Consider the following 72,089-nt stretch of genomic DNA (forward strand, 5'->3'; position numbering starts at 1 on the left):
ACATATGCAATCATATCCATAAGGCTCAATTAATATATCAACACAGGAAAGCAGATATAAAATTTTCACAAAATGGCACAGGACTCCTGACAAAATTCATAAATTTCACTCTAACCTCCCTCCAATATGTTGGAGATGCAACGCAGCACGAGGCACACTACTCCACATTTGGTGGGAATGCCCACTCATCCAAACCTACTGGGTAGAAATCCATCACCTTATTACACAAATTACGACATATACCCCCGACTTTACCCCAGCTCAATTTTTTTTTTTTGCCAAAAAACTGTCTTTTATTTAAGGATAGCAATTACATGAAGCCATTTATTATTGTATAGTTTTTTTTAATCCTTTTTAAATCATAATAATAACAGAAATTACCCAAATGGCCCTGATAAAAAAAAGTTTACATATCCTGGAATATTTGGATTTGGTACAGACACAGAAGGTGGCATACACAAGTTAAAATGGCAATTAAAGGTTAATTTCCCACATTTGTGGCTTTTTTTTTTTAATTTAGATAATCTTTATTCATTTCTTCATATTATACAAAGTACAAAATACCAATTTTAAAATACATTGTATATCATATACATGTCAACCAAAAGAAATAAAACAATTTCTATCAAATTTTCCCCCTTAATCTTTTCCCCCCCACCACAATAGATTTTCTACTTTATCCCTCCCCCCTCCCATTTTCACGTTTAGTTATTAACTACACCCTCGCTTATTAACACAATTACTTTAGTACTGTAGAGCCACCTCCTTCTTCTCTTCCTTACACACCTTACATAGGGTATCCCAGTTTCTCTAGTCAAGGCTTCCACATTTTTTTGAACTCTCTAATATTTCTTCTTCTTGCATATACTACTTTTTCCTTCCACACTGTTTCAGTTACAGTTCTAATCCAATCTCCCTTCGAGGGGGGTTTCTCTGCCTGCCATCTCTGCGCTATTAATTTTCTTGCTTGAAAGAGACATCTCAACACTACTTTAGTTTTAACGTTTACTCCACCTATACCCTCCCCTAATCATAAAATGCATAGTTTCGGATCCATTTTAAGTCCTATGGTGAAGATCTTATTTATGGTATCTAGTATCTCAGACCAATATCGGAATAATTTTGGACATTTCCAGATCATGTGTATCAGGTCCCCAGTGTCCTGACATCTAGGGCACCTGGCATCCACCCTCCGCCCGAACTCAAACTACCTTTTGGGAGTATAGTATGTCCTATGTAGCAGCATCAGATATGAGACCTTCTGTGCGGGTGAAACTGATACCAGGTGTCCTCTCTCCAAAATCTTTTTCCATTGTTCATCCGACACTGTACCCAGATCCTCCTCCAATTTACTCCTACTCCTAAGCCTTTCCGGGCCCTCAATACTACCTCCACATATATATGGGTAAGTTTCAGCTATAAGTCCACCAGACCCACCTGATCTACCTATTTTTTGGTATATGGGAGAGTTACTCCAAATCGGTCCTTGCATCCCAAACTGTGTGTTTAGGGCATGTCTTATTTGTAAATATTTATAAAATGTATGATTCGGGATATCATTCATTATTCCTCCTTTAATGAGGTGAATGTTTTTAAAGTACTCTCTTCATAAAGTTGAGCCAACCTATCTATTCCCTTTATTTCCCATTCTTTTATTTTCCCTATTGATTCTAGCTCTCGCAAGTTCTTATTATTCCAAAGAGGGGTACACTTAGTCATACCTCCCAATCCCTTCATTGCCTTTACAGTTTTCCAAACTTTTAATGTTAATCTTACCGTGGGGGTTCTATCAGTGAAAGAATTCGCCTCTAATACCTCCATTATTGTCTTATGTGGCACCCCTTCAATCATTAATCCTCTGTTAATATCACCTTCTAGGTCAATGCCCAACCCTAAATGCTGTAATTGGGCTGCTAGAAAGTAGCTCCGTGGGTGTGGAACCGCAAGCCCCCCTCCCTTGTTGAAATTTGTAGAGTTTGTAAACTTATCCTAGGCTGACCACTTTTCCATATAAGATCTCTAAACATTGTATCAATTTTTTTAAACCATTTCCTATGTATCCATATTGGGGAATTATGCAACAAGTACAGTAGCTGTGGCATCCACAGCATTTTGATCAAATTGCATCTCCCTGCAATTGATAATTGACGCCTCCATATTTCAATTTTACTTTTAAATTTAGTTAACAGGGGAACTATGTTATTATTTATATATTTATTTGGATCTTTTGTTATGTATATGCCTAAATATTTTGTTATCTCTACTATTTCCATTTGGATGTTTTCTAATGGAATTTGCTTCCTAATGGGATCTACTGGAAAAAGTACTGATTTCTCCCAATTTATAGTCAGACCAGAGAGTCTTCCAAATTCTGAAAACATATTTATCACCTGTCTGAGGGATTGCTCCGTGTCTCCCAGGAATATGAGGACATTGTCCGCATATAATGCGATCCACTCCTCTCAAGACCTTCTCCGGAATCCTTCTATATTCCTGTTTTGCCTTACTGCAATGGCCAATGGCTCCATTGCCAGTGCGAAAATCAGGGGTGACAAAGGGTACCCCTGCCTTGTTCCTCTTTCTAATTGAAACCCATCAGAATAATCATTATTAACTCTGACTTTTGCACTGGGATCATTATACAGTATTTTGATCCAGCTAATGAATGAGGGGCCAAAACCAAATTCTCTCAACACCCGCCAGATATACTCCCACTCCAGGCTATCCAAAGCTTTAACCACGTCTAACAACATAACAGCCCTTGAACCCACATTCTCTGTTGGTGTTTGCAGATTCAAAAAAACCCTCCTAATATTCATGCTGGTTGATCTACAGGGGATGAATCCTATTTGGTCTGGATGAACCAGTCTGGAGATGATTTTCTTTAATCTGGCAGCTAAAATCTTCGCTAAAACCTTAGCGTCTGAACAAAGCAAGGAGATGGGTCTATAGAACTTAGTTTCCAGTGGGTCTTTCCCCTCTTTGTGCAAAACTATTATCGTGGCCTCTGTCATTGATACAGGTAATTTCCCCTCCTCCTTTGCCCAATTAAACACTTTAAGGAGCTCCGGGAGTAATACTTTCCCATAATATTTATAGGTCTCCACTGGGAGACCATCAGGTCCAGGGGATTTCTGGTTGGCCATTTCTGTTACTGCTAATTTTATTTCCTCCAACATTAACGGGGCCTCCATTTCCTCTTTATCAACCTCTGTAAGAGAAGTCATCTTGATATTTCCAAAAAAGCTATCCAATTCCTCTCCTCCCACGGCCCCCCGTGACTTATACAGTCCTTCATAATATTTTCTGAATGTGTCAGTGATCTCATCTACCTGAGACGAAATTTCGCCTCTCACTGTCCTAATTGCGGGGACCATGGAGGGGGAGGAGTTGGTGCTTACTAAAGGAGCCAGCATCTTCCCAACTTTTTCCCCCTCCCCATATACAATTTGCTTCTGAAACAATCTCTTATTTTCTGATTTCCTAATCACTACATCTTTGTATTCTTGTTGCTTATCCTGCCATATACTTTGTTTCTCGGGGGATGGCTCTTTCACATATTCTCTTTCTGCTTCTACTAACTCCTTCCTGACCTTATTCTCCCATTTCCTTGAGGACTTTTTAATTTTAGCCCTAAGGTATGCCTTCAGTGCATCCCACATCATCCCCCTTGTTGTGGTGTCTGCATTAAGATCTATAAACTCATTTAACTTAGCTAATACCTCATCCGGATCTCCTATTATTTCAAACCACATTGGGTTCATCTTCCATACCCTATAAGCAGAGGCGGCTCTAGGCTTTGTGAGGCCTTAGGCAAAATATAGACACGAGGCCCCACTCATGCCCGAAGAGAGAGAGAGGAGGAGGGGGAGAGAGAGGGAGGGAGGGGGAGAGAGAGAGAGTGAGGGAGGGAGAGAGGGGGAGGGGGAGGGGGAGAGAGAGAGGAAGAGAGAGTGAGGGAGAGGGAGGGAGAGAGAGGAGGGGGTGGGGGAGAGAGAGGGAGAGAGAGAGAGGGAGATAGGGGGGAGAGAGGGAGAGGGTAAGAGAGGGAGGGAGAGAGAGGGAGGGGGAGAGAGAGGGGGAGGGAAGAGAGAGGGGGAGAGAGGGGGAAGAGAGAGGGAGGGGGAGGGAGAGCGAGAGGGAGGGGGAGGGAGGGGGGAGAGAGTTCTCTAGCCCCGTTCCTGTCTGCAGCCCCTCCTGTGTACCATGTCCCAGTCTGCAGTGCCTGTCTGTGGGAAGCTGTGTGTGATGCTTGGTACGGTACCTTCCATGCCAGCAGGATGTTCATGACGGCCAGCAGCAGGCAGGGTCCGTTCTCATTCTGGGTGGGGACAGTGTCCTGCTCCTTCCAGAGGATCTGTTTGCTGTGAGATGGAGTGGTCCCTGGTCAACTTTACCTTCCACCCATCCTCGTTTTCCGGCCCCAGTCAGCCTGTCCTCCAGTCCTGGGGGTCTTTAGAGCTCTTCTCCCTCCAGGACTAGCGAACCTTGCAAGCTTCGCTGCTCAAATTGCCCACCAGGCCCGACAAAAAATAGACCAACCAGCCCATGATAGCGGTCCCTTCCCCACTCCCCAGCCTGAGAGACCCCTGCAGTAGCCGGAGTGAAAAGAGGGGGGGACCTAGCAGAGCTGCCCATGGGTGTGGGGACCAGAAAAGAGAACAGGGGTGGTGGAGAGCACAGGAGTGAGGCTGAGAGCAGCAGGGGGGAGGCAGAGAGTGTGGGGGACAAGAGCACTGGGGGAGTGTAGAGCAGGGGGGCGGAGAGCACTGGGAGAGCTGGAGAGCACTAGGGGGGTGCACTGGCGGGAGTGGAGAGCCTGGCAGGGGCAGAGAGCATGGGGGGTGATGGACATCATAGGGGCCAGAGAGTACTGGGGGAGGGGCAGAAGAACATAGGGAGGGTGGGGGGGTGGAGAGCACCTGGGGAGCTGAATAGCACAGTGGGGTGGAGAGCATGGGAGAGCCAGGGAGCACAGGGGGTGGGGGGAGTTTGAAAGCACTGGGGGGGGGCTGGATAGCATAGTGGGATGGAGAGCATGGGGGGGAGCCATGGAGAAAAGTGGGGGCTAGAAAGCACAAGGGGGACCTGGAGAGCACTGTGGGGGCTGGAGAGCACTGTGGGGGGAGCTGGAGAGCATGGGGAGAAGTTGAAAGCACAGCGGGAGCCAGGGAGCATGGGGGGCAGAGAGCACTGGGGGGAACTGGACAGCACAGGGGGCAGAGAGCACTGGGGGTGCAGGTAGAACTGGGAGGGGTTAGGGAGCACGGGGGAGCAGAGAGCTCTGGGGGGCTGGAGAGCACTGTTGGGGGGAGCCAGGGAGCATGGGGGGTCGGAGAGCACTGGGGGGGTATGGGGGGAGACAGGGAGGACCAGAGAGCATTGTGGGGGGGATATCAGTGTGGGGGGAGCCAGGGAGCACAGAGCACTGGGGGAATTGGAGAGCAGCGGGGGGGTGATTGAACAACAGAAGAGCATGGGGGGGAGCCAGGGAGCACAGAGGGGACCAGAGAGCACTGGGGGGAGCTGGGGAGCAGTTGGGGGGGAATTAGACAGCACTGTGGGGGGGAGGGCACTGTGGGGGAGCCAGGGAGCACACAAATGGGGGACTGGACAGCACAGTGGGGGGGAGAATGTGAGTGTCCAGCCGTGCCGCCCTCCTGTGTGCCTGGATAGGAGGAGCGTCGGGGACAGCTGCATTTGGAGGAATTGATCTTTCCATATTCTTTCTGCAGCCAATAAAGGCCCGCAGAAGAAGCGGTCAGTCTGCGGCTGCAGGAGGAATATGGAAAGATCAATTCCTCCATATGCAGCTGTCCCCGCCGCTCCTCCTATCCAGGCACACAGGAGAACAGCATGGCCGGACACTCACGTTCTCTCTGGGCGGTCGGCCAGGCTGCAGCAGGCGCTGGGATGGGAGCTCCTCCTTCCCCTTCACAGACAGTCATAGGGCAGGGATAGTTTCCGCCGCCTGGCCCGACTCCTGACCCGAATAGACAGCTGGCCAGACGCAGAGAGGCCAGGTGAGTGGCGCTTGCTGAAGGAGCAGCTCAGCTGCTTTAGGGCCCACATGGACTTGCGGCCCGCCGGGTGTGCCCTATGGCTGCCCGCACGGCTTTTACAGATGGCACACGGAGTCTGTTGGTCAGTCCAGTGATCGAGCAGAGGCAAATTAGGCGGCCGTGAGGCCCTTGTGAGTGCGAGGCCTTAGGCGGCCGCCTAATTTGCTTAATTAGAGAGCCGCCTCTGCCTATAAGATTTTTTCTCTCCAATTTACCGAGACTATCAACAATGAGTGGTCCGATACCCCCCTGGGTTGATATACTATGTCTTTTATTATTTGGCATGCTACCTCATTGCTCAAGACAAGGTCTATTCTTGAAAGTGTAGAATAGGAACTCGAGTAGCATGAATATTGCAGCACATATGGGTTCCGCATTCACCAAAGGTCAGACAACCCCGCTTCCTGAAGGAAATGGCCCATCCGACTTTCATGTATCCCTTGCACCTGTATTCCTGGGGGAAACCTATCCATTTTTTTTTTTTAATAACGACATTAAAGTCCCCTACTACTATAATTGGTAACCCGGTTTTATCCACTATAAATTCCATTAGGCTATACATAACATATAATTTAAAAGGTGGAGGAATATAAATATTTGCTAATACATAATTCCTATTCTCTATTACACAATGTAAAAAAATGTATCGGCCCTCTTCATCTATATTACACTGTCTGCAAGTGAACGCCACTTCTCTACCAATTAACACCGACACACCCCTAGAATAGGAGGTGTGTACTGAGTGGTATTGGCACTGAAATCTCTTATTACGTACTTGTGATTTGGTATCTTTGGTCAGGTGTGTCTCCTGCAGACAGATAAGTCCTACTTTAAACATTTCCAATATGTCAAATACAGCAGCTCTTTTGGCCGGAGTACCCATCCCTCGGACATTCCATGAGCCTATATTCAATACCATAGATTATTCAGGCATAGGCAATCAAAAAACAAAAGGAAAAGGTTTGATACCTAGTAGATCCAAAAAGAGAGATGAAAGAGGTAATAGGGATCCTTGTAATAATAAACCCATAAATCTAAATATCTCAGTCTCCCTTTGTGACCTGGTGTCCCATTGTTCTAAATTTCTCTTCCATATCAGAAGGATAAATTTCCCATTTTCAAGTGTTCTTAAGTGTTAATTTTTTAAGTAATTTAATCTTATACCCATGTTCTCTCACTACAAACGTGTGTGTTAAAACTATATTTTGATTTTCCTGTGTCCAGTGTATTTCCCTACAGTCCTGTGTACAGTGTATTTCCCTACAGTGTGTTCCCCTTATTCTATATCCCTTACCCCTCCCACTCCCCCTCCCCACCCATCTCAAAAACCTGATATTCTTATAACTCCCCCCTCCTACCCTATACCTTTCTAGGTTACTCCTGAAGTCTTTTTTAATGACCGTTACATACAGCCACCCACTTTCAAAACCCATTTCTCCCTCCCTCTTAACTCTTACCCTCCTCCCGCATCCCAACCCTCCCACCTTGTGTTCAAAGCAAATTTTATTTTTATCTTTTCCCCACCCATTCCTTAAATCCATTTATACTGTGTAATTCCCCACCCCACTCCACTCAAAATACATATTATTTTGCACTTGTGCATCACCTGTGTGCATCATCTTCTAACCAAATACCCTCTTATTTCATTGACAACCAATTCCTTTTATCCTCTAACCAAGCAATCACACTTGCAGGAGAGTCAAAAACCTGAGTTCCTCCCAGCGCTACTACCCAAAGCCTAGCTGGATAAAGCAGAGCATATGTAACATTACATTTTTGAAGTCTGCGTTTGATTTCTGTAAACTCAGCTCTATGCTTCTGCAGATCGGGAGAGAAATCGGGGTACATTGATATCCTAACTCCATTATAGGAAATATTCCCTATCTCTATGGCCCTACGAAGGAGTGTTACTTTATCTTTATAATTTAAAAGTTTCAGTAGCATAGATCTTGGGTGGCCTCCTTGTGGTGGGGGTCTAAACGGGACTCTATGTGCTCTTTCAATTGAAAACTGTTGTGAAAAAGTCTCTCTTCAAAAAATTTCAATAAACCATTTTTCTAAAAATGCTATCAGATCTGGCCCTTCACTCTTCTCAGGTAGACCCACCACCCTCACATTGTCTCTGCGAAGTCTGTTTTCCATTTCATCAAATTTTTCCGTAATCTTGCTCATTTGACCTTTCAAGGCCTTAACCTTTTGTTTCATGGGGTGCAGATCATCTTCTATCAGACTTATTCTCCCCTCTATTGCTGTCACTCTTTCTGCTGTTTTTTTGAGCTCATGCCGTACCAGGGATAACTCCTCTTTAATATCTTTCATTTGATCACATAATTCCCCCAGAGATTGTTTGCATGTGTTAATCACCAACAAAATGTCCTTTAGGGTCGGTTCTCCCTCTACTGGAGGTATCTGAGCGACAGTGGATTCAAGTTCTTTTCCAGCAACTCCTGCACCTTTGCTGATAGTGTTCTTTGTGCCAGGAGCATTTGTAGGTACACTCAAATGTCCCCGGCTCTTTCTATCAGCCGCTGATTTAGTTTGAGACTGCTGCCCCCCTTTAATTGGTGTATGGTCTGCAGCATGAACCAACTTCTATAGTTTAGCAGCTGCTACTACTGCTGCTGCTGTCACACCTGCCACTGTGGACTGCACCCCCTTTTCCTTATCCTTATCTTTGGCGGAACTCAATGATTGAATCCCAAATTCTCCTGGCTGGCGTGCTCGTCTCTTTCACCAAAATCAAAAAGCAAAAAAGAAACCCAAAGGGGGGTGATTCCAGCAGTTAAATCTCTTATATCCGCAACTTATTATCATCTATTGCTTCATAAAAGAGTCAGAACTAATACCGACTAACGCGAGGAGGGCAACCTCTTAAAGTCACTTTTCTTGAATATTTAAATATTAATTTTCCCATCAAACTTAGTCTCTGTTATTCATAAATCATATGTGAGAATACAGATTCACTCACGTTACATAGATAACAGTTCTCTGGCTCTGGCACTCTGAGCAACAGGAGAAAACACCCGACCACCTCCGCATATAGCATATAGTTTGAAAAGGAAAAGCAATACCTCCGTTCCGCGGTACTGATTACATTTGCTCTCTCCCACCTCACAAGCGTTCAGAGGTCGCTCGGGTGATCCGGTGTATTTCCTTATCTTCACCACATCATGTCTCCAGCTCCTCTGCTCGGCATTCTGGGTATTCTAGGTTCTCTCACACTTGACCTCCTCTGCTGACACCTTGCCGCTTGTTCCTGCAGCAGCCGTCCGTATTCTCACGGGATTTCGCCGCTCTTTCGGGATTTCCAGATCCGAGCACTATCGAGGATTGCCGAGGGCTTCCGATGGCTCCCTACACCAGCACCGGAGAACACAGAGACGCAGAGACAACTGCTGACGCACAGGTATTCACCAGTCGCTGCCAAAACACATTACACACAGAGGGGCATATATGTGGAGCGGGGTGAGAGCTCACACACGCTCTCACTCCTCACAAACTCTCTCCTCCATCCACATCCGGTCACGACCCCCGCTCAATTTCTACTGCACCACACCTCCATCCCACATTCGGTGTACAAAAAATCTCTTGTACTACACATCATTAATGCGGCAAATCAATGTATCCCAGTACACTGGAGAAGCATTTCTCACCCCACTATCGCAGAATGGATACAACGAGTAGACAGAGTGGCTGAAATGGAAAACTTCATACATCAATCTACAGATGCCCCATCCAAATACAGGGAAACATGGGCCTGCTGGTCACATTTTAGGGAATCACAACTTACGAACACTTCCGCCATCGTATTCTCCACCGTTATCTGAAACAACAAGAAACCAACAGTGACTAACATGCCCTGAACCTCCGCCCCCCTCCTTTTTCCCTCTTCTCTCTGTGCAATGCCCTATCTCCAAAGATGCCCAACCAACTCAAGCTCATGATACTACACAACCCCCCACATGCCATTCTGCAGGAAGACCCTAAAGACCCATACAAACGGGCTCACACCAATGGAGGACCATTGGTGACAAACTATTACCCACAATCTCGGACCTTCTGAAAGGTAAAACTTCCTACGTATAGTTTAGACTCCTGTATCAACAAACACGTATCGACCTGATATGCCCGGAGGCGAGGGTTGAACCTCATCGGTTAAGGCTCATCAGAGCTCATCAAATACCTCACTCACTACGTTCCAATATAGAACTTCACAGAAAACAATAAATCATCTCTTAAGATCCCCCAACATTGACCAGGTTAATCAAATGAAAAAACAGAAACACTTGATAATCAAACAAATATCTTATACTCCTCCAAAAATTTAAAAGTAATTGACCATCATGATCGACAATGTTTCTTATAATGCAATGGTCACCCTGGCTATGCTTGTTGATGACTCTGTATTGTATACCTCTGTTATGATTACTGTATACCTGTGAAAAAAAGGAACATAGTAAAATAACAAGTGCTTACTGACGTCTCCCTGACACTTGTGACCTTCTCTTTGGGTTTTCATCCTCCTACCCCAAAACTGCCCTGGAACTTGGTGCTTCTTTGCAGTAGCTCCTCAAGACTTAAATAAGACTATACCCCTACACTGGAGACCCTAGGGGTACAGCCATATTCAAGTTTATAGAGATTTACTGCACAGGCATGGAAAATATAAGATTTTGGGCCTAAGGACATAAAGACCAGGAAAAGGCTTCCAAATGCTAGGTAGAAGTGAATAAACACCTGCGTTGGTATCTGGGGGGAGTGTAGCTTAGTTTAGATTCAGTGACTAGGAAGGATCAGCTGGATTTTTTGTACATGGTCTGGCCATTTAAGCATTTTGTTAGGAGAACATTGCTTGTCCAAAGCTTGTCCAAAGCGCCACTAATAAGCACCCAATGTGTTTATTTTCTTGGACGAACTTTGCAAAGAAGCAGCAACATCCTTAACACTATCTCAAAGCCACAGGTGATAATGCAAAAAGCAAATAAATAGCTAGGAAACTCTGCAAAAAATCAAATCAATGTTGTCGTGGACAGTGCTATATTTACCATAAGTCACTTATGGGCCAAAATCTAGGGCAGCAGAGTGAGAGGAGACCGCACCTGGTTTAACTCCCAAATGTTACTTACTTTTACCTTGTTTTGTTTTCTCCTCTGCCTTGGACATTTGTGGTTAATTCCACAAGAAAACTGTAAGGGAAGGTGGTGCAAGAAATGTGAAACCATTATTTACAGTAGTCTTTCGGTGGCCTGTAAAATTAAACAGTGGTCCATATAAAGCAGACCTCATGCTTCTTCCAATAGGACATTCTATCATTCAAATAAACAAATGACACAAGGGTTGGCGCTTCTACAAAAGTGTCATCACTGATGGCTTGATATTATTAACATGTCAGAAGCAGATATATGTTAAATGTTCTTGTTCAAATAGTTTAATTGGAAAGGAGAAGGACAAGATACAATGAAAATGTCACTTTCAAACATTGTGTTGCAAGAAGATAGGTACCATCAACCTACTTTGAAATGAGAATGGAAACAACCATAACATTGGTACAACATAATCAAGCGATCAAATAAAGAACAGTTTGATCTGAATACATTAGGCAAGTGGTGCCCAAATAGTGGAGTGCTTCAAGGTAGTAAATATAAACATAACCAGTTAGAACAACAATATGCCAAAGTCTGGGAGTTGGGTAGAAAAAGGAATAAGCGGCAGGAAGGGCCAAAATTGTGTGGTAAATGTCATCATTAAGGATAATTGGATATGTGATTTGTAAAGGTTTCAGTAAACCATAAAAGAGAAGGAAGGGACATGTGAAAAATTATTGAGTACATAGGAAAAGAGCTTAGGTGGAGAATAATGAAAGAAAGGGTGGGGAAGGAGGTGATTATCCCTGGGGGGGGGGGGGGGGTACTGGATCATCTAGGGGGTGTTATATTTTCATATCTCCCAGTCATTTTTATTCTGTTGGAAATACCAATAAGGATTTAATACAGTTACAAGAACAATGTAGCTAATGAAATTTGTGATGTTGCACAACAGAAAATTATTTAATAAAAAGCTTTTCTCGCTGACTGCATGACATTGACCTCTTCAAAATTGGTGGCACAAATGAGAAATTGATTTTGAGTCAACTATTGCGTGCAAATAATATCTGGATTTCTAATTGCTGCGTAGAGGAATTAACAAATTACAGATGGGTCCACAGTTATCCTAGAAGTGAGGTATTCTCTGGAGAAGGCTATCCTAAGTCAATTTTACATCTCACAGAGCTATCACTGATCCTGTAGAGAGCCGTGCGACAGCTGCTATGGAAATCTGTACTTTGCAATTTAATGTTCACATTTATTGTTGCTAAATTTCAAAAAATCAGGCAGACAGCAATGAGTTAGGCAATTCACTGTTCATTTATTTAGGCATTTCTCTTCCAGTATATCTTATGCAAGAGGTATTGGTGGTGCAAAGTTGAGTTTGCCATAAATAATCCCACAATTTCTGTCTACCTTGCTATGAACTTAAACTCTGTTTGGGAAATTACAAGTTATTTTAAGTCAACTATAAGATTTAAATGTTTCAGTAGATTATGGATCTGCTCAGGTTCCCCTTTTATTTGAATGAATATAAATAATGTCTTCAATTTAAAGTAGCCCTAAATTCAGGATAGAGGCAGAATAAGCAACCTCAGGTGCTGCAGAGGGAGGATGTATCTGGGGTCATTGACTAGACTGGTTGCTTCATTAGATTAAACCAGGAGAGATGCTCTTTGGGGACAATGGAGGGCTTTGTTGTCAGACAGATGAAAAAAAAAATGTTATCCTTGAATCATTGGAACTTGTTTTCCGTCTGTATCTAGTCACATGACTAATGGTATGCAGTAGTCCTGTGGTATCTATCAATGGGGTTTGGGGGTAGTGATGTTCAGAGAGAGCTGGCCTTCTGCCTGACACTGTTCCTTCCCTTTGCAAAGGTAATGCGACCAATGCCTTGACAAAAATCCAGACTCAGCAAGTTAGTTGAAAAAAGACTTCCAAAGATTGTAAAAAAAGGTTAACATTTTTGATTTTTCTGCCACATTGTAAAGGATACCACATGCAGGTATCCAGCAAGGATGGCCAGAACAGTGGGCTGTACGTTAATAATTCAGGAATCAGGCTCAAGCAAGTTAAATTAAGTTTATTAATACAATCCCAAACACCAGTAAACCATAAATAATATCAGTGACAGATAAACATGAAAGTGCAGCCCCCCAAATAATAAACTGACTATGCACAAATGGAGGGAGCACACATGAGCAGGGCAAGGTCAGGACAAAGACAGAAAATAAGGGTAGCGTGGAGCAAGGTACTGGGAGCTGGGAGCAGGTCTCAGGATCAGGTACAGGAACAAGGATCAAGATCAGGCAGGGACACGTCACACTGGAAAAACCCCGAACTTCAGTCAAAGGGGGTATTTGTTCTGTCTCTGGGACAGCTAGCTAAACCTTCTCATCCCAATAACTGTAGATACCATATTTCTTTGATCTCAGTTTTATTAGAACAAGCCAGGTGAAATTACAAAATAACAAAAATAGACCTCAATAAGTACAATACCGCATACAATACAGCATACATTGCATAAACAACGATATACAGTACAAGATGAGATCATAAAAACGTACTTTTTAAGTTCTCTAAGGGGTGATGGCGATAGATAGAGAAATACATGACTTGCTTCTTGCAATGTGTTGAAAAGAATGGTGGATGGTTGACTTCCTGTCTACCCAGAATTCCCTGCTTGCTGACAACTTCCTCAACTACACATACAAATAAACAGATAAACAGAGCTGCAGCAATACCAAAGCCTGCACACCACATATGATTGTCTTAAGTAAATTACACATTTTGCATGTAAATTTAACAACACAGGTACAAATACCAGTATAAAACATCAGCAAGACATCTCTTGGACAGAACAGTATTATATACCTTTCAGAAGCCTATGTCAGGTGCAGTCTACAGCAGGTGACACAAGTCCTGACACACATTTGTTTACTATGAATTGCAAGCTTCAGGACCTGATATTTGAGTCAAACTGTTTTGATTTGCTACCATACACTTCATTGTATCTATGCCTCTATTGATGTCAGCAATGATGAAATGTGTTGGGAAAAGCTTAGCAATCTAGAATTCAGCTGATGGCCTTGGTCTGAAGGAATCTGATAGCTGCTTGGTGGCATACAGGATTCTCTGCACAGTACCACTTAACTGCAAGGTTTTTACTGTGCTAAGCATTCTCCCTTGTTACATTCACATAAGTGCAACTTTAACTGTTTACAAAAAATAATTATTGCAGTGAATCACTATGTTCCCTTTTTAATTCCTTTGAACCGGGTTATCTGGTGCATCCATGAGTGGCTGTGTCTATTGATCAGCTTGGTTTGTTGAAGCTGGTGATTCCGTGGGGGAGCTTTGATGATTCACATGGACAGCATTGCATCTGAGAGTTACTACTGCTGAGTCCATCCATGAGTACTTGTTTGATCCCTGGTGTAAGAGAATATGAGCATTTGGCATTTTGTAGTGAGGGTCAAAATTTTAAGGTGAAAGAACACCCTTAAGTGGTCTGTGGAGGTTTCTCATCAGCGAGTGCACGTCAATATTGTTTTACAATAGAATTTTGACTGTTTTTGTACTTATTACAGTTTTTCACATAGTTTGATGTTTTATATTTATTTTTTCCTCAGATCAATTGTTTTATCACTGGTCATTAAATATTGACACTGAGTTATTAGCTTAGCACTTATCTATGTTAAACTTGTACGGCGTTTTAAAAAACTTGGTGTTTGCAGCTGTATATAGGCTGTTGCATTAATTTTTTTATTTACTGTCTGATGGTAATGCTTGTGAATTTATGTGCATAAACCATACATCCTTTTAATTATGTTATCTTATCAAAATTGCTTTTTTATTTATTTAATTTAAGACATTTTTAAAAACATCATATTTTCTCAATAGAACATATCAGCAATATCCTTTGTACAACAATTTTACACTGTTTTCTCTGGATACAATACCTCTGTAAACAATAAATATGTTAGCTATATATTACATATGTCTTTCAAGGCTTGTAATACATTTCTTGTGGAGACAATAAAGGCTGACAGAATTAGGTCCAGGATATGACACATTTCACATTTCTAATGCACCACTTTTTCAGCGATTAAAGGGTAGCATTAAACAGCCTCTAGGGAAAAAAAAGATGCCTCTTCGCCTTCTCCTTGCACCATACCTCTTGCCACGTGGTGACACTGGTACCTTACAGAAGCCTATTAAGGCTTTCAAAATCAGGCCTCCATTTTTTCAATATGGCAGCTTCCCTATGTATAAATATATCATTAATGCACAGTGCCTTGAAAAAGTATTCATACCCCATTGCAATTCTCCACATTTTGTCATGTTACAACCAAAAACGTAAATGTATTTTATTGGGATTGTATGTGATAAACCAACACAGAGTGGAAGGAAAATGATAAATGGTTTTCAATTTTTTTTACAAATAAATATCTAAAAAGTGTGCCGTGCATTTGTATTCAGCATCCTTTACTCTGATACCCCTAACTAAAATCTAGTGGAACCAATTGCCTTCAGATGTTACCTAATTAGTAAATAGAGTCCACCTGTGTGTAATTTAATCTCAGTATAAATACAGCTGTTCTGTAAAGCCCTCAGAGATTTTCTAGAGAACCTTAGTGAACAAACAGCATCATGAAGGCCAAGCAACACACCAGACAGGTCAGGGATAAAGTTGTGGAGAAGTTCAAAGCAGGGTTAGGTTATAAAAAAATATCCCAAGCTTTGAACATCTCACAGAGCGCTGTTCAACCCATCATCTGAAAATGGAAAGAGTATGGCACAACTGCAAACCTACCAAGACATGGCCGTCCACCTAAACTAACACGCCAGACTAGGAGAGCATTAATCAGAGAAGGATGGTAACTCTGGAGGGGCTGCAGAGATCCACAGCTCAGGTCCGCAATGTCGCAGTCCTGCTAAAAATTGCTGATCCCCACCATTGCTAGTAAAAACAATTTAAAAAATAAAATGTCCCTAAATCTTTTCCCTATTTTGTAGATGCTATAACTTTTGCGCAAACCAATCAATATACGCTTATTGGGATTTGTTTTACCAAAAATATGTAGCAGAATGCATATTGGCCTAAACTGATGAAGAAATTCGTTTTTTTATATATATATTTTTTGGATATGTATTATAGTAGAAAGAGTTGATCAAATACCACAAAAAAAATCTCCATTTGTGGGGAAAAAAGGACATTAATTTTGTTTGGGTACAATGTACCATGACTGCGCAGTTGTCAGTTAAAGCGGCGTGGTGCCGTATCGCAAAAAATGACTTAGTCATTAAGGGGGTAAATCCTTCTGTGGGGGCTGAAGTGGTTAAAGCCTTGTGTTTTTTGTTTTTTTTTTTAATAAAAAAACATACTTACCTGCTCTGTGCAGTGGTTTTGCATAGAGTAGCCCGAATCCTCGTTATCTCCGGTCCCAAGCCGGCACTCTTGACTCAGCCATTAGATCAGCAGTCATCATCCCCCATAAGAGAGCCCCATTATATCAGAGTCAACTTATATCAGCAACCCCCCCCCCCCCCTTACAGACCGCCATTAGATTGGAGTTTGGTGAAAAGTGTCCAGTATTGAAGTGGTTTTTGTGCTTTAATTAATAGAGCTTTAATAGAAAGCTCTATTTGTATGAAAAAAATTATAAAACTTTACTTTGCGTACACTGTTGAACGACACCCAGCATCATTCAACCCCAACAAGCCTAGGCTGTTAAAAGGTACAACGCCAGAGGCCAGGTTCACATATGTGCATCCGTTTGTTTGTTTGTTTGTTCATGGGGTCTGGTGCGTGTCTGTTCACTGGTTGAGGTGCGAATCAGGTCCGAATTTTTGCCTGAATTTGCACCTGAGTCGGACCAAAAGATGCAAAGGACACTTCTGTATGCGGACCGTGGCCACCCCAGAGATGTGTGAACCGTCTCCGTTGAGAGCCGGTCACACTCACATGTCATGCGAATTGGATCCCCATTGGAAATCCACATCCAATTCACATATGTGTAAACCAGTAACGGCCCGTCCATTAGGGGTGCCCGGGCACTGCCCCCTCTCTCCACTCCACCCCCTATATGCAGTGGATAGATTCATGCACAGCACAGCATGAATCTATCCACGGCCGCCACTGCCACCCCCTATATGAATAATGGATAGATTCATACATAGCATGAATCTATCCACGGCCGCCACTGCCACCCCCTATTCATGTGTCCAGCTCCTTTCGAGGCTCCAGGCACATGAATTACAGCGGCCAGGGTTTTTTTTTAAGCACCTGTTTAGAGCCATAAGCTCTGATAGGCTTCAAAATAGCATGGGCTTGGATCGCAGAGGATGATATGTTGCAACAGGGAATTAATATTAGAATATTATATATGAATATTTGCTGTTGCAACACTGATCTTCCTCCTGGCCAATCAGGAAGCAGGTATGAAACCTGTTTCCCGATTGGCCAAAATGTCAGGCGATCCTATTGGACGACTAGCACCGGCAGGAGCAGAGAGGAGATGCAGCGTGCAAAGGACTCCATGAGAGGACACCGGAGCCGCCATGCTGGAAGATGGCCACAGCAGCTCCGACCGCTGCTCTCACCACCTGCATCCACAGTAAGGACAGCGGATGGTGGAGGGGCGGTGTTAGCACCGCAGAGGGGGGGTTAGCTGGCAGTTGTGCTAGTGCCACTCCACCAGTGGCCCGAGGGGTTGTTTGCTGCCCCCGCAAAAAAAAACACCAGCCACCACTGGTGTGAACCCAGCCCAAGGGTGCGTCATCATGGACTCATATTACACCTGCACAGAATGGTGCTTTTATGTCATTACATAAATTCTGCGTTGTGTGCAGGAGTAGGACCACACTTTTGTTGAGAAAAAAACATTCCCCTCTGGGTGATCTATGTACATTACAAGGATTATAACAAACTTTGTTGCAGATTCATACCTTTTGTTATTCTGAAGAAATCCATGAGTGTTTCTCTGTGCCTCTGTTCTGAGTGGGACTAATGGGAGTGCTTTCATTGAAAAGGAGAGATCATTTTTAATAACATTCAGTCACAAAATGATTAGTGTCGCAATCATATGCACTATATTATTTTTTTTTCATATGCTATTTTTTTTTACCCACAAAAGTGGAGTTACCCTTTAAGGGACGTGTAAAGTAAGAAAAAGTCCAAAAGGTTGCTGCACTTAAAAACTTTCGGTTGCTTTATTTCACATAGTCTTGAAGGAAAATTATAAAGCAAGCATAATCATTCCAGACAAAATAATGGCAACAAATGCCTATATAATTTAGATATGGATTATTTTGTCTGGAATGATTATGCTTGCTTTATAATTTTCCTTCAAGACTATGTGAAATAAAGCAACCGAAAGTTTTTAAGTGCAGCAACCTTTTGGACTTTTTCTTTATATATAAGGTCGGTAGGAGGACCAAGCTGGGTGCGGTTCTCCTCTGTGATTGAGAATATATATATATATATATATATATATATATATATATATATATATATAATATAATGAAAGAAGAAATTATTATTGCTCAATGGTGGAAATTTCCCAAAATGCTGCTCAGCTTGGCAATGTATAAACACACAGTGCTTGTACATACAATTATTTAGGTGCCCTGATACAATAAGTGTATAATGGATGATGTCTGTTGTGTTAAGTGGGGTCGGCCCAGCTAATGTGCACTCTGTATCCTGGGTTAATCTCTTTTGGCCTAACAGAGCACTTTGATTGCAGCCCCCTCCCATTCCATAGATAAGGGTCCCACTTTGGAGGCAGCCTAATCTGGCTTTTCTTTGGATTGTGACTTCAGATATATGAGCCCTGGCACCTGTTTATCATTGCTGGTGACAAAAGTTAAAATGTATTTAATTTAATGTATTTAATTTAATGCACAAATAGTGTTTATAAAGTTTATTTCATCACAAAATATATGCATAGCGTATACAAAAAATGCTGTGTGCCGCTAAAGTGTTCGGGTTGGCTTGAAGGAAACGTGGCAACTCTACCTAAAACTAGCAAATACAAAAGAGTAAGGTAGGTAATACCTCCCTACGCACACAATCACATCACGTACATAATGTATAATTGGCAGTGTTGGCTGAAATTATATTTAAGTTGGACTTTGTTCAATTAATAAATGATGAAACATAACAGTTGGGCCTCATGCCCACAGGTATTATAAAAAATGAGCTGTAAAGCCAGGAAAAAAAAGCGGTGTTAAAAACACAATTTTATCAGCGTTTTGCATTGGCGTCAATGCGCGTTTTGCCACGCTAGCTATTAGCAGTGTTTCTCTGCCTCTATTCAAAATCAATGGTTCCCTATGGGAGCCCATTGATTTGAATAGAAGTCACACCAGACGTCGGATCATGATGATCCGACTAGCGGTCCGACTTGTGTGCTGAGAATCTTGAGGGTGAAACCCCCCCAAATGAAAAAAAAATTTTGAATAGAGGCAGAGAAACACCTTACGAGGCTTAACGCTCTGTATACAGCAGCGTTAAACCGTGCTTATCAGCTTTTACCGATGTCTGGAGTTTTTACAGCTCTAGCCCTGGAGCCTCAGCACGCACTGGTCCTAGATTTTCCGGTCACGGCAGCACTGTGTTGCTAGGATACGGCACAACCCCTATCTCTGTAAAGAGCTGTGGCCGCGGCTCTTTAACCATGTGATTGGCTGTGTCCAATCACAGCGAGTCACATAAACACGGAGATGTGACAGAGTGTGAGGAGAAGGAGAGCTGATAAGCGGCATCTCCTCACAGAGGACATCTAGGTATGTAATCAGGGCACCAATCATCAGTACCCTGATTACAATAAAGCCCCCACAGTGCCAGCAATGAGTGCCCACCAGTGTAGGAGAAAAATTACTTATTTACAAAATTTACTGACAGAAACTAAGAAAAACTTTTTCTTTTTCAAAATGTTCAGTCTTTAATTTTCTAGGAAAAAATAAAAAACTCAGAAGTGATTAAATACCACTAAAAAAAAGCTTTATTTGTGTGGAGAAAATTATAAAAATTTCACATAGTTACAGTGTAGCATGACCGCGCAATTGTCATTCAAAGTGTGACAGCGCTAAAAGCTGAAAAATGGCCTGGGCAGGAAGGGAGTGAAAGTGCCCTGTATTGAGGTGGTTAAAGAATACCATTCATAAGACAAGCATTTCAGCTGCTATTGCTAATTTCTAATTCCACAAAAGCTAATTGCTTGGCTATCAAAGTGGGTCTCATTAATCTCCTCTGTAATCAGTGGAGCAGCGTGTGATTGCTCTGGTCTGCTCTGAGTTTCACTAGCTGTAAGTTTGATTGCTTCCTCCCTGCCTTCTGGAAAATTATGGAAAGTAGCTGAAACCAGAGGCAGGTGCACCATTTGTGCCATTTGGGACTTAGGGGCCCATTTTCCTAGAGAAGGGTGGGATTGGCGCTGGAATCCCACCTGTTATCACGTAGACATAAACACTGCTCACTTCTGCCCAGCTGTCAATTGATACAAAGTGGTAAGCATTTTTACCTATCTAAAAGTTGAATGGGGGCCCAGAAATTGTTTGCACAGGGGTCACTTGTTGACTTTGCTACCACTGCCTGGGACAAAAATCCAGATCAGGAAAGCCAGAGTAAAGTCAAAAATCCTTATATGCATATGTTCTTACTGTATATGTTCTGCGGTAGTGAGTCACTAAGCTTTAAGCTACCTTTTGCCTAAATAACTCAAACTGAATGTTCACGGAATATACATCATAAATTTCATTTAGGAAAGATTGTGAGAAAAGAATTCTGGTCTATTGTAACCCTGTGAAGTTGACCCCCCCCCTTGAAAAGTGTCTTTACTTACTAGATAATACAGACAGCTAAAATCCAGTAGCAAAAGCTGAAAATGATTTGCAAAACAGCAAAAATATGAAAGAAGTAATTACACCAGCCTACTTAAGGCAATGTTAAATGGTAAATAGGATTATAGAAACATTCCATTCCTTTTAAGCGCCAGAGACTATATATAGGTGACAGTGCTGTTCACATAGTCCTACATTTGCATTTTTATGAATCATCTGAGAGCATCAAAGAAAATCTAAAAGAGATGGGGAAATTTGCCCCTCGTGTCACTATGCCACATGATTAATTGGGTACGAAATACGGGATGAACCAATGCAATTATTAAAATATAAACTTTCAAATTCCGTCTCTCGCTGGCTCTGCTGACGTCCTGCATAAAACACGGGAAACGTGCTTCATTAGCCGGTTACAGTTGATGCAGCCGCAAGCAAAAAAAAAATTTTCTCTTGCCTTTTTAATTTTCAAGTGTCAGAGAATACTTTGATACACATACCCAGGAGAGTTCCATCTCTGCCTCCCCAATAATGAAATAATCAGCTCCCCTTTGTTAAGATACAGATTTGCTGTCTCTGCTACCTGCTCACTATCCTGTGCAGTGTTTGCATTTTTCCTGCAGGTTTGCATTACAAATGTAATAATTACCTGCTATTCAGCATCTTGCTCATTTCACCAGTTTTATTAAAGAAAGGAAAAAAAATGAAAATGTAGCTGGAAAGCAAGAAAGGATGACCTGGGACTGGCAGGGCTACTGAGAAGGAAAGAAATGCTCATAATGGGCATGGAAAATCTCTGCTTATGAAAATTTAGATCCATGTAACACTCAAGAAGAAACGCACATATATGTGTGTGTTTAAATATGTAGCACTAACCCCCGAAGGAGCTGCTGATTTTTATTGGGCATTTACTGTCACCTCCTTACCCGTAGTTTCACCATTACTAGAACTTAGAGTCCATGTTGAGCTTTGTATCTGACAATGTAGGCACCAGTCCCTTAGTACTTTTTCAATGCTTTAATAGGAAGTAACTTGAAGAAGTAGCAGGAAAGAGGTAGAAGAAGAGTTGCAGGGAAGTTCAAATACATTTTCTTTAGCACACCAAGGAATTTGGAATCTTGGGGATGAATATACCTTCAGTCCAAGATTAAATCTTTGCCCGCCCGGATAGGTCTCTCTCACTGACCTAGCAGCCAGAGCGCAGCACGAACAAAAAGTCTCTGCCACAGACTTGAAAAGAGCAATATAACTGTACGATCCTCTGCCACAGGATGTAGTAGTTTTAGATGAACAGCAACACAGTACCAGAACCTTTAAGCCTACCCGGCAGTACTTGTGTGATTGATTAAACTAAGATGCATCCTCCAATTGAGTCACCAGGCCCCTCTTGAGACACCAGCATTCCGCATGATCCTCTCCAAAGATGGGTCCTCCCCTGGGTCTTCTCAATTGTCCTGCTTCTTCCCGCAGGACAGACAGCACAAGACCATCTCCGCTGCAGTAGGCCCCAGACAGGCTTCTGGGCCTACCTGCACGGCTGCAGCATCGCAGCCCTCCGGCATGGAAGGCCACGAGGTAGAACTTCCTGTCACATACCTTTAGGCCAGGAGGGCCAGCAGGTGAAAGAGAGAGAAAAATGGCGTCTGCCCCTTAAGTACTCTCTCCCAGAATCCATAGCAGTGGACCACCTCTGCCGAGTTACCTCTGGGAAAGAAGAACACTCAATATACTTCAGCTTGTTGCTTTCCAACACCGACCTATGGTGACAACGACACCTACAGGCAACAATGTGGAACTGCACGCAACACAGCCAATGCTGGAACAGAGGCAAATTTAGCCCTAGATTAAATTTGAACTATGTACAGAACAAATGACCCACTAAATTTACACATAAGCGGTAGATTAGAAATCTACCAGCGCTACAAATATTATACACTATATTGTCAAAGTATTTGGATGCCTGCCTTTACACGCACATTGACTTTTCTGACATCTCTGTCTTAGTCTGTAGGGGTTCAATATTGAGTCCCCCCCCCCCTTGCAGCTATAACAACTTCAGCTCTTCTGGGAATGCTGTCCACGAGGCTTAGCAGTGTGTCTATAGGAATATTTGACCATTCTTCCAGATGCACATTTTTGAGTTTAGACAGTGATGTTGGACGAGAAGGCCTGGCTCGCGGTCTCCGTTCTGTTTCATCCCAAAGGTGTTCTATCGGGTTGAGGTCAGGACTCTGTGCAGGCCAGTCAAACTCGCTCGTCCATGTCTTTATGGACCTTGCTTTGTGCACTGGTGTGCAGTCATATTGGAACAGGAAGGGGCCAGCCCCAAAATGTTTCCACAAATTTGGGAGCATGAAATTGTCCAAAATGTCTTGGTATGCTGAAGCCTTAAGAGTTCCCTTCACTGGAACTAAGGGGCCAAGCCCAACCCCTGGGACACCTGCCTTTACACGCACATGAACTTTAATGGCATCCCAGCCTTAGTCCGTAGGTTTCAGTATTGAGTTGACTCACCCTTTACAGCTATGACAGAGTGTCCACAAGGTTTAGGAGTGTGGAAGAATGGTCAAACATTCCCATAGACACACTCCTAAACCTTGTGGACAGTCTTCCCAGAAGAGTTGAAGCTGTTGCAAAGGGTGGGCCAACTTAATATTGAACCATACGGGCTAAGAATGGGATGCCATTAAAGTTCATGTGCGTGTAAAGGCAGGCGTCCCAATACCTTTGACAATATAGTGTATATAGGCTTGAAGGTCTGTCAGTTAAGTTCCAGATTACTGATATGTAAGTCGGTGGTGCTCCAAAGGGGCAGAGAGAAGGATAAAAAGAGAGATAAAATGTGACGAGAGAGATCCTTCTAAGATTAATATTCAGTTGTACATACAGTATATGGAAAGTATAGTAAATAGTGTACTAAGCGTATACTAGGGTCAAGCAACCTATTTTAGCACATGTGGGAAATATGCCTGTCACATAGAGTGTGGGAGGTTGCACTCGATGCTCATCTGGGTTTTCCGGATATTGCTGCACTATGCTAGAATGTGGTCAGACCCGGTAAGCAATTGTAAGGGGAACAAGACTGCAAAATAGAACCAATGTGTGGTCAGCAGAGTTGCCCATTAAATAAGGTTAAATACATCATCAATGTGTTTCGTGGCTCTTTAGCGGCCACTTCATCAGGAAAATGTGTACAGTACACTTTAATGGGTGGGATCTGTCTGAATTCTTTCAGCCCAGAGTATACTGACTACTACTATGCCTGTCAATGCAATCCGGCTGGTTCCTCATTGCTGCTGCACTTTTTTGTGCACTTCTGTGGAATAGTGGCATTTGTGTCACTTTCCCGATCTGTACACCTACAGCCAAAAGTCTAGCAGAGTAGGGTGACAGCTTGCCATATTCTTCTAGTCGGTTCTAGGTATACCAATATAGCAGGCAGCCTGCCTTCTACTACCACATAACTAACAATTACAAATACTGTACATACTGTGAACTCCTCCAACTATTTCCCATCCACATGCACCAGCAGCATCACATCATTGTACAGAGAGGGCTTCCTAATGGTGGCAAAGGTAAATCATGTTGGCATAGTCCCCTATAGTCTTTGTTTGGAAATTAATGTAATAGGATGACAATGCAGGAGAGTAATTGGAAGACACTGACAGAAATTTGTGATCCAACAACAAGAAGCGGAAGGTTTACCAGGTTTAAATAAATGAAATATAAGATAAAAGTGATTTTGCGCAATCCAATCAATTCACACATGATGTAGTGACTTATACGTATATAAAGTGCATAACGCTATATGACATCTCAATGAATGAATAAAAAATGAATATATAAATTAGAGGTGCTCTCTATTTGTGCCATAAAAGTGAAACATCAAAGAATAGCCCTGATCCTCCCATAGTAGGGAAGGACTACTATTAGTGGTGCACTCCACAAATCTGGCCTTTATAGAAGAGTGGCAAGAAGAAAGCCATTGTTGAAAGAAAGCCATAAGAAGTCCCATTTGCAGTTTGCGAGAAGCCATGTGGGGGACACAGGAAACATGTGGAAGAAGGTGCTCTGGTCAGATGAGACCAAAATTGAACCGTTTGGCCTGAAAGCAAAACACTATGTGTGGCGGAAAACTAACCCTGCGCATCACCCTGAACACACCATTCCCACCGTGAAACATGGTGGTAGCAGCATCATGTTGTGGGAATGCTTTTCTTCAGCAGGGACAGGGAAGCTGGTCAGAGTTGATGGGAAGATGGATGGAGCCAAATACAGGGCAATCTTAGAAGAAAACCTGTTAGAATCTGCAAAAGACTTGAGAATGGGGCGGAGGTTCACCTTCCAGCAGGACAATGACCCAAAACATACAGCAAGAGCTACAATGAAATGGATTTGATCAAATCATATTCACGTGTTAAAATGACCCAGTCAAAATCCAGACCTATAACCAATTGAGAGTCTGTGGCAAGACTTGAAAATTGCTGTTCACAAATGGTCTCCATCCAATCTGACAGAGCTTGAGCTATTTTGCAAAGAAGAATGGGCAAAAATGTCACTCTCTAGATGTGCAAAGCTGATAGAGACATCCCCAAAAAGACTTGCAGCTGTAATTGCAGCGAAAGGTGGTTCTACAAAGTATTGACTCGGGGGGCTGAATACAAATGCATGCCACACTTTTCAATCATTTTGTTTGTAAAACATTTTGAAAACTATTTATCATTTTCCTTCCACTTCACAAATGGAAGCGTGGTTTAAGCTAACTATTGGGTGTGGCTTAAAGGGGCGTGACTCAAAGGGGATGTGGTTAGAGTCTGAGATGAACGAGGGATGGAGGGGAGAAACAAAGGGAGAAAGAGAGCAAAAGAAAGAAAGGGGGATGGAGGGACAGCAGGCCCAGATCCTACACCACAATAGAAATATGTGTATTTCAGAAAGTTTAACAATCAGCAGATAAAGATACTCCAAATACCTGTCGTTGGCACTTCAATCACCCTGGCACCATGGTTGTTATGGTGACAGGATGATTGAAGCGCAATATTTCTATTATTACATTGCAATATAAAAAGAAATAGTTAAACTCACCATAATGTAGAATCAGTGGAAGCCCCGAGTGTGTCACTTGCCACGTCACCTGTTATCAGGTTTCCCCAGAGGAGTTCCTCCATGCACCAGACATTCCCAGCAGAGTCACCTGTTATCAGGTTTCCCCAGCGGAGTTCCTCCATACACCAGGCATTCCCAGCAGAGTTCCTCCTTACATCATGCATTCCCAGCGGAGTCCCTCCATACATCAGGCAATCCTAGCGGAGTCCCTCTTAAACCAGGTATCCCCAGTAGAGTCCCTCTTTACATCAGGCATTCCCAGCGGAGTCCCCCTTACATCAGATGTCCCCAGTAGAGTCCCTCCTTACATCAGGAAATCCCAGTAGAGTCCCTCCTTACACCACGCAATCCCAGTAGAGTCCCTCTTTACATCAGGCAATCCCAGCGGAGTCCCTTCTTACATCAGGTGTCCCCAGCAGAGTCCCTCCTTACATCAGGCATTCCCAGCAGAATCCTTCCTTACATCAGGCATTCCCAGCGGAGTCTCTCTTTACACCAGGCAATCCCAGTGGAGTCCCTCTTTACACCAGGCAATCCCAGTAGAGTCCCTCTTTACATCAGGCATTCCCAGCAAAGTCTCTCCTTACACCAGGCATTTCCAGCAGAGTCTCTCCTTACACCAGGCATTCCCAGCGGAGTCCCTCCATGCACCAGGCAATCCCGGTGGAGTCCCTCTTACACCAGGTATTCCCAGTAGAGTCCCTCTTTACATAAGGCATTCCCAGTGGAGTCCCTCCATACACCAGGCAATCCCGGTGAAGTCCCTCCTTACACCAGGTATTCCCAGTAGAGTCCCTCTTTACATCAGGCATTTCCAGTGGAGTCCCCCTTACATCAGATGTTCCCAGCGGAGTCCCTCCTTACACCAGGCAATCCCAGCGGAGTCCCTCTTTACATCAGGCAATCCCAGCGGAGTCCCCCCTCTCATTAGGTATCCCCCAGTGAAGCCCCCCTCTCATTAGGTATCCCCCAGTGAAGCCCCCCTCTCATCAGGTATCCCCCAGTGAAGCCCCCCTCTCATCAGGTATCCCCCAGTGAAGCCCTCCTCTTATCAGGTATCCCCCAGCAGCGGAGACTTTCTCCACCACCATTACATAAAACCAGATCAGGCAGAGTCAGTGGAACAAAATAGGCGAAGCCGGCTGGGTGGCTGCCAATAGAAATTGAAAAAAGTATTGGGATGCCTATCTCATGCACATGAACTTTAATGTCATCCCAGACTTAGTCCGTAGGGTTCGATATTGAGTTGGCCCACCCTTTGCAGCTATAACAGCTTCAACTCTTCTGGGAAGGCTGTCCACAAGGTTTAGGAGCGTGTCTATGGGAATGTTTGATCATTCTTCCAGAAGCTCATTTGTGAGGTCAGGCACTGATGTGACTGAGAAGGCCTGGCTTGCAGTCTCCACACGCAGTCAAGTTCCTCCACCCAAAGTCTGCTCATCCATTTCTTTATGAAGCTTGCTTTGTGCACCGGTCCAAATCATTTGGTGGAGGGGGATTATGGTGCGGGGTTGTTTTTCAGGGGTTGGGCTTGGCCCTTTAGTTCCAATAAAGGCGTCAGCATACCAGGGACATTTTGGACAATTTCATGCTCCAAAATAAATGGCCAAAGGAAAGCTTTGGCCAATTATGGCTCAGGAGGTTTAGTACACACCCCACACTATATAAGGCTGCCTGCGTGGCGGCCTTGTGTAGTGTGTCGCGGCGGAGAGAGATAGATAGACAGAGAGACAGTGTCATTTGATTTAAGCTAGATAGAGTAGGCAGGTCGAGTCAGTTAGCTGCACTTACAGTGTATTGTGTGTGTATATATATATATATATATATATACACACTGTATTCAGTTTAGCTAGATCCGTTCCCGTTATTCTCTTCCTAATATACTGACAGGCAGGCAGGTGTTTTTACAGTATTTCCAGTTAATGTACTGTGTAACCCTGCACAGTTGCACCTACAGTATAGCTACCTGAAGCCAAGTGCTTGTGTGCTTCTTCTGATCCTATTAATAGCACAGGCAGGCTCTTGAAGTATTTACAGTTAGTGTACTGTGTACCCTGCACAGTTGCACCTACAGTATAGCTACCTGAAGCCAGGTGCTTGTGTGCTTCTTCTGATCCTATTAATAGCACAGGCAGGCTCTTGAAGTATTTACAGTTAGTGTACTGTGTACCCTGCACAGTTGCACCTACAGTATAGCTACCTGAAGCCAGGTGCTTGTGTGCTTCTTCTGATCCTATTAATAGCACAGGCAGGCTCTTGAAGTATTTACAGTTAGTGTACTGTGTAACCCTGCACAGTTGCACCTACAGTATAGCTACCTGAAGACAAGTGCGGGTGTTCTCATACGAATAATACTACAGGCAGGCAGTTGATTCTGCTAGCTGCAGTATAATCTGTGTATATATATATATATATATATATATATATATATATATATCTCAGTTTTGTGCAGCTACATCTCTCTGCAGGCCATTAGTATGTCTGGGAGGCCAACAAGGAGAGGCAGACAGTCACAAGCCAATAAAAGAGGGCAAGCAGGCTCTGTGTCTAGAGGCAACAGTCCTGGTCGTGGACACGGTGCATCCTCATCAAGCGTGGGACACGCTTGGTCTTTTTTTTGGCAGCTGACCGTGTTGAGCCGCAACATGCGGAAGACTTGGTCGAGTGGATGACCAAGCCGTCCTCATCCTCCTCATCCTCTCTCACCCAGGCTCAGGGTACTTTGTCTGGCAAAGCAGCTGTAAACGCGGCTTGTTCCCTCGGCTCAATGGCATCAGTCACTCCTTCCCTAGCCCCACCATGTCTTTCTGAGGAGTCCCCCGAACTGTTTGACCACAGTGTTGGGTACATTCTCCAGGAGGATGCCTAGCGTTTTGAAGGCTCCGATGATGGTACTCAGCTAGAGGAAGGCGGTAACGTGAGCCCAGACAGAGGGGGTGCCCAAGAAGGACAGCAATCTGGCAGTCATGTTCCCCCTGCTGCAGCATACTGCCAGGTTTGCTCAGTGATGAGGAGAAAGGGGATGATGAGGTCACTGACTCCACGTGGGTGCCTGATAGGAGAGAGGAGGAGGAGGCACATCACCAACGAGGCAGGATGCCCTCCAGTGGCCAGCTTAAGGGCAGCACACTGACTGCATAACACCGCAGAGCTCCGCATGTGCAGGGCGCTACTGTCTCTGCGCGTTATTCCAAAAGTTCTTTGGTGTGGGCCTTTTTTTGAGACAAGTGCATCAGATCGCACCGCTGCTATTTGCAACATATGTCTTAAGTATTTTGCGTGGCCAAAACATCTCCCGCTTGGGCACCACATGCTTGACCAGACATACTTTGACCTACCATGCAGTTCATTGGCAAGCATACCTAAAAGACCCACACCAAAGAACAAAAAAGGACCTCTCCTTGCTCCTCATCAGCTGGGATCTCCAACCCCACTATACCTTCAGCCCTCTCTGAGACCTGCACTGAGAGGAATGAAGGTGTAGAATTAGGTGTGTCACAGCCAAGTACTTGTGGGCAATCTGCTATTGGTACACCAACGTCAGATTGTACCAGGCAAATTTCCCTGCCCCAGCTGCTGCACCGCAGAAAGAAGTTCGCTCCCAGCCATCCACATGCCCGGCGGTTGAATGCTAGCTTGGCAAAATTGCTAGCACTTTAACTGCTATCTTTGCAGTTGGTAGACTCTGCCCCCTTCCGTGAGTTTGTGGAATGTGCGGTTCCTCAGTGGCAGATTCCCAAACACCACTTTTTCTCACTGAAGGCGACTCCAGCTCTCTACCGGCATGTGGAAGGCAATGTCTTGGCCTCGCTGGACAGGGCGGTCAGTGGTAAGGTGCATATTACTACTGACTCATGGTCCAGCAGGCATGGACAGGGACGTTACCTAAGTTTCACGGCACATTGGGTGATTCTGCTGGCAGCTGGGAAGGATGCAGGACAAGGTGCAGTAGTGTTGGAGGTTGTTCCGCCACCATGCCTCCAAAATGCTACTACTGGTGATTCTGAAACACCTCTCTCCTCCACCCCCTCCCCTTCTTCTTCCTCCGTGGCCTCTTCCTGTGCTTTGTCCTCGGAACCAGCGGTGCTCCTTAGGCATTCAAGGGGCTAGGCAAGTACGCAGGCCAAAAGATGCCATGCGGTGCTTGAGCTGGTGTGCTTGGGGGACAGGAGCCACACTGGGGCAAAGATTCTGTCAGCTCTACAGGGGCAGGTTCAGAGGACCTCTCCTTTCTCCTCATCAGCTGGGATCTCCAACCCCACTATACCTTCAGCCCTCTCTGAGACCTGCACTGAGAGGAATGAAGGGGTAGAATTAGGTGTGTCACAGCTAAGTACTTGTGGGCAATCTGCTATCGGTACACCAACATCAGATTGTACCAGGCAAATTTCCCTGCCCCAGCTGCTGCACCACAGAAAGAAGTTCGCTCCCAGCCATCCACATGCCCAGCGGTTGAATGCTAGCTTGGCAAAATTGCCAGCACTTTAACTGCTACCTTTGCAGTTGGTAGACTCTGCCCCCTTCCGTGAGTTTGTGGAATGTGCGGTTCCTCAGTGGCAGGTTCCCAAACACCACTTTTTCTCACGGAAGGCGATTCCAGCTCTCTACCTGCATGTGGAAGGCAATGTCTTGGCCTCGCTGGACAGGGCGGTCAGTGGTAAGGTTCTTATTACTGCTGACTCATGGTCCAGCAGGCATGGACAGGGACGTTACCTAAGTTTCACGGCGCATTGGGTGATTCTGCTGACAGCTGGGAAGGATGCAGGACAAGGTGCAGTAGTGTTGGAGGTTGTTCCGCCACCATGCCTCCAAAATGCTACTACTGGTGATTCTGACAAACCTCTCTCCTCCACCCCCTCCTCTTCTTCTTCCTCCATGGCCTCTTCCTGTGTTTTGTCCTTGGAACCAGCGGTGCTTCTTAGGAGTTCAAGGGGCTAGGCAAGTACGCAGGCCAAAAGATGCCATGCGGTGCTTGAGCTGGTGTGCTTGGGGGACAGGAGCCATGCTGGGGCAGAGATTCTGTCAGCTCTACAGGGGCAGGTTCAGAGGTGGTTGACGCCATGCCAGTTTAAGCCAGGAATGGTGGTTTGCGATAATGGCACCAACCTCCTCTCCGCCCTCCGACAGGGACAACTGACCCATGTGCTCTGTTTGGCTCACGTCCTTAACTTGGTGGTGCAGCGGTTCTTGGGCAAGTACCCGGGCTTACAGGATGTCCTGAGGCAGGCCAGGAAAGTCTGTGTGCATTCCCGCTGGTCGTATAATGCCAGTGCTCGGCTGGCTGACCTCCAAAAGGAATTTAACCTGCCCAAGAACTGCCTAATCTGTGACATGCCCACCAGGTGGAACTCAACGTTGGCCATGCTGCAGCGGCTGCACATGCAGCAGAGCGCCATCAATGAGTACCTGTGAGACTATGGCACCAGGACAGGGTCAAGGGGGCTTGTTTTTTCCCCCCCCGCCAGTGGGCCATGATCAGGGATGCATGCACTGTCCTGTCACCATTTGAGGAGGCCACTAGGATGGTGAGCAGTGACAGTGCATGCATCAGTGACACTGTCCCCCTTGTCCACCTGTTGGAGCACATGCTGCGTGGAATAATGGACAGGGCACTTGAGGCAGAACAGAGGCAGGAAGAGGAGGACTTCCTTAGCTCTCAAGGCCCCCTTTATCCAGACAGTGTTCCTGCGTGACCGCTGATCACACAGGAAGAGGATGAGGAGAAGGAGGATTGTGTCAGCATGGAGGTGGAGCCTGCCACTCAGCATCAGCAGCAGTCTTTAAGGGATCATTTACAGTCCCAAGAAACCCATGGACTTGTACGTGGCTGGGAGGAGGTGGCTGCGGATCATGTCGTCCTAAGTGACCCAGAGGACTCCGGACCAAATGCCTCAGCAAACCTAAGCTGCATGATCCTGCAAAGCCTGCGGAAGGATCCTCGTATTCGTGGTATCAAGGATAAGGATCATTACTGGCTGGCAACCCTCCGTGATCCACGTTACAAGGGTAAGGTTGCGGACCTTATCTTGCCATAGCAGAGGGAGCAGAGGATGAAACATCTTTGGGAGGCCTTGCAGAAAGGTCGGTGCAACGTGTTCCCAGAGACTGGGAGGTTACAAACTCCTGTTCCTGGACAACGTGTTGCTAAGGCTTCAGTCAGTCAAAGAAGGAGCGTTGGAGAAGGTGGCCGTCTGACCGATGCATTCAGACAATTTTTTAGTCCGCAGCACCAAGGTAAGATCGGTTCCAGGACCCTAGGCCAGCATCTGTTTTACATGGTGCATGAATACCTAGGGGCAAGATCTGACTCGGACACCTTTCCCATCAAAAATCCTCTGGGTCTGGGTCTTGAGGATGGATCACTGACCAGAGCTTGCACAGTATGCAATTGAGCTACTGGCCTGTCCTGCATCCAGCATTCTTTCAGAACGCACATTCAGTGCTGCTGGAGGCTTTGTAACCGATCACAGGGTACGCCTGTCCACCGACTCGGTCGATCAACTGACCTTCATAAAAATGAATCAGTCTTGGATCACCACCAGATACCAAGCACCTGATGCTGATGTAACCAAATTTTTTTTTTGAAATGTCAGGTTCCTTCAAGACTCCCTATGCTGATGCTGAGTGACTATCCTCTTCCTCATCAATGATCATGATGATAGCTTGTAAGAATATTTTTAGTTCTGGGCACCGCCACCAGTGGCTAAGGCCCAATTTTTCTGCCCCTGCTTAACAGGGGCGTGTACTTACAATTTTTGATGCAATACTTTGCAGCAGGGCTCATTCCTGCGCTCCAACTAGAGTATATGTGAGGGGTTGCAGTGTTGCGGCACCAGCACCAGTGCCTAAGGCCCAATTTTTCAGCCCCTTTTTAACAGGGGCGTGTAATTACAATTTTTGATGCAATACTTTGCAGCGGGGCTCATTCCTGTGCTCCAACTAGAGTATTTGTGAGGGGTTGCAGTGTTGTGGCACCAGTGCCTAAGGCCCAATTATTCTGCCCCTGTTCAACAGGGACATGTAATTACAATTCTTGATCTAATATTTCACAGCAGGGGCCGTTTCTGCGCCCAGCACGAGTAACTGTGAGGTCTTGCAGTGTTGTGGCACCAGCACCACCACCACCACCAAAGGCCCAATTTTTCTGCCCCTGTTCAACAGGTGCATGTAATTACAATTCTTGATCTAATATTTCACAGCAGGGCCTGTTCCAGCGCCCACCAAGAGTAACTGTGAGGACTAATGCCCCGTACACACGGTCGGACTTTGTTCAGACATTCCGACAACAAGGTCCTATCACACATTTTCCGTCGGAAAATCTAACCGTGTGTACGGGGCATTACAGTGTTGTGGCACCACCACCACCATCACCAAAGGCCCAATTTTTCTGACCCTGTTCAACAGGGGCATGTGATTACAATTCTTGATCTAATATTTCACAGCAGGGCCCTGTGAGGGCTTACAGTGTTGTGGCAACATCAACATCTAAGGCCCCAATTTCTGCAGAGTATATAGGGCAGGCCCCTACTTTCAAACATCCAACTTACAAATGACTCCTACTTGCAAACGGAAGGAGACAACAGGAAGTGAGATGAAATATACCCCTAGGAAGGGAAATTCTCTCCTGTAAGAGTTAATATGGGAAAAATGTGTCTCCTTTCCACTGATGCTTAATCACCAATCCTTGTTTCACTAAAAACCCAAAAGTTTCAAAAAACATTTGTCATTGGGACAGAAAGTGAGGTAAAATCTTCTGAAGAGGAGTACAGACAGCAAAACAAATCTCACAGGGGTTATAACCCTTCCCTATGTTTTCCAAAAAGCTTAAAATAGATTTTTTGCTGGAGCTAAACACTTTAAAAATGTACCAGTTCAAAATTACAAACAGATTCTACTTAACAACAAACCTACAGTCCCTGTCTTGTTTGCACCGACTGTATATTGCTGTTCAGAGGGCCTGGGGCCCCACGCCTTTCCTTTTTTTTAATTTGGGTGCGGGGTTCCCCTTAATATCCATACAAGACCCAAAGGGCCTGGTAATGGACTGGGGGGGGGTACCCATGTCATTTTTTTCACTGATTTTCATCCATATTACCGGGACCCGACGTAACATTAAAGCCGTAAGAAGTTTTAAATGACTGTTCTAAGCATGGGAAACACGCGCCACTTTACAGGCATACTATAGACACGCCCCAGGTACCATATTTAAAGGAATATTTCACTTTTTTTTCACTTTAAGCATCATTAAAATCACTGCTCCCGAAAAAACGTCCGTTTTTAAAATTTTATTTTGCATTGATAAATGTCCCCTGGGGCAGGACCCGGTTCCCCAAACCCTTTTCAGGACAATATCATGCAAATTAGCCTTTAAAATTAGCACTTTTGATTTTGAACGTTCGAGTCCCATAGACTTCAATGGGATTCTAACGTTCGTGCGAAGTTTCGGTCCTTTCACAGGTTCTGGGGTGAACCGAACCGGGGGGGGTGTTCGGCTCATCCCTAGTAGAGAAGAGTTTAGAAGCAGACATTTTTTCCCTGTCAAGAGAAGCTGGGCAAACACCTTGGGAAAGATTTACTTACATTGTTGTACACAGAATCTGGTGCAGCTGTGCATAGCAATTCAGCTTTGACAGTAAAACCTAGAAGCTGATTGGTTTCTATGCACCAGATTGTGTGTCCACTAGTCTTAGTAACCCCCCCCCCCCCAAGTGCATGAGGCCCTAGAGTACTTCACCTTGCAAAAGGCTTAAGACAAATTATTCTTGACAAGAGAATGTTTTGGGCAAAATGGAATTATACTGGCAGACTCCTGGGGAATATTTTTCACTCTCAACAAAACAAGACATTTGTAGAGTGCTTAGAGATAACACGGTGCAAAAAAATGCATTGCTTATAGATATTTTCTTGCTGCTTTTTAACATTGTTAACGACACTGTGGACAACAGTCTGTCTGCTAAAATTCGAAATCCGATTCACTCAGATCAACCCAGCTTTATGCCCAATAAATCCATAGCTGTTATTTGACAAAGGAGGTTTTTTGTTCGAAAAGAGATGCTAATAACAGAGCTTACATGCAGTAATTGTTTTTTTTTTTTTTTTTTCTTTTTTTTACATTTTCTGAGCTGCCCTATCAAGCTCTCCTTTGGCCACGCTGTTAGATTCCCGTTATGTTGGTGCTTACTGTGGCTGCAGGGACCTATGGAAATCACGCCTCTCCTCTTCCATAGTGGTAACTGACAGCCACTCCTAGGCTGTCAGTTACTGCTATCAAGGAGAAGAAGAGACTTGGCTTTGACTCCGCATCCCTTTTGCACTGCCTGTGTGTGTGGTGCTGTGAACAGCTGCACTTAACACTGTAGTTCCAAAGTGGGGGAGACTCCCTGCAGGACTCCATAGGTCCGTACAGACACAGGGGGACCCAACATAATTGGAGACTTGTATCGCAACCAGGGGGAAGTTTGCTAAAAAAACAAAAAAACAAGTTCATATAAGTTATGATGTTACCATTTAATTTATAAATACAATGACTTTAGTATCGCTTTAAATGGATATCTAATCAGCTTCCACATTTAGATATTGAAGAAAAAGAAGATTGGTCGCACACCATGGAAGGAAGAACTTCTGTAGAATAGTTACTTTATTGTCAAGGTGCCAAAGGACGTAGTCAGGATGTTACAGGAACATTGGTAGACCGGTTTCACACGGACAACTCGTGCTTGTTCACAACAAAAATGTAGCTCCAAACCTGAGCTATTTAAATGCTCCATCCAAAAGTGATGCATGGCTGACCAACATGTATAGCAATTAAACACACCAGATAAAATCAATAAATCACAAAGTGTATAAAAACTAGACTTGAAAAAACTAACATAATGAAGATAGAACAAATTTTATATTCATTTTGTTTTGGTTTTATTGAATTTTTCTAGGTACTTTTTGGGGGTCTTTATTATGTATATATATATATTTATATATATACGTTTATGTATATTTCTCCTCATGCTGTACTCTTCGTTCTGTCTTCATTATGTCAGTTTTTTTCAGTCTAGTTTTTACACACTTTGTGATTTATTATTATTATTTATCAAACCGGGCTTTTTTTGTTGCATCACTTTTGGGTGGAGCATTTAAAATGGCTCAGGTTTGGGGCTACATTTTTGTTGTGAACAAGCAAGAGTTATGCATGTGAAACTGGTCTACCAATGTTCCTGTAACGTCCTGTCTACGTCCTTTGGCACCTTGAGAATAAAGTAACTATTCTAAAGAAGTTCTTCCTTCCATGGTGTGCGACCAGTCTTCTTTTTATTCAATTACTATTGACAGTGGTGACCTGGGGCCAGCACACACTAGGATATCTTTATACACAGTCTGAGCGGTGTTACACTCTTTCTGGACTCCATATTTAGATACATGGATGCTAGAAATGGATAGAATTATTGCTTTTGAGAAAATGACCTATTAGTCTAGAGGTTCAACCTATAAACACTCACTACTATTGTGTTGTTGGCTAGTTTAGCAGCCTTTTTTTGTGTTGACTTTCTCATCTTGACCACTGATGCCTGGGGAAAACCAGGTGTTGACAATGTCTTTAATCTTTACATTTACTTTTATTTCCTGACTGGGTGTCCCACTGGGACCTCCCAGTTTTGATATTGTGTCTCTTATATACTTATTTTTACACACTCTTGGGAAATTATTACTATATGTAACCCAATAGATCTTTTATCCTTTTGTGCCTATTCTAAATGTGTCTCTTTTATATATTACTGTGTGTTTGTATACAGAGCAACAATTCTTTTTTTCAGATCCTCAGAGAGTTCTTTGCCATGCGGTGCCATGTTGAACTTCCAGTGACCGGTATGAGAGAGTGAGAGTGATAACACCAAATTTAACACATCTGCTCCCCATTCACACCTGAGACCTTGTAACACTAACGAGTCACATGACACCGGGGAGGGAAAATGGCTAATTGGGCCCAATTTGGACTTTTTCATTTAGGGGTGTACTCACTTTTGTTGCCAGCGGTTTAGACATTAATGGCTGTGTGTTGAGTTTTTTTGAGGGGACAACAAAGGAATACTATTATACAAACTGTACACTCACTACTTTACATTGTAGTAAAGTGTCATTTCTTCAGTGTTGTCACATGAAAAGATATAATAAATTCAGTGATATCAAGAATAATATTATTATTTTTTTTTCTTTTTATTTGTGCCACAACACCATTATCCCATAGTTTTTAAGAACAAAGATACAACTATGTTGGTGTCCCTTGTTAATTTTACATTGTATTTTTTAAAATGCAACTGCCTACTCCCAAATTTGAAGTAAAACACATAGCCAAGTATTATTTTCCACAATTTTTTTATTGTGCGTTAAAAAAAAAAAAAATAGACATGATATCTGCCAATGGAACTTAACCAAAAAGTGCAATCTATGCATCCAAAAATATAGAAGATATACCAAATCAAATCATTATTCAACTAAAAAAATAATGTCAAAGCAATAACTCCAAGGCCAATAATAAATAACACGTTATCTCCTCCAATTCTGCAACATGTCTGGTTGATGAACGGCCGTTCAGAAACTAACTGAAAAGCACAAACTGAAAAGCGCTAATTGAAAAACGCGAAAAGAAAAGTGCAAATCAATGCTCACCAAACTTCTACTAACACGAAATTAGCAGGAGGAGCCCAAAGGGTGGTGCTAAATAGCTAAAAAACCCCGTAGTACGTCTAGTATGTCACTACGCTTGTAATTGTTGGCCAACATTTGTGTGACCGTATGTATGCAAGACAAGTTTGAGCCAACACCCTTCGTACAAAACTCCATGGTTTTGTTGGCAGAAAGTCTGATCGTGTGTACGAGGCATAAGTGTTCCCTTCACTGAAACTAAGAGGCCAAGCCCAACCCCTAAAAAACAACCTCACACCATAATCCCCCCTCCACTAAATAATTTTGGACCAGTGCACAAAGCAAGTTTGGGGTGGAGGAACTTGACTGGCTTGCACAGAATCCTGATCTCCACCCGATAGAACACCATTGGGATGACTTAGAGTGGAGACTGCGAGCCAGACCTTCTTGTCCAACATTAGTGTCTGACCTCATAAATGTGCTCCTGGAAGAATGGTCAAACATTCCCATAGACACACTCCTAAACAGCCTTCCCAGAAGAGTTGAAGCTGTTATATCTGCAAAGGGTGGACCAACACAATATTGAACCCTACGGACTAATGCCCCGTACACATGGTCGGATTTTCCAACGGAAAATGTGTGATAGGACCTTGTTGTCGGAAATTCCGACCGTGTGTAGGCTCCATCACACATTTTCCATCGGATTTTCCGACACACAAAGTTTGAGAGCAGGCTATAAAATTTTCCGACAACAAAATCCGTTGTCGGAAATTCCGATCGTGTGTACACAAATTCGATGCACAAAGTGCCACGCATGCTCAAAATAAATTAAGAGACGAAAGCTATTGGCTACTGCCCCGTTTATAGTCCCGACGTACATGTTTTACGTCACCGCGTTCAGAACGATCAGATTTTCCGATAACTTTGTGTGACCATGTGTATGCAAGACAAGTTTGAGCCAACATCCGTCGAAAAAAATCCATGGATTTTGTTGTCGGAATGTCCGATCAATGTCCGACCGTGTGTACAGGGCATAAGACTGAGATGCCATTAAAGTTCATGTGTGTGTAAAGGCAGGCGTCACAATACTTTTGACAATATAGTGTATGTTGCATCAAAGCAATTATGATTGTTGCTTTGTCGTACATTTCATGCTATTGATGGCTGCATATGTTGTGATTTATGTTATACAGTCCTGACCACTGTGCTCTGCAATATGTGCTGTACATTACATACTTATGACCAGTGTGTTTATTGTCTCAACATTTGATGGTTGCTATTTAGTACCCAGCTTTTTTAATTAAATACTTATTTAAGGTAGGATCAGACAAAGTGTTAGCTGTTTTCCCACACTTTGTGCAGAAAAAGGTGTGTGTAATGAAAGGTTCAATTTTAAGTAATGATTCTTAGTGCTGAGATATACGTATATCTGTAAAACGTTGATTTGTACCACAGTACCCCAGTAATTAGTAGTACAAGAAATGCAGCTGTGTTATACACTGTATTCTGTGAGTAGGCTCAGACTATATTAGGCCAAGCTCCATAGTCAGTGTAATATACCATATTTTCCATGGAATGCTAAGCACTCCGCAGCTTCTTGACTCTCTAGGCCAGACGTTCTCAACCAGGGTACCGTGAAACCTTAGGGTTCCTCCAGAGTTTGCTAATTGTTCTTCGAGCTGTGGCTGATTGACCTCCTATTTGATGGTGCTTGCATAATTCTAGAGCCTATGCCGACTGGCAGAGCCAACTGCATGACATTAATGGTTTTTATAGCTGTCTATAAGGGAGGCATTTTGACCACCATGGCAAAAGGGGGATTTTCCCCACTGACCTCCAACAAATTTGTTTTAGGAGGGGTTCCCCAAGGACAGAAATTTACTTCAAGGGCTCCTTTTGGGTGAAAAGGTTGAGAAAGGCTGCCCTAAGGTGTCCTTCTTTTCAAGTTGTAGAGTTATGAGAAATAACCAAACTGAAGGTTTGAAGTTGCAAAGGAGGCTGAGAGTGGTGGTTTGCAGCAGGGCAAAATGTTATATTCAGTGGGAGAATAAGTGAGAGAGTTGGCTCCTGCTATGTAATTAGGAGTTGGAAGATAAGCTCAAGCTTTTAAAGCCCTTGTTTGGTCAGGATGTCTTTGAAGTTTTTACTAGAGTAAAGAAATATTTTTTATCCTGCTGTCTTGTGTGCAAGGCTATTTCCTTTCATCACCTTAAAAGGGTTTGTGAGCAATAGTTCAGTAAGGAAACCTATAGCCACATGTGAAATTCTATCTAAAAAATCCAGAGCAAGTAAGCGTTATCTAAGTAAGTGTTTCTGAAGGATATACTCCTTTCATCAAGTTACTCAGCTGCACTAATTCACTGTGGACCTGGGATAGTAGTAGGTACACATTTACCAATGTGTCTCAGACCTTCATGTTACTCCACGTTACTCCATGCTTGAAAGAGGCTACCTCATTTACCATGTTTTTTATATATTTTTAAATAATATAAAAATTCTTTATGAATCACATAGGATACAAACCCCTCATTTGGAAGGACTTAACGAGAGGTAGCTTGATTAAATAAATTGTTCATATTCTTCAACCTCTCACAACTTACCCTCTTTTCATTTTCTTTTCTTCCATCCTCATTACTCCCAACTCACCAGTGGCAGCGGGTCCATAAAGGGTTGCAGGGGCACCACCCTCCTAGTTTGCATAATCTAATCATAGAACATTTTTTTTTAAATAACCGATAATATGACTAACATTGTTTTTAACATATTAAAGTTAAAAAAAGGTTAGTCATATTATCATTTATTTAAAAAAACAATAATTCTATGTGTGTGGCTGTACACTGTGCGGGTCGCAAGACTATTAGGTTTCTATTAGATTTGTCATTTTTTTACAAGCATGTGTTTAGAGCCTGAGGCTCTAATTGGCTTGAAGTGCGGACCTGGAGGGGTTTGTTTGCGCCCTCCCCCCAAAAAATGTTTAACACCAGCTTCCACTTCAACTCACATTGAAACACCACTGAAAATCATCAGGTCCAAATAAACAATGGTAGTAAAACCTCTTCGTAGCCCATTTTTGCTACCAATTATTTTATTTTGTTGCTTCCTGTTTTACACTTTGGGGTTGATTTACGAAAGAAAACACGCTGTTCACTTGGCAAAGTGAATTTGCACTTTGCATGGTGAAACTTTCCTGACTCCCATCATCCAATTGTGTGCTAGAAAGTCTAGGCAACTTCTGACCAAGAAGTTCTGCAGAGCCAATTATTTAATATTTTTCTTCACAATATAATATATTTTGTACTGTCGATTACATTTTTGGCTTTTTTTTTGGACTTTAGGGCCCCTTTAATACATTGTTTTCTTTTCAACTAGTGAGATTGATATAATAAAATGTCTTACTTTACAATTTATTACCTTCACTGTAACCTACCTTCCTCCCTTTCTTCTGCATTATACACATCAGCGACATGTCAATGGCTTGTAAACAAAACACTTTCCAAGTAAATGAAAGTCCCAGCTCTCTAAAGTAAGGTGGACATGACTAATCACAGATGAAGCAGAGAAGTGAAAAATCCACTACCCAGGAAGACAACTAATATACTATGTAACATGCATGTCTCTTCTTGTTCAGCCCATAACTACCCCTGATTATGTTTTTGCCCCTAGGCTCTACTGTAGCATTGAGTTTACTAGTATTTACTTTACAGCTGCCAGGAAATGTTTATCTTGCATTGAATGTTTCATGTCTGTTTGTAATTAGGCCTTTAGGACACAAGTTCCCTGACAGTATAATTTCTCTACAAGATTTCTTCTCCTTACTTGCTTCAATTTTTCCAATATTCCTCTTCATAACATCTCTGCTGCTATCTCCTGATTCCACTTTAATGCATGGATTATGAGTATGCTGTCTTTGCTCCCCCTAGCCCCTTGCTATGTTACCAGCACAGGCAATTTTGTATATTACATGCCATGATAACAAGAGCAAAGTCATGTTTTAAACATGCGGGTTGCTGTTCATCTGAGGAAATTTTGAAACCAATGAGGTGAAAATTAATATTTTAATTCGAGCATTAGAGCATGTACACGCAAATGTTTAGTTAGGGGGGGCCATTCAATGGAAGTCATCATCATGGAGTAGGAGGTGCAGCATGGGATTATTGACCTCCTGTGATGATTACACAAGCCATTTATACTGTAACAACATAGCGAAGATGCTTAATGGAGTGTTGCCTCCAAAAAAGAAATTGTGTTTATCCTGTTTAGCTCAGGTACTGTGACAGGCCTGGGGACTGAATTTGGGTCATATTAGGGTCATATTTAAGCACCCTAGGGAAAATTTAAATTTGCCACATTTTTTTTTTTTTACAAGCTCTGCCTCTTGTGCCTTTTATTTAGTGCATTTTGCACATTTAAAAGTAAGACCATAGGCTAAAAAAATCAATGTTATGCAGCAACACAAGTCAATGCATATTAATGTGTAGTCTACTTTTTTAGCTTCCTTTAGAGTGGTGACAATACTTCTGCAAATATCCTTTTTTCACTGTTTACCTCTGCCAAGTTATTTTAAACTACAACATTGCGTGGTGACTTAATGTCATCTACTTCAGCAGAGATGCACAACATGCATACCAGGGCTAAATTAGACAGGAGCCCATTGCTAGGAGTACCAGAATGTCTTCAGAGTGTGGGAGGAAACCGGAGTACACAGAGGAAACCCACGCAGGCACAGCGAGAACATGCAAATACTGGGCAGGTGGTTGGGATTTGAGCCAACAACCCTAGTGTGAAAGTGCTAACCACTTAGCCACTGTGCTGACTCTTATGCCGCATACACACGAGCGGCCTTTTCGACCAGACTGGTCCGACGGACCGAGTCCAGCGGACAATCCGATCATGTGTGGGCTTCATCGGACCTTCAGCGGACTTTTCCAGTCGAAAATCTGACGGACTTTAGATTTGAAACATCCTTCAAATCTTTACGTCGTAACTCCACCAGACCCAGTTCACATTGAGAAATCCGCTCGTCTGTATGCTAGTCCGACGGACAAAAAACGACGCATGCTCAGAAGCAAGTACGAAACGGAAGCGCTCGGTCTGGTAAAACTAGTGTTCATATTGTAGGTAGCACATTCCTCACGCTGCAAATTCTGTGATCGTTGAATGCAGCGCATTAATTGTCTTCTTTATAATGCTAGTAGAATGAAGTTGTTGTTCATATTCACACAGAGTTCTCACAAACTTATTTCTGGATTATTTCTCTTGATCTCATGAATGATATTGTATTTTTTAAAAGCCTTATCTCCATACTAATGTTTACACAATTGTTTTTTGAAGTCATCTTTTATTATTTACAAAATGGAAAATTGAATACTTACCTTTCCGTAATTTTCCTTTCCTAGTGCCTGCCCATGGCAGCATACCAATGGTTGGTTGCTCTGCCCCCTACCAACCCACAGGACCACTTTAACTCTATAAAAAAGAGTTGCTCCCCCCAGTCGGTATTCTTGTAACTAGATCTCATAACACTAAGGATCATTGAAGGGAGGGTGTATGCTGCCATGGGCAGGCACCAGGAAAGGAAAATTACGGAAAGGTAAGTATTCAATTTTCCGTTTTCCTGGTGCCTCCATGGCAGCATACCAATTGTAAATAACTCACTTACAAGGAGGGTACTGCAATAAAGAAATTTAATAAAAAAACTACAGTACAGTTGACTGCAAGGCCCTTTCCCCAAACTCACGGGAAGTAAGGACTGCTGGGTCTACACTACAGTGGGACATGAACGTGCTGAAGGACGACCAGGTGGCCGCTCGGCTAATTGTCTCAGGGGAGACTCGCGCCAAAGCTGCCCAGGAGGAGGCTATTCCACGCGTTGAGTGCGCATTAACAGCATCTGGGACTGGGAGACCAGTAGCCCGATAGGCTCTTTGGATTAACCTTACAATCCAGCTTGCCAAGGTCGTCTTGGATGCCACCATTCCTTTTCTGGCACCTTTTGGGATGACAAATAGCCACTGATCTTTCCTGAACTGCTGTGTCAAATTTAGGTAGTGACTTAGGGATCTGGCTATATCCAACTCATGCAGTTTTGAGGAGGCTGGATCCTCCTCGAATGCTGGAAGAACCCACTCTTGGTTCAGATGGAAGACTGAAGGTACTTTAGGGATGAACTGATGAATAGGCTGCAACACTACCCTGTCTGGGAAGAAGGTAATGTAGGGTTCCTGTGACCCTAATGCTTGGATCTCTGATACCCTGCGACCCGAAGTGATGTCGACTAGAAAGACTGCTTTCAGAGAAATATCCTCCAAGGTGCATTCCTCTGTGGGAGCAAACGGAGGTTTTGAACAGACACTAAGCATGATCGTCAAATCCCATTTGGGGTATAGCGTCTTTCTATGAGGTCTCAATCTTAGAACTGCTTTCAAGAAATGTTCCACAAGAGGGTCTAGTGCCCACTGGGTATCTGTTAGGGCTGAAAGGGCTGAAACCTGGACCTTAAGCGTGTTCAGACCCAAACCTAAGTCCAATCCACTCTGTAAAAAGAGGAGTATGTTCTGGATTCCGGGGTTTAGAGGATCGAAATGGTTAGTCTCTGCCAATTCCGTAAACTTTCTCCAAACTCTATAGTATGTGGAATTTGTAGATGCTTTTCTGGCCTGTAGTAGTGTTTGCATGACATTATGCAAACATCCTAACTCGCCCAACCTTTTCCGTTCAACTTCCAAACCCTCAAGTCTAGGATCTCTGGGTGTGGGTGACAGAACTTGCCTTGAGACAGAAGGTTGTCTATGGGTGGAAGGGGAAGCGGTTTGCGCAAGCCCATCTTGACTAGCAGCGTGAACCACGGTCTCTTGGGTCAGTATGGAATCACTGCCAAAATTGTGATCGCTTCTGTTGTTAGGCATTGGAGAAACCTCAGTATCAGTGGAGTTGGGGGGTATGCGTATGCCATCTGAAAATTCCATGGTTGGGATAGGGCATCCACCCCTGCTGACTTCGGAGATGGGGATCTCGAAAAAAAGTGGTGTCTTCGCATTGAGCGGGGAGGCAAATAGGTCTATTTGGGGAGTACCCCATTGCTGGCATATCCAGGAGAAGACCCTCGGATTCGGAGACAGCTCGTTGTTGTGGCTGAAAGATCTTGAAAGCTGATCGGCTAACTGGTTCTCTGGCCCTGGGATATATGAGGCCCGTAGGTTGACTAAATTCCTCTCTGCCCATGTTAGAATGGGTGTCACTTCATTCAGGAGGGACCTGCTGTGCTTTCCCCCTTGATTCTGAACATAAGCCACTGCCGCTCTGTTGTCTATCTGGAGAAGGATGGATTTGCCCCTGAGGAGGGTGGCCAGAGACAAGATTGCCAACCAAGCCGCCCTTAGCTCCAAGGTGTTTGACACTACCTCTGTTGCATTGAATTGCCATCTGCCCTGTACCAACTGGTCTTGGTAATGCTCCCCCCATCCTAACTGACTCGCGTCTGTCGTCAGAACAGTCCATGGGATGGGGCCAAGGGGACAGTGAAGCAAAAGGTTGGATGGCCTTGTCCACCACCAAAGGCTGGATTTCATTGCAGGCGTAATTGATATCCTCTGATCTAGGCAATTTTTCTTCCACCTGGAAAGTCCGTAGATGCCATCTGGCCCATTTCACCATGGGTATGCATGAAGAGAGGGAACCTAGCAGGCTCAGACAGTCTGACGCTGACATGGAATGGCTCGCTAGTGCCCTTTTCACCTTCCCTATGAATGAAGGGATCTTTTCTGATGGGAGTGAGACTGCTCTTCCTGGAGTGTTGAAGAATGCTCCTAGGTAAGTTATCTCCTGTGTGGGCATAAGTTGACTTTTGGCGTAGTTGATTAGCCATCCAAACTTTATCAGTGTGTCTAGGACCAATTGTACATGGTACACCAAGGTCTGTCTGTGCTGGGATAGAATTAGAATATCATCCAACTAGTGTAGTACTCTAATCCCCTTCTCTCAAAGAGGAGCCAAGATCGCTACTAGCACTTTGGTGAAGGTTCTGGGCGCTGTTGAAATCCCGAAGGGAAGGCATTGGAATTGAAGATGTAAGTCGTTTATTCTGAACCAAAGAAAAGACTGAAACTGAGGGTGGATAGGTATATGAAGATACGCATCCTGAAGGTCTATGGACGCCATCCAATCTCCTGGCTGAACGGATAGAATGACCGTGTTTAAGGACTCCATCTTGAAATGTTCCACACGGATATGCCTGTTCATTCTCTTCAGGTCTAGCACCAGCCTCCAACCCCCCGTTCTTTTGGGGACCAAGAAGACCGGGTAATAAAAGCCTAAGTGTTTCTCCGAGTCTGGAACTGGTACCACTGCCTGCTGGAGAACCAGCATTTTGACATATTGAAGAAGGGCCTCCTTCTTTTCTCTGGAGGTTGGAATCTTGGTGGGTTGAAAGGAATAGAGGGGGGCTGCCTTTTGAACTTCCAGAAATGGCCTTGACGGACTGTGGACACTGCCCACTGGTCTACGCAATCTTCCACCCAAATCTGGGCAAACGCCTTTAGACGTGCTCCCACCGGACCAGTCTAGGCGGGGAGGGTGTCAAAAGGACTTCTGGCTCTCAACCGTGTATGTAGAGGCTTTTGGTTTTGCTGGCCTCAGAAAAGTAGCTTGTGAACCTTTCCAGCCCCTTCTGTATTCCCTTCCTGGGCAGTAGGATCTGCAATCCTTCCCTCTTAGCTGGCCCGCTGGGCGGGTAGCAAATCTTTTCCTCCTGCCCCTGTCTTGGGGAATTAAACCACTTTTCCCCCCTGTGACTCTGGTAATTGCTGTATCCATCTTTTCGCCGAACAGGGCTTTTCCATCGTAAGGAATACGACACCATGATTGTTTAGACGTTGGATCGGTTGACCATGGTTTTAGCCATAACGCTCTTCTGGCCGTGATGGAATACAGCATGGCCCTGGAAGAACATTTTAGGACATCAATAGCTGCTTCTGCTATGAAATCTGAGGCCAATTTTAATTCATCCAGTGCCTTAATGATTTCTTCTGAGCCCACCCCTTGTCCGAGGGCTGTTTCCACGTTGTCCGACCATACTCTGGTGGCCCTCGAGATCAAGGTCAGAGCTACCGCCGGTTTGCATGCTCCTCCAGCCGTCTGATAAGTCTTTTTTAGGTCTGAGTCAATTCTTTGATCCAGGACATCTTCTAGTGGTAGAGTCGAATGTCTAGCCATAGCTAGGCTGTGTACTGAATCCCAGGCTCTCCATTTATGCAGAGAGCACTTTGGGAGTACCAAGATGGCCGCCGACAGCCTCAATCCGCTACTGCGCATGCGCCGTACCGTCACGTGACGTCACACTGTGACTTCGCCCCCCACCGAGTAAAACAGAGCAGATCGGTGCACGCGAAGCGCCGCACACTGCCACAGGAGGAGGGGGGGACATTTAACCATGGAGGAACGCTGAAAAGCAGGTAACAGCCTGCTCACACACAGCTATGAGGCATGCCATCAGGGAAGGAAATAGAGGAGAAGGACAGGCTCCTGTTCATCTTCCCAAATAGGCCAAAAAAAGATCCACAGAAAAAAACGGCCTCCCATACTCATCTGGCGCATTTAGCAGCCCAAGCAATGGGACTTTATACTGCAGGAGAGCATGAACCTGCAACGGTCACACCATAAAGCGGTGAGGTAAGGCTCATTTTTTTGATTGAAAAATGTATACTTTATTTTGCAAGAAAATATACAAAAAATCAAATACTTAAACAGGGTACATTCCAATCTGTACTGCGACGCAACGCATAAATACACTACATAACAATATATCGCCAAGCATACCAATAAATTACATTCATCCTGCGGTATGATGCCTAATGTGTTGTGCAGAGTAATAATACCTCGAAACATCACATCATGCATGACGCTGCATTACCCTGAAAGCATTACTTCAAACACATGTCACAAAAGTCGGGTCATACAGTCTAATAACATTCAAATGTGCAACGGGTGTGTTGGGGGGGTGGAGAAGGTGGGGTAGGGTAGGGAGAAAAGAGTTCACAGGCCCGAAGCTTTATTTGAACTGCCAAAGGATACACGGGTGGGAGAGGGGGGGGAGGGGAAATCTTCAGACCTCCTCTTCCTCCTTGAAGTCCATCAAGTGATAGTCTCTGAGCAGACTGTGAACCAGTCTGCAACAGTCCTCGATGGACATCCTCTCCCGCTGAAGGATGAGGCACTTTCTGGCGCACCACAAAGAGTCCTTAAAGCAACACAGCACCCGCCAGGCACCGTCAATGTCCTCCTGTGAATGAGTTCCACAGAAAAGTCCGTTCAACACACCAAAGTGTGTGATAGCAGTCTGTGGCACAAAGTCTTTGAGTTCAGGTTCCAAGGCTCTCAACAGGTCCTGTGCAAAGGGGCACTCCCAGAAAACATGCAGAGCAGTTTCCTCCTGGATGATGCAAAAGGGGCAGTGCCTGTATCTGCACAGGTTTCTGGCATGCATGAATGTCCTGAGTGGCAACCCCCCTTGGATTGCCACCCATGCCAGATCTTTGTGCCTGTTGGTGAGTCTCTTTGAAGAAACATTCCTCCAGACCACTTTACAAGTGGCTGAAGGGAGGCCTGGAACAGTCTCAACAATGTCCGATGCTCTAATCAACTTGTGGATAGTTTTTGGCTTCCACAAGTCGGGCTTCACTCCATGTAGCCTACAGCTCCTTGCGATTGTGTGAGGCTCCTACTGGGCCCGGCCACCTCCTGGCTGACACTAGCCCCTGCCTCCTCCTGGCTGACACTGGGCCCAGCCTCCTCCTGGATGACACTGGGCCAGGCCTCCTCCTGGCTGCCACTTTCCACACCTTCCTCCTGGCTGAGCTCATCCTGTGTATAAAAAAGGGACATAGTTTTAGTTTTTGGTTCATCAATGACACACAATTTTCAGCTCATGACTTGCAAATTCAAGGTTAATACATATAAAAGAGTACAAATCTGACACCAGCATTTTTTAAAGCTGGTGACAAACAATTTTGGCCACTACTGTCAATTGATATGTATACGTAATTTTTTGGAAAAAATCCTTTAATAGGTAATCAATTAGAACATCTAGTTAACATCATTAATATTAGGACACTAAATATGTCTAAAAATAATATACCTGGCTCCAGATGGTCACATCCGGTTCTTCCAGGATGGAAGGCCCAGCTTGGTCCTCATCAGCCTTTGCTGGGGTGGAGGGAAAGGTGGAGGGAAGGGTTAAAAGTGATGCCCTGGCTTCAGTCTGGTCATCAAGAAAACATAGTTTATCGTAGTAAAACAGCCTGGGTACATATACATCATCAGCTGATGCTCCTGATCTCAGGGAAATCTGGATCTTGTTATGCTCCCTCCTATACATATTTCACAAGATCCCAATTTTATTTTCCACAAACTTAAAGGTTGCTTCTGGGATGAAAGTCTCCACAAATGTGAAAAGTTTCTCCAGCGTTGACTTCCTTATTATTTTAATATAATATGCAGGGTGTTTGACCTCTCATAGATTCCTCATCTCTCTGTACTTCTCAATAAATTGAGTCAGAAATTCAGTATCCTTAAACTTAGCATTTATGTTTTCTGTCAAAGATAATACACAAGACAAAAACACTAATGTTAGGCTAAACTCTCATAATCTTGCTTATCCCAACATAGGCCTCAATCTTTAAGCAGTATAGGCTGCTACAAAGTTAATAAAATTTACCTTTGTTTCAGATGCTCGCAACTTCGGTTCCTCTATCCTCCACGCACAGAAGGTATGTACGACACATGTGTGATAGCTTTATAGACACTGCGCATGCGTGAAACTCCACCTGCGTTGCCCGTCCCTGACGTTCTTTTTTAACGAATATTCTTCACCCCCTTTTTTCTACGCACAGAGCGTATGTACGGCACATGCGTAATAGCTTTGTATACACACTGCGCATGCGTGAAACTCTGCCTGCTTCACCCGCCCCTGACGTTCTTTTTTAATGAATATTCTCTGCCCCTTCTCTCTACGGTGTGCAGTAGGAGCAACAATGGCGGAGTCACAGCAGGTATGTACTAATTCCTCAAGTAACGAGGAAAGCCCGGAGCCTAAAATGTCCCGATCTGGGAAGAGGAGATTTAAGGCCTCCAATATGGCCTTTGAAGAGATGGTGGAGATGGTAGCAATTTTGAAAAAAAAATATTACGATGAGAAGCATGGACCGTACGCCCAGCCTAATTTAAGAAAGGCAAAAATAATGGCGAAAGTGGTGAAGACCCTGCATCATCATTCTGGGGTACAGCGCTCTAAAGATCAGCTGAGGAAATGATGGTCTGACCTCAAACTCAGGGAGTCGGATCAGTACAGACGAATCCAGAAAGTGCTGAAAAAAAGTAAGTACTTGTCGTGTGTTCATATTCTGATTATTACCTTGCATGCTGTGGTTTTCTTTACTGTACAAGTTTAACTTGTTAAACGTTTGTAGGAAACATCGTTCGTAGTAAACATTGTTTAAAAATATATATATATATATATATATATATATATATATATATATATATATATATACACAATGTATTTAATTGATACAGGGTTTAAACAACATTTTGGTCTTGGTAGTTTGTCTTATTAAAGAAGTTTAGGACATTGTTGTCTAGATGTCTTTTGAAACTAGAATGAATAGCAAACTTCATTCCGTGGAATGTAAGGAGAGGACACTCAGCAGCTGTTTACACATCTGGGCTCAGGAGCACTAGTGTGGGACACCAGAATACATTTTTTTGGTTAACGCACACAGGTGCTCCAGTGGATACTTGTTGGGGTGTCTCTATCTGTGAAACGTGGCCAAAAAAAGGTAAGTATTCCAGCTTGTTTCCTAGGGAATTTTAATTATGTCTTCAGCTTAGATCTCTGTCCAAATAGACAATTGTATACCACTTCAATGCAATGTTTCATATTCCTATTCCTGGACTCAAAAACCTGTGTGCTAAGTATACCTTTGGTTTCATTCTCATAGGGGAGAAAAGACTCAGACAACCTGAACCCAGGGACCCCCGACCTCACCAGCCCGTTTGGCAAATCAGCCCAAGCCCCACGGAGGATGTGGAGGAAGGAGAGGTGGGCGACATGTGCACCCCATCAGGTGAGTGTCTGACAACCCAGCTTATAGTAATCTGTGTATGCCTGCATATTTCTAAATACATATTTTTGCATCAATTTTAGGTGATCTGGTTGTGGAAGGGGAAGAAGCGGTGGAAGCAGGTCCAAGTGCCAGCGCCCCCCCGAGGATGTGGAGGAAGAAGAGGTGGAGGAAGTGGGCAACATGTGCACTCCACCAGGTGAGTGTCTGATACCCCAGCTTATGGTAATCTATGTATGCCTGCATATTTCTAAATACATCTTTTTTTCATTAATTTTAGGTGATGTAGAAGGCGAACCATTTAGCACCGACAGTGCACAACGATTAATTGGGCAGATCATGGCCTGGAATGGGTATGTTGATGCCAAGCGCACTAGCCTTGACCTAATGCGTAATCGGCTGGACAATATGCAGCAGGAAATGAAGAACATGATCAATGTTTTGGGGAGAATCTAAATCACTTTTTCACAGAAAAAAACATCGATCATGTTTTTCATTTCATTTTTTGCTGACCCCATTCTGGGATTTGACTTTTAAACATTTTATGCCTGTTTGTAAAAAAAATTATAAAAAACAAAAAAAAAATATATATATATAGAGGCCTGTTTGTTAAAAAAAAAAATAGAGGCCTGTTTGTTAAAAAAAAATTCTATTGTTTGAACCAAAAATTATATATATTTTAAATCCTAAAAACAAACACATGTGAATGTGCACAGATTAAAAAATCTGTTATTAGACAACAAGATGTGTGGCTTCTTCTTTCAATGCTTAATACCAGTTTTGGAAATTATTTGGTGTTTACAGTGACAATGGGGCTTATTTACTAAAGGAAAATACACTTGGCACTACAAGTGCACTAGGATAACCTAGGAGACAGCCAAAAAGAAAGGCAAGCAATAAATACAATTTGAGATTGTATCTGAACATTATTTTTTATTAAAAAAAATTATAGATTGTCTGGCATTGCAATGGCCCCCCTACCCGTAAAAAAATCAACATATTGATCCCGAACTTGATGGGCGCTTTGGAGGGCCAAGCCACTATGGCCAGTATCCAGGCCCCTCAGAGGATTCTCTATAAGTCCGGCCTCAGGCCCAAGTGATGCAATATAATTGCTCGAATGTTTGTTTAAATAATTGTGCAGGATGCAGCACGCTAGGACAAGGTGATTTCGTTTGCATTCCGCCATGTGGATAGCTGTCGGAAACAGGCGGAACTGGCTGGCCATGATCCCGAAGGCATTCTCCACAACTCTTCTCGCTCTGGCCAGCCGGTAGTTAAAAACCCTCCTCTCCTGGGTGAGGGTCCTTTGGGGGAATAGACTCATCATGTGCTCGCCCAGACCGAAGGCTTCATCTGCAATGAAGACAAAGGGGAGTCCTTCCATGTTATCCACATCAGGTGGCAATCCCAGGCCACCACTCTGGAGATGCTGGTAGAACTCCGTCTGGGCGAAGACTCCTCCATCCTCCATCCGGCCATTCTTCCCCACGTCCACATACAGCAATTCATATTGTGCTGACACCACCGCCATTAAGACAATACTATGAAACCACTTATAATTAAAATAGTATGACCCTGAATGGGGTGGTGGCATGATGTGGACGTGTTTCCCATCTATAGCCCCTCCTCAGTTGGGAAAGTCCCAACGGGTGGCAAAATGGATGCCACAGTCTGCCATTCCTGTGGCGTTGAAGGAAACTGGGGAGTCAAACAAGAAAAAAAAAATATAAGTACTTTTGCACATAACAAAGAAATACGTTACATTAGCAAACATTAAATACAATAAAATGTGATGTTAAAGGATAAAATTCTTACCTGAATATAGTGCTTCTGCAGGACCTAGATGATGGCAGAACAGGTCTCTGGGATAATGATCCCCAGAGCGTGGGGGGGAGATGCTTGTCGAGAACTTAAGGTCCTGCAGGCTTCTCCCCATCGCCAAGTACCGCATCGTGACGACTAGCCTCTGCTCCGCAGTGATGGCTTGCCTCATGCAGGTATCCTTCTACTAACACGAGATAAACACGAGATTAGCAGAAGGGGCCCAACGGGTGGCGCACGAGCTATTGAACTTTTGTTTTATAGTCTTGTCGGACCTGGTGTACGTCATCGCGTACTAGATGGTCGGACTTTTGTATGACCGTGTGTGTGCAAGTCCGTTCGTTCTAAAGTCCGTCGAAGTCCGTCAAAAGTCCGATGAAAGTCCGCCGGAATGGCCGTCGGACTTTTGTTGCCGAAAAGTCTGCTCGTGTGTACGCGGCATTATGAGCAGTATTCTTTTTTCAGAGTGAACACGCAAAGGTATGCAATCAGTAACAGCTAGGCTACAGCAATGTCAAAAGGAGTTCAGTAATGGCAGCGTCAATGCTTTCTTAATTTTTTTCTTAATTGTTTGGTAATCTCTGAATAGGTCAATCAGCCAACTGTCTAAAGTTTCTGTTTATATGATAAAAAAGTTTAGAGATTGACAATTTTAATGTTTTTGTAATGTAATGTTTTTGTAATCGAACATACCTGGAGGTTTGCTGGATTTCTCCCTGGAATGCCAGCTTATAAGAAAAGTACTAATTCATAACTAGCCCTGTCAAAATCTCTGGCCTGTATTGAAATGTTGTAAACATTATGTGACATCACTCTTCAAGTATTGTGAGAAAATCTACCCCCATACACATTGCTCGCTACACATTACACATATCTGTGCATCTCTTCTGACAGCAAACTTCTAGGGACAAAGGACAACTCTAAAGAATGCTTGGGAAGATATACTGTAGTAATGCCTTAAGTTCAAAGGATTGAAGCTTTCAGAGGGCAAGGTAGTCCTCAGTAGGGATGAGCTTCGTGTTCGAGTCGAACCCATGTTCGACTCGAACATCGGCTGTTCGATCGTTCGCCGAATTGCGAACGATATGGGCCGTTCGCGCCAAATTCGTGTGGCGCGTCACGGCCCATAATTCACTGCGGCATTGCAGTGCATTGCTTGCTGATGATTGGCCAAGCATGCACTATGACCCGCATGCTTGGCCAATCACAGCGCCGCCTTAACAGAGAGCCATAATTGGCCAAAGCCAAGGAGGCTTTGGCCAATTATGGCTCAGGGGATTTAGTACACGCCCCACACTATATAAGGCCGCCTGCACGGCGGCCCTGTGCAGTGTGTTCCGGTGTGCTTAGAGAGAGAGAGAGACAGTGTCATTTCATTTGAGTTAGCTAGATTAGGCAGGACAGTCAGTCAGTTAGCTGCACTTAAAGTGTATTGTGTATATATATGCATCCCAGGTGTTGCATATATATATATATATATATATATATACACTGTATTCAGTTTAGCTAGATCCGTTCCTGTTATCTTCTAGACTATTTACATTTAGTGCAGTGCGTCCTGCTCACAGTGTTCAGCTAGATCCGTTCCTGTTATATTCCTACTGACAGGCAGGCTTGTCTTGTTACAGTATTTTGAAGAAAATTACTGGTGTTCTTTTGATCCTATTAGTACCACAGTCAGGCAGCTAGACTATTTACATTTAGTGCAGTGCGTCCTGCTCACAGTGTTCAGCTAGATCCGTTCCTGTTATCTTCTTACTGACAGGCAGGCTTGTCTTGTTACAGTATTTTAAAGAAAATTACTGGTGTTCTTTTGATCCTATTAGTACCACAGTCAGGCAGCTAGACTATTTACAGTTAGTGCAGTGCGTCCTGCCCACAGTGTTCTGCTAAACCTACAAGTAAGTGGGGTGCGTCCTGCTCACAGTGTTCAGCTAAACCTACAAGTTAGTGGGGTGCGTCCACCTCACAGTGTTCAGCTAAACCTACAAGCTAGTGGGGTGCGTCCTGCTCACAGTGTTCAGCTAGATCCGTTTCTGTTATCTTCTTACTAACAGGCAGGCTTGTCTTGTTACAGTAAATACAGCTACCTGAAGAAAATTGCTGGTGTTCTTTTGATCCTATTAGTACCACAGTCAGGCAGCTAGACTATTTACAGTTAGTGCAGTGCGTCCTGCTCACAGTGTTCTGCTAAACCTACAAGTTAGTGGGGTGCGTCCTGCTCACAGTGTTCAGCTAAACCTACAAGTTAGTGGGGTGCGTCCACCTCACAGTGTTCAGCTAAACCTACAAGCTAGTGGGGTGCGTCCTGCTCACAGTGTTCAGCTAGATCCGTTTCTGTTATCTTCTTACTGACAGGCAGGCTTGTCTTGTTACAGTAAATACAGCTACCTGAAGAAAATTGCTGGTGTTCTTTTGATCCTATTAGTACCACAGTCAGGCAGCTAGACTATTTACAGTTAGTGCAGTGCGTCCTGCTCACAGTGTTCTGCTAAACCTACAAGTTAGTGGGGTGTGTCCTGCTCACAGTGTTCAGCTAAACCTACAAGTTAGTGGGGTGCATCCACCTCACAGTGTTCAGCTAAACCTACAAGCTAGTGGGGTGCGTCCTGCTCACAGTGTTCAGCTAGATCCGTTCCTGTTATCTTCTTACTGACAGGCAGGCTTGTCTTGTTACAGTATTTTAAAGAAAATTGCTGGTGTTCTTTTGATCCTATTAGTACCACAGTCAGGCAGCTAGACTATTTACAGTTAGTGCAGTGCGTCCTGCTCACAGTGTTCTGCTAAACCTACAAGTTAGTGGGGTGCGCCCTGCTCACAGTGTTCAGCTAAACCTACAAGTTAGTGGGGTGCGTCCACCTCACAGTGTTCAGCTAAAGCTACCTGTAGAAGGTTGGTGGTGTTCTCATACTACAGGCAGGCAGTTGATTTTGCTAGCTGCAGTATCAGTACATATATATATATATATATATATCCCAGCTTAGTGCAGCTACAGGCCATTAGTATGTCTGGAAGGCCAAGAAGGAGAGGCAGACAGTCACAAGCCAATAAGAGAGGGCAAGCAGGCTCTGTGTCTAGTGCTGGTCGTGGAGACGGTGCATCCTCATCAGCACGTGGCCATGGGACACGCTTGGCCTTTTTTTTGGCAGCTGGCCATGTTGAGCCGCAACATGCGGAAGACTTGGTCGAGTGGATGACCAAGCCGTCCTCATCCTCTCTCACCCATGCCCAGGGTACTTTGTCTGGCAAAGCAGCGGCCTCTTCCCTTGGCTCAATGTCATCAGTGACTCCTTCCCTAGCCCCACCATGTCCTCCTGAGGAGTCCCTCGAACTGTTTGACCACAGTGTTGGGTACATGCTCCAGGAGGATGCCCAGCGTTTGGAAGGCTCTGATGATGATACTGAGCTCGATGAAGGCAGTAACACGAGCACGGACAGAGGGGGTGCCCAAGAAGGACAGCAATCTGGCAGTCATGCTCCCCCTGCTGCAGCATACTGCCAGGTTTGCTCCAGTGATGAGGAGGGAGGGGATGATGAGGTCACTGACTCAACGTGGGTGCCTGATAGGAGAGAGGAGGAGGAGGAGGAGGAGGAGGAGGCGGCACATCACCAACGAGGCATGATGCCCTCCAGGGGCCAGCCTAAGGGCAGCACATTGACTGCATCACACCCCAAAGCTCCACATGTGCAGGGCGCTGCAGTCTCTGCGCGTTATTCAAAAAGTTCTTTGGTGTGGGCCTTTTTTGAGACGAGTGCATCAGATCGCACCGCTGCTATTTGCAACATATGTCTCAAGCGTATCTCGCGTGGCCAAAACATCTCCCGCTTGGGTACCACATGCTTGACCAGACATATGTTGACCTGCCATGCAGTTCGTTGGCAAGCGTATCTAAAAGACCCACACCAAAGAACAAAGAGGACCTCTGCTTGCTCCTCATCAGCTGAGATTTTCAACCCCACTAGACCTTCAGTCCTCTCTGAGACCTGCACTGAGAGGAATGAAGGTGTAGAGTTAGGTGTGTCACAGCCACGTACTTGTGGGCAATCTGATTTTGGTACACCGACGTCAGATTGTACCAGGAAAATTTCCCTGCCCCAGCTGCTGCACCGCCGAAAGAAGTTTGCTCCCAGCCATCCACATGCCCAACGGTTGAATGCTAGCTTGGCAAAATTGCTAGCACTTCAACTGCTGCCTTTTCAGTTGGTAGACTCGGCCCCCTTCTGTGAGTTTGTGGAATGTGCGGTTCCTCAGTGGCAGGTACCCAAACGCCACTTTTTCTCACGGAAGGCAATTCCGGCTCTCTACCAGCATGTGGAAGGCAATGTCCATGCCTCGCTGGACAGGGCGGTCAGCGGTAAGGTGCATATTACCGCTGACTCATGGTCCAGCAGGCATGGACAGGGACGTTACCTAAGTTTCACGGCGCATTGGGTGACTCTGCTGGCAGCTGGGAAGGATGCAGGACAAGGTGCAGTAGTGTTGGAGGTTGTTCCGCCACCACGCCTCCAAAATGCTAATGATTGTGACACACCTCTCTCCTCCACCCCCTCCTCTTCTTCTTGCTCCATGGCCTCTTCCTCGGAACCAGCGGTGCTCCGTAGTCGTTCAAGGGGCTACGCAAGTACGCAGGCCAAAAGATGCCATGCGGTGCTTGAGCTGGTGTGCTTGGGGGACAGGAGCCACACTGGGGCAGAGGTTCTGTCAGCTCTGCAGGGGCAGGTTCAGAGGTGGTTGACGCCATGCCAACTTAAGGCAGGAATGGTGGTTTGCGACAATGGCACCAACCTCCTCTCTGCCCTCCGACAGGGACAAATGACCCATGTGCCCTGTTTGGCTCACGTCCTTAACTTGGTGGTGCAGCGGTTCTTGGGCAGGTACCCGGGCTTACAGGATGTCCTGAGGCAGGCCAGGAAAGTCTGTGTGCATTTCCGCCGGTCATATAATGCCAGTGCTCGGCTGACGGACCTCCAAAAGGAGTTTAACCTGCCCAAGAACCGCCTAATCTGTGACATGCCCACCAGGTGGAACTCAACGTTGGCCATGCTGCAGCGGCTGCACACGCAGCAGAGGGCCATCAATGGGTACCTGTGCAACTATGGCACCAGGACAGGGTCAGGGGAGCTTGGTTTTTTTTCCCCACGCCAGTGGGCCATGATCAGGGATGCATGCACTGTCCTGTCACCATTTGAGGAGGCCACGAGGATGGTGAGCAGTGACAGTGCATGCATCAGTGACACTGTCCCCCTTGTCCACCTGTTGGAGCACACGCTGCGTGGAATAACGGACAGGGCACTTGAGGCAGAACAGAGGCAGGAAGAGGAGGACTTCCTTAGCTCTCAAGGCCCCCTTTATCCAGACAGTGTTCCTGCGTGCCCGCCGATCACACAGGAAGAGGACGAGGAGGAAGAGGAGGAGGAGGAGGAGGAAGATTGTGTCAGTATGGAGGTGGAGCCTGGCACTCAGCATCAGCAGCAGTCTTTAAGGGATCAGTCCCAAGAAACACATGGACTTGTATGTGGCTGGGAGGAGGTGGCTGCGGACCATGTCATCCTTAGTGACCCAGAGGACTCCGGACCGAATGCCTCAGCAAACCTACGCTGCATGGCCTCCCTGATCCTGCAAAGCCTGCGTAAGGATCCTCGTATTTGTGGTATCAAGGAGAAGGACCAATACTGGCTGGCAACCCTCCTTGATCCACGTTACAAGGGTAAAGTTGCGGACCTTATCTTGCCATCGCAGAGGGAGCAGAGGATGAAACATCTTCGGGAGGCCTTGCAGAAAGGTCTGTGCAACGCGTTCCGAGAGACTGGGAGGTTACAAACTCCTGTTTCTGGACAACGTGTTGCTGAGGCTTCGGTCAGTCAAAGAAGGAGCGGTGGAGAAGGTGGCCGTCTGACCGATGCGTTCAGACAATTTTTTGGTCCGCAGCCCCAAGGTATGATCGGTTCCAGCAACCATCGCCAGCGTCTGTTTTACATGGTGCAGGAATACCTAGGGGCAAGATCAGACTTGGACACCTTTCCCACGAAAATCCTCTGGGTTACTGGGTCTTGAGGATGGATCACTGGCCAGAGCTTGCACAGTATGCAATTGAGCTACTGGCCTGTCCTGCATCCAGCGTTCTTTCGGAACGCACATTCAGTGCTGCTGGAGGCGTGGTAACCGATCACAGGGTGCGTCTGTCCACTGACTCGGTCGATCGACTGACCTTCATAAAAATGAATGAGTCTTGGATCACCACCAGCTACCAAGCACCTGATGCTGATGTAACCGAATAATTTTTTTTGAAATCTCAGATCCCTTCAAAGACTGCCTATGCTGATGCTGAGTGACTATCCCTGAGTAATTATCCTCTTCCTCCTCAATCATCACGCTGATAGCTTGTAAGAACATTTTTGGTTCTGGGTGCCACCACCAGTGCCTAAGGCACAATTTTTCAGCCCCTGTTTAACAGGGGCGTGTAATTACGATTTTTGATGTAATACTTTGCAGCAGGGCTCGTTCCTGCATTCCAACTAGAGTGTCTGTGAGGGGTTGCAGTGTTGTGGCACCAGCACCAGTGCCTAAGGCCCAATTTTCAGCCCTTGTTTAACAGGGGCGTGTAATTACAATTTTTGATGCAATACTTTGCAGCAGGGCTCGTTCCTGCATTCCAACTAGAGTGTCTGTGAGGGGTTGCAGTGTTGTGGCACCAGCACCAGTGCCTAAGGCCTAATTTTTCAGCTCCTGTTCAACAGGGGCATGTAATTACAATTCTTGATCTAATATTTCACAGCAGAGCCCTGTGAGGGCTTACAGTGTTGTGGCCACAGCAACACCTAAGGCCCAAATTTCTGCTGAGTATATAGGGCAGGACCCTACTTTCAAACAACTAACTTACAAACGACTCCTACTTGCAAACGGAAGGAGACAACAGGAAGTGAAATCTACCCCTAGGAAGGGAAATTCTCTCCTGTAAGAGTTAATATGGGAAAAACATTTCTCCTTTCCACTAATGCTTTCCAATCCATTGGGACAAAAAGTGAGGTGAAATCTTCTGAAGAGGAGGAAAGACAGCAAAACAAATGTCACAGGGGTGATAACCCTTCCCTATGTTTTCCAAAAAGCTTAAAAAAGATTTTTTGGCTGGAGCTAAACACGTTAAAAATGTACCCGTTCAAAATTACAAAGAGATTCTACTTAACAACAAACCTACAGCCTGTATACTGCTGTTCAGAGTATATAGGGCCTGGTGGCCCCACACCTTTCCTTATTTTAATTTGAGTGCGGGGTTCCCCTTAATATCCATACAAGACCCAAAGGGCCTGGTAATGGACTGGGGGGTACCCATGCCGTTTGTCTCACTGATTTTCATCCATATTGCCAGGACCCGACATTACATTAAACCCGCAAGCAGTTTTAAATGAGATTTTTTCCTTTAAAAATGACATTTGGTGCAGGGACTGTTCTAAACACGGGAAACACGCGTCACTTTACAGGCATACTATAGACACCCCTCAGGTATGATATTTAAAGGAATATTTCACTTTTTTTTTTTACTTTAAGCATCATTAAAATCACTGCTCCCGAAAAAAACTTCCGTTTTTAAAAGTTTTTTTTTGCATTGATACATGTCCCCTGGGTTAGGACCCGGGTCCCCAAACCCTTTTTAGGACAATACCATGCAAATTAGCCTTTAAAATGAGCACTTTTGATTTCGAACGTTCGAGTCCCATAGACGTCAATGGGGTTCTAACGTTCGTGCGAACTTTCGGTCCGTTCGCAGGTTCTGGTGCGAACCGAACCGGGGGGTGTTCGGCTCATCCCTAGTCCTCAGGATAACCAGAGAGGTAGCCTATAGGATTGCATATTGAAATATATATTATATAAATATATAAATATTGCATATTGCAAGGGGATCCCCCCGAGCGAAGTGAGGGCACAAACAGCAGTACAGTAGGGCAAGGTTAAACCCTCTACAATTACTGCAGCATCACGCAACCATGAAGTGCTTTCTGTCATTGCTCGCGCTGCGCTTCATTATTCCTACTCCTCTCTATTTCCAACCTGCATTATCAGGCCTGCAGATTTGCAAAGGTTTCCAGATATAATCATCATCCTCTTCTTCAGACCACAGCCAGCCCTGCCTAATCCTGCCCAGCACATGCTTACCATTCCAGCACAGGCAGATTCTGCCCAGCCTCAGGAGAAAATACATGTGCCCTATGCCTCCGCTATGGTCTACTAACATAAACCATACCCAAGGTTCTTCCAAGGACACCCCCATAAAAACACCTCACTGTATAGCAATAATGCTATAAATAATGGGAGATGTTTTTTACAGAGTTACTTCCAGGACTTCTGGATAGCAGGGGGAAGCACTGGATAACCCCACATCTTAGAACTCAAGCAGCAAAAAGGAACTCCATAAACAATTTTATGTAAGAATTATGAAGGTGAGCCAGGTTGGAGTCATTACATTGACTTAAACGTCAAAATCCTGAGTTGTTGCATATGAAATATAAAATCGAGGTGTCGAAACCATAGTTGTACTTTAGGGCTTGGTGCTACAACAAAGATTATCATTATGGTATGCCTATGGTGTGCCTATGCTATCAAGATTTTAGGTCAGTCAAGGAAAAACAAATGCTTTTTGTACACACGGTCGGACTTTTCGACTGGACTTGTCCGACAGACTTTCCAGCAGACTTTCGACGGACTTTTGACGGACTTCCCACTGACTTTTTAATGAACGGACTTGCCTACACACAATCACACCAAAGTCCAATGGATTTGTACATGATGACGTATACTGGACTAAAATAAGGAAGTTGATAGCCAGTAACCAATAGCTGCCCTAGTGTTTTTGTCCGTCAGACTAGCATACAGACGAGCGGATTTCTGGGTCCGGCGGAGTTACAACGTAAAGATTTGAAGCCTGTTCCAAATCTAAAGTCCGTCAGATTTGCGACTGGAAAAGTCCGCTGAAGGTCCGGTGAAGCCCACACACGATTGGATTGTCCACCGGATTTTGTCCGTCGGTGTCCGTCAGACCAGTCCGGTCGAAAAGCTCGACCGTGTGTATGCCCTATTGCCCCGTACACACGGTCGGACATTGATCGGACATTCCGACAACAAAATCCTCAGATTTTTTCCTACGGATGTTGGCTCAAACTTGTTTTGCCTACACACGGTCGCACAAAGTTGTCGGAATTTCCGATCGCCAAGAACGCGGTGACGTCAAGCACGTACGACGAGACTAGAAAAGGCCGGTTCAGAACCAAGCGCAGCACCCTTTGGGCTCCTTTTGCTAATTTCGTGTTAGTAAAAGTTTGGTGAGAGACGATTCGCGCTTTTTCAGACTCGTGGCTTTCAGATCGTTTTCTGCCGTTCAGTTTGTGCTTGTGGGTTTGTATCTGCTCTTCAGTGCGTGCAAGCAAGTTCCGCGTGACTTTAGTCACTGTATTCTTGTTCGTTCGTTACTGGTTTTCAGGTCGCTCTTCACAGGCCTTGCTGTTCTTCAGTGCGTTCTGTTACTTCGTTCTGAGCAGCCGACCGTTTTATAGCCATGTTTCGTATGCGTACTCCTCGTAGAGTTCGTGCTGTGCGGTGGCTTGGTGTTGGGGTCCTGACCTTGACACAAGTCCAGTCCATGAACAGGGTGGGGAGGAGTTCATGGACCAAGAATTGGTTGCTTCAGCGTGACCAGTTCTGTCATATGCCTTTGCTCCGTGAGATCCGTGAGAATAATCCTGATGATTTCAGGAACTTTCTCCGGATGACGGACCCCGTGTTTCACCGTTTGTTGGCTTCGCTGACCCCCTATATCAGCAGGCAGGATACCTGCATGAGGCAAGCCATCACTCCGGAGCAGAGGTTGGTCGCTACCTTGCGGTATTTGGCCACAGGGAGAAGCCTGCAGGACCTCAAGTTCTCGACAGGCATCTCCCCCCAGGCTCTGGGGATCATTATCCCAGAGACCTGTTCTGCCATCATACAGGTCCTGCAGAAGGAGTATATGAAGGTAAGATTTTTTTCCTTTTATATCACATTTTATTGTATTGAATGTTTGCTAATATATTGTATTTCTTTCCTCATTCCCTAATTACCATGATTGTATTATGCTGTGAATGTCCCCTTTGTCCTCATGCATGCTGGATTTTTATGTAATTATTATTTTATGTCCTTCATACATATTTCCCCTTCAATAACCTCTCCAGCATGGTGTCTCCTGCCCCTATATTCACCTCATGTAGTCACTTAACAATGTATTTTATCAGCTCCATAGTAGTGCTTTACCCCAAACACCCCCTAAAATGTTTGGAAATGTTATTTTGGATTTAAATTCAGGCAGAGGGCCAGAGGCTTTTTTTTGTGGTGTCCCCAAATTTTTGGTAACCCTCCCTCCCCCCAACTGCTAAGTCAGCTGATCCCAATTCTCTATCCTCAATCATCTATCTGCTGACTTTGCCAAACCCATACACACTACACCCATCTCTTTACTGGTCATATTTATGGATGAATTCCCCAAAGCATGTAGTGCAAGGGCCTGCCTGTATACTTTCCAATGGTACTGTTTAAAGTTTTTGTATCCTATTATGATCTTGATAGGTAATAGCAGAATGTCCAAATGTGCTCAAATGTGTACAGTGTGTATTTATATCTTTGTATTATGACACTTCTTACCTGTCCAGTGGGCTGCCAATAGTGTAACAAAGGAGGGGCTGTTCCAAGTAATACCCTGTATTTAGGCATTCATCTCTCAATGAAGTGAAGAGGGTTACCTGTCCAAGAGTCCCCCCCCCCCCATAATGTTAGAAATGGCCCATGAGAGGGGGGAGGGGGAATATGATAGGTGTACCTTATACTTTGTTGTTGTTAAATTCCCCTTAATAAATGCTATCTGGAGGTTGACCCATAATGTTTGTGTCTAATCTGCTTGCCAGGTTTCTGTGAAAAAATAGTAATGTTTTTTTTTTTTCCTCAACAGTTTCCTTCCACGCCACAGGAATGGCAGACTGTGGCCTCCCACTTTGCCCAGCGGTGGGACTTTCCTAACTGCGGAGGGGCAATTGATGGGAAACACGTCCACATCGTCCCACCACCCAACTCGGGGTCGTACTATTATAACTACAAGGGGTTTAATAGTATAGTGATGTTGGCGGTGGTGTCGGCTAATTACGACTTCTTGTATGTGGACGTGGGGAAGAATGGCCGGATGTCCGATGGTGGAGTCATCGCCCAGACGGAGTTCTACAGGCGTCTCCAGAATGGCAGTTTGGACTTGCCACCTCCAGAGGACAATGTTGAAGGTCTCCCATTTGTGTTCGTTGCTGATGAAGCATTTGCGCTGGGGGACCACCTGATGCGGCCATTCCCGATGAGGACCCTCACCCCGGAACAGAGGGTTTTTAATTACCGGCTGGCCAGAGCCCGAAGAGTGGTGGAGAACACATTTGGAATCCTGGCCAGCCGGTTCCGACTATTTCTGACACCCATCCATATGGCGGAGTATAAACTGAACCATATTATACTGGCGTGCTGTGTTCTCCATAATTTTTTAAGAAAACATTCAGCCAACTATGCTGGCTCAGTTGGGCCTGAGGCCGGAATCCCAAATACTTCCACAATGACGGCACTTGAAAGCGGCCGTCCTGGCTTGCCCTCCCTGAATGCCCGTGATGTCCGGTTACGATACCTGGAGTTCTTTGTGGGTAGGGGGGCTATCAATATGCCAGACAATATGTGACACCTTTTTTAAATAAAAAACAACCAAAAGCAATTCTTGGTGGACATTTACTGCTTGTGTTTGTTTTAGCTGACCCTGACAGAAATGTGTTGAGTGCAGAAAATGTCGTGATTGGGTAACCTTATAAAAAACAGTGTTGGCTGGTACTTCCTAAATGCAAAAACACATTTCACTTCAAGTGCACTTGCAACTGCACTGAACCTGCACTTGTAGTGCAAAGTGTATTTGCCCTTAGGAAATAACCCCCATTTGTGCATAAAACAACAATTACATTACCCCAAAAGTGTTGTTGTAGTGTTGAGACAATAATCCACACATTCTTGAGTAAGGTACTTTTTTATACCTGCACAATCAAAATGTGCATTTACCAAAGGTTTTTAAAACAAACCAACATGTTTGTAGTATAAAATGTTTGCAGTAGCATTATGAATAATCAAAATATCCATTTCAGATAAAACAGGCCTGTGTAAAACCAACAAGAAAGCCAAAAAACTAGAACTTACAAAGTTCACATTAGGTAAAACCTGAAGGCTATATCAGACATCAGTATTTAGGAACTGGGTTTGATATAGCGTTCAGATGGGGGGAACTCACCCCTGGAAAAGCCAAATTTGGAAGATGCACACCAATTTACGAATGTCAACATGTGCTATCTGCCATCAGGGGGGATCAAGGGACGTGTTTTGGGGGAGCAAGCCCTTCCTCAACGCTACTTTATAATTGAGGAAGGGGTTGCCCCCCCAAAACGCGTCCATTGATCTCCCGTGATGGCAGATAGCACATGTTGGCACACTGTGTGCATCCTCCAAATTTGGCTTTTAAAAACATTGTTAAAATTGAAAATACTGAAAACCGGTCATTTTGTGGGGTTTAAATTCGCCCCAAAACATCAATGATGTTATTATTTTTTGTAATAACATCACGTATTTGTTGCTGGATGTTTTGCAATTGGAGATTACACCCCATGATCTCCCCTATCAGTATCTGGGCACTTTCAGAAGTAAAGCGTTCTGGATCCACAACATCACGATCACCTAAAAAGAGATAAAGAACAAAAAAAAAGGTCTCAAAAATCTGCCACCAGCCATCTCTTTTACCTGAGTCTGTGGTCGCAGACACTCACCTCTTGTGGTGCCAATCTCCACTACATCTTCTTCTTCCTCCTGCTCAGCATCTTGGGTTTGGGGTTGTTCCCCTTCTTCCAGAGGGGGGGGGGGTCTGTGTTCTCCTGGGATGAGGGGTGTCCGAGTCTTTTCTCCCCTATGTAAAACAAAAATGGTATACTTAGCACACAGATATTTGATGGCAGAACTATAGAAATAGGAAACATTGCTTGGAAGTGGGGTACAATTGTCTATTTTAGCCGAGTTCAAAGATGTCTTTTTTTTATTGCCCTTTGTCAAGCTGCAATACTTTACCTGTTTGGTACAAGCTTCACACATGTAACCCCCCCTATAGTATACACTGGAGCACCTGTGTGCCCCCCCTAATAAAAATGGTGTTCTTGTGTCCCACACTAGTGCTCCAGTGTCCAGATGTGAAAACAGCTGCTCAGTGTCCTCTCCTTACACACAATCTAGTTTGCATTTCATTCTAGTAACAAACCCATCTACCTAAACAAATATTTGGCATCCAAGTAGGCCCCAAAAAAATGTGGGAAAATGCATATGGCCTAAACAATGGTGTTCTAGAGGCCGAACGAAAAATGTTTGATACGAATGAATAATGGGCCCATGAACATTAAAGTTGACCTTTTTAAACGTTACAATTAATAAAAGCATATTGGAGCAGAACGAACGGAATAAAGCCAGAAAGAATATAAACACAGCACAACTACTTACTTTTTTGCAGCACTCTCCGGATCTTTCGGTACTGCTCCGGCTCTCTCAACTTCAGGTCCGACCACCGCTTCCTGAGCTGATCTTTTGATCTTCGGACCCCGAAATTCCGCTCGAGACTCCTGACCACTTTCGCCATGATCTTGGCCTTTCGGATGTTTGGGTTGGGGTAAGGCCCATATTTGCCATCATAGTCGGACTTCTTCATGATGTCGACCATCTCCAACATCTCCCCAAACGACATATTTGTGGCCTTAAAACGTCTCCTTCTGGATCGGGACGTGCCTGGATCCGGGCTTTCCTCCTCCTCCTCGTTGCTACAATTAGCACGCACCTGGTGTGACTCCGCCATCATGCTCTTCCCCCACTGCGCCGAACGAAAAGGGGCGGGGAATAGAATAGAAAGAACGTCAGGGGCGGGCGGAGTTACACACATGCGCGGTGTCTATAAAGCGTAACACGCGTGCGTATTACGTACGATCTGTGAGCGGAGGAAGGAGCATTGGACGCGCCGATCGTAAGAACGAAGGTAAGAGACAAACTTGGGCCTATACTGCTTCTAGATTGAGGACTATATTGTAACAAGATTAGGAGAGTTTTGTCTGACATTAGGCTTTGTCTTGTGTTGTGTCTTGCAGTGAACATGGATATCTTAATGAGAGATACTGACTTCATGTCACTATTCATTGATATGCTAAGGGAGCTGCCCTGTCTGTGGGAGATTACCCACCCCCATTTCAAAAACCAAGCAAAGAGGAAGGCAGCACTGGAGCAATTGTGTGAAATTGTGAAGCAGGTGATCCCCACGGCAGACATCACTTATTTAAAGATCTTAATTGGTTGCCTGAGGAGCACATATCTGAGGGAGCGCAAGAAAGTCCTGGATTCACAGAGATCCGGAGCAGCAGATGACATCTATGTCCCCAGGATGTTGTACTAGGGCTGCACTGGCCAGACTGAACCCAGGCCATCCCTCTCCAGTCTTCCTTCCACACTTCCTTCCCCCCCGGCTGAGGCTTCTGACGCCCAACCTGGGCCTTCCAGGCCACATGTGGAGGAGCCCAGATTGAGCCAGGTATAGCATTCCTCTAAATATTTCTGCTTGTACTATCAATGATGTTACCTAGATGTTAGTTGGGAGTACTAATTTATGATTGTGATTGATGATGCAAAAACTAAAACCATGTCCCTTTTTCATACACAGGGAAGTCTCAGCCAGGAGGTGGCTGATCTGCAGGTCCCTCCACCCACCCTGAAAACAGAAAGTGGCAGCAGGAGGAGTAGCCTAGAGGAGGCGGCTATCAGATTTTTTTGGAGGGCTACAGAGGTCCTGGGAGCACCACACACCAGGCAGGAGAACCTTGCGGCATTCATTGCCTATAAAATGCAGAGGATGGAGGAGGGCCAACAAGCCAGGTGTCAGGCCCTCATTTCAGAGGCTCTGGAGAAAGGTGTGAGGGGACAACTTACACCTCACACACAGCTTTGGGATGGTCCTCCTCCTCCTCCTCCCTCTCCTCCAGGTCCTCCCAGTCCTCCTCCAGGTCCTCCCAGTCCTCCTCCAGGTCCTCCCAGTCCTCCTCCTCCTCCAGGTCCTACTCCTCCTCCTGCCACATCTCCTACTGCACAGCCACAGCCCGGAAGGAAGTGTGAAAGGAAGACCAGAGAGTGATTGCCCTGGATCCAGTCTGGTCGGCCAAAAGATGCAGCCTCTTGTGGTACCACAGCCTGGGGACACAGATGTCATCTGCTGCTATCCAAGTCTCTGTGAATCCCGGACCAGACTGCCCTCCCTTATATATGGACTCCTCAGGCCACCAATTTTGAGGTTTAAGAATTGATGTCTGCCCTGGGGGTCCCAGGCTTCACTAATTTCTGCTGTTGATCCAGTGTTGCCTTCCTCTTTGTTTGGTTCTGATACCTTAATAAAGGATTTTTGTTTTGAATTCTACTCTCCTATGTGTTTTACTTCAAAAATGATGGTTTGTTTGTGAGGATTCAGGTACATTGCAAATATACAATGTGAAATGAACAAGGGACACCAACAACAAACAATCTCCTGGAGATTAAATAATAAAAGATATCAATGGTGTTGGGGTAACTTGCCACACAAAACACACACAAAAATATTCTGGAGTAAAAATAAAAATAACATTGAACAAAGATCAGCCTTGGAAAAAATCCAAACATTAAAGAAAAAAAAAGGCTTAAAAACCAAAAAAAAAATATAAAAAAAATATAAAACTGTCAGATGTGACAACTAATAACAATATATTGAGGGAATCCCACTAAAAAAACACAAATCAAACTTTGTGAGAAGTGTGTGTGAATATGAGCAGCAAAACCACTTAATTCTTGTCACATTATAAAGAAGAAGAGAGTGCGCTGTATTAAACCATTTTTTACATTGCAGCGTGACGAAAGTGGTGTATCCATTGCGAACGCTAAGTTTACCAGAACGAGCTGTCCTGTGTTGGAATTTCTTCAGAGCATGCGTGGCACTTTGTGCGTCGGAACAGGCCACACACGGTCGGAATTGACGCGATCGGATTTTGTTGTCGGAAAATTTTATCTCCTGCTGTCCAACTTTGTGTGTCGGAAAATCCGATGGAAAATGTCCGATGGCGCCCACACACGGTCGGAATTTCCGACAACACGCTCCGATCGGACATTGTCCATCGGAAAATCCGACCGTGTGTACGGGGCATATTAGTGTTTAATAGGAAATATACTAGGACATCTAGGATATTTTTTTTTAACATGTGGAATATCCTTATTTATAGCAGATGTAACGTACTGCATGGTCACAAACATTTTGTTACTTAAATTTAGGGGTCAGTTCTGGGATAGTTTAGTTTAATTTTGCTTGCACATATATCCATAGGATAGGAGCACACATAGACTTTTAATAGTAGCTCTCTGGAGAGAAGTACACGAGTATCATGCAGTAGTAATTAGTCACATATTTGAATCATTGTGCAGTCATTAGCAATTCATCATTACTAAATGCTGTTTGTATACATCATCATTAGGGAACCCTTTGTTTTGTAAGTGTAGCAATCGATTACTATATCAGTGATTAATCACTACTGATTTTAGTAGTGAGATTGCCTATGTGTTCCTAGTGTGAAAGTGGAATTTCACTGGGGACACCTGCAGCCAAGGAACATTCGATAAAAGGGTCCCAGAAAAACCAGGAGAAGATGATAGTATTTAGAAACAACCATGTGGACACAGACTTGAAGAGTTATTAGTAGGCTTTATACTACACACAGCTTTGAAGGAATATAATTAAAGTGGTGTTACGACCGAAATTATACTTTTTAAATAAAAATACTCCTATAATACACAAGCTTAATGTATTCTAGTAAAGTTAGTCTGTAAACTAAGGTCTGTTTTGTTAGTTTATAGCAGTAGTTTGTTATTTTATAAACTTACAGCAGGCCGTGGCCATCTTAAGTGTGGGCATCTGAAGCCAGACTGTATTTCTTCCTGGATCTCATCCTTGCAGATCTCGCACATGCTCAGTGCAGCACAAGCAGTGTAATAGGTTTCAGGTCAGGTTTCCATAGCAACGGCAGTGTCAGAGGAAGTTGCCGCTCCTTCCCAGAAGGTATTGCGAACAGGAAATGATGCGATGGGCCACGGCCAGAGGGGAGGAAGTGAAAATGAATACAGCAGATATACAGTAGGTACTGAGAAAAAAAATTAAAAAATATCCAATTCGTTTACAGTGCACAGTTTAGTGAGGGATGCTGAAGAGTTGTATAAGTGGGTGGAACTCCACTTTAAATCAACAGATGAGAACTTCATAGCAATATAAGTATTTACAAGCATAAATGGCAGACCTAGTAGGGATCACATTATTTGCTATGGCAATGGTGTGCAAGACGAAATCAGATCTACTACTTGCCCCTGACTTTTGGCTTCCCTTGACAGAGGAATAGGCACTCAATTTGTTTGGCTGTGCCAACACTTGGTTTGGTAGTCACTGCTTTGGACCCTCTACTGTTCAACCCTAGCTAGATGGAAGCCTAGGCCTTTCTGGTCCAAAGGGGAATGACTTGAATATAGTGAATAAGCAATTTTATATACATCCCTGTTTAATACCATCTTGAAAACTGGATTTGAAGACTTTACAGTTCCTTGCTGTATACTGAAGCAAACATGGTTCCCGTAATATGGTGAACTCATTAAATGCAACCTGATAGAAAATTAGCTGTCGGTAATGCACAGAAGAGGCAAACTATGCTGCTGCATAGAAGGTTTTGCTAGGTGTAGCAATCATCCACTGAGCACCTTTATACTGACAGTTCAAAAGGTCTTAGTGGTGTGTTGTTTTTTTATAAAGCTGATAGTGTGGCATTACTGTTGCAACTGTTGCCCTTTTTAACCAGAACAACAGATCTAATTGAATCCACTTAAATAAAGAGCAAGCTATATATTAATAAGTGGTATATGATCACTTGTTCAATAACTTGCTACTTGTTCCCCTAAATTCACCCATTAGGCAATTTGACATGGTTAGAAAGCATATTTCCCACTTAATCCAGCTGCCATTGTCTCAGTTTCTCATTCTTCAATGGGAAATCCAGGTTTCATTAACATTAGTTGTATTTATAATAGGGTAAATGTTACAGTTACCATGTCCAATCTTTCCATTGACATTCACCACATGGACAAGAGAAATCATGATTCTCTCATTGCTTTCTATGGAGAACACCAGCTATTAGATATTTTTAACGGCTTTCTTTATGTATAGGGCCAGTGTATATAGCAAGATTTTGGAAATCATTTGCAAACCTTTTGGAACGCTTTAAACAGCTGGTTGAAGCCTGGAGATCAACTTTAAACTTCTTTTATTTCCCACCTACTGGTGGACCATTATTTCTACACCAATGAATTTGCTTCCAGCAGTTCAGACATGCATGCAAGGAAATGAGACATATTATCTTGATATTTCTCATTACCAATATGATAAAAGAAATAGACAACTGCACCTATAGATTCAGGTAAGATAATAACATTACATAAAGCATATATTTTTTTTTTTGTCTGGAGTTTTACTTTAATTTGAAAATGGGTTTATAATCTTTATTCAAATGTCCCCTCATTATACTGTTATTTTATTTATAACACTTGCCATTCAACAACCTTTGAATATTCATCAATTACCCTAATTACATGATTCTAGAATTAATTTTGCAATAGTTAAATCTTCTACTACACAGATGAAAATGCATATGGAAGACAAATTAACCTCAATTTAATAAATTTAATTATTTTGTTATATTAAGCATTGGGATAAAAGCATTAGAGTGTGTGTCAGGGAGGTAAAAAATTAGAGCTTACATGCTACTTGTGCACGTACGATAGCTTTCTGTAATATTTATATGTTCGGCTGAAACAAAGAACTAAAAGTCTAAAGATAAAAGAAATATCTTCACAGATAAAGAACTATACTTAATTCATTTTTAATGACTGAGGCCTCCTGAGTGAAGATCGCTGGATTGGGGTTAAAGGCCAGATGGGCAGCATTTAGAGGGGTGGGGGCAACAAAGTGAAAAAAAAAAAAAGTACAGTTGCACTTTACAGAGAAGTTGAACCTAAGGTGAGAAAAAACTAGCTAAAGGTGCCAACATGGCTGGACAGCCTCAGTATTTGTCAGTGAAGCCCAGTCACAGTATTGAACCAATAGAGAGGCTAAGAAGGCCTTAAAAAGAGCAAGTGGTCAGGCCCCCAAACAGGGATGCTGGGTAGATACTCGTGTATGAGTATACCCCAGGATTTGGGACACCCATTGTGCTGAACAGGACTGATGAGCTGATGTGTAGGAATCTGCAGGTACATG

Source organism: Aquarana catesbeiana, linkage group LG07 (genome assembly GCF_042186555.1).
Source record: "Aquarana catesbeiana isolate 2022-GZ linkage group LG07, ASM4218655v1, whole genome shotgun sequence".
NCBI classification, from domain to species: Eukaryota; Metazoa; Chordata; class Amphibia; order Anura; family Ranidae; genus Aquarana; species Aquarana catesbeiana.